The sequence below is a fragment of the Somniosus microcephalus genome, chromosome 7 (genome assembly GCF_052327205.1).
Source record: "Somniosus microcephalus isolate GS21.2 chromosome 7, FLI_Smic_1.0, whole genome shotgun sequence".
Taxonomy (NCBI): Eukaryota; Metazoa; Chordata; class Chondrichthyes; order Squaliformes; family Somniosidae; genus Somniosus; species Somniosus microcephalus.
The window spans coordinates 54,433,346-54,505,434 of NC_140993.1; positions in this window are offsets into that span (position 1 = coordinate 54,433,346).

Sequence of the window (72,089 nt, forward strand, 5' to 3'; positions counted from 1 at the left end):
CGATACAGTTAAATAGAACATTGACAAGAACAGTTAAATGAAACATTGACCGACACAGTTAAATAGATCATTTACAAGAACAGTAAAATAGACCATTCACAGGCACAGGTAAATAGAACATTGAGAGATGCAGGTAAATAGAACATTGACAGGCACAGTTGATTGGATAATTTACAGGCATGGTTAAATCGAACATTGACAGGCACAGTTAAATAGAACATTAACCGAAACAGTTAAATAGACCATTGACAGGCACAGTTAAATAGAACATTGACAGGCACAGTTAAATAGAACATTGAGAGATACAGTTAAATAGAACATACAGTTAAATGCATAAATGATAGGCATGGTTAAATAGAACATTGACAGGCATAGTTAAATGGATCATTGACAGGTGCAGCTAAATAGAACATTGACAGGCATTGTTAAAGAGAATATTAACAGACACGGTTAAGTACAACATTGAGAGCAAGAGCTAAATTGATCATTGACATGCTCAGTTAAATGGATAATTGAGAGGCACATTTAAATAGAACATTGACAGGCACCATTGATAAAGAGCATTGACAGACACAGTCAAAGAGAACATTGACAGGCACAGTTAAATATATCATTGACAGACACAGTTAAATAGAACATTGACAGGAACAGTTAGATGGATCATTGACAGGCACAGTTAAATAGAACATTGACTGGAACAGTTAAATGGATCATTGACAGGCACAGTTATAAAGAAAATTGCCAGACACAGTGAAAAAGATCATTGACAGGCACATCTATATAGATCAATTAAAGACATAGTTATACAGATCATTGACAGGCAGAGTTAAATAGAACATTGACAGGCACACTGAAATAGGAAATTGACAGGCACAGTTAAATAGATCATTGACAGGCACAGTTATATAGATCAATTAAAGACACAGTTAAATAGACCATTGACAGGCAGAGTTCACTAGAACATTGACAGGCACAGTTAAATAGGACATTGAAAGATACAGTTAAATAGAACATTGAAAGGCACATTTGAATAAAATGTTGACAGGCACAGTCCAATAAAACATTGACAGGTACAGTTAAATGGATAACTGACAGGCACAGTTAAATAGAACATTGACAGGCACAGTTAAATAGAAAATTAACAGGCACAGTTAAATAGATCATTGACAGACACAGTTAAATAGAACTTTGACAGGCACAGTTAAATAGAACATTGACAGGAACAGTTAAATGGTTCATTGACAGGCACAGTTAAATAGATCAATTAAAGACACAGTTCAATAGACCATTGACAGGCAGAGTTAAATAGAACATTGAGAGGGAAAATGTAAAATAGATCAATTAAAGACAGACACAGTTAAATAGAACATTGACAGGAACAGTTAGATGGATCATTGACAGGCACAGTTAAATAGAACATTGACTGGAACAGTTAACTGGATCATTGACAGGCACAGTTATTAGAACATTGACAGACACAGTTGAATAGAACATTGCCCAACACAGTTAAACAGACCATTGACAAGCACAGTTAAATATACCATTGACAGGCACAGTTAAATAGAACTTTGACAGACACAGTTAAATAGAACATTGACAGGCACAGTTAAAAAGAACAATGGCAGACACAGTTAAATAGGACATTGACATGCACAGTAAAATAGACATTTGACCGGCAGAGTTAAATAGAGAATTGACAGGCACAATTAAATAGAACATTGATAGGCTCAGTTAAATAGAACTTTGATAGACACTGTTAAATAGAACATTGACACACACAGTTAAATAGAACATTGACAGGCACAGTTAAAAAGAACAATGGCAGACACAGTTAAATATGACATTGACATGCACAGTAAAATAGACATTTGACCAGCAGAGCAAAATAGAGAATTGACAGGCACAATTAAATAGAACATTGATAGGCTCAGTTAAATAGAACTTTGACAGACACTGTTAAATAGAACATTGACACACACAGTTAAATAGAACATTGACACACAGTTAAATAGAACATTGGCAGGCACAGTTCAATAGATCATTGAAAGACACAGTTAAATAGAACATTGACAGACAGAGTTAAATAGAACATTGACAGACACAGTTAAATATAACATTGACAGGCGCACTTAAATATAACATTGACAGGCAGAGTTAAATATAACATTGACATGCACAGGTAAATTGAACATTGACAGACACAGTTAAATAGAACATTGATAGACGCAGTTAAATAGAACATTGACAGACACAGTTAAATATAACATTGACAGGCACAGTTAAATAGAACATTGAGAGAAACAGTTAACTATAACATTGACGGTTACAGTTAAATAGAACATTGACAGGCACATTTAAATTGAACACTGACAGACAGTTAAATAGAACATTTACAGACACAGTTAAATATATCATAGAGAGGCACAGTTAAATAGACCATTGACAGACAAAGTTAAATAGAACATTGACAGACACAGTTAAATAAATCATTGACAGACACAGTTAAATATAACATTGACTGGCACAGTTAAATAGAACATTGACAGACACAGTTAACTATAACATTGACGGTTACAGTTAAATAGAACATTGACAGACACAGTTAAATATAACATTGAGAGGCACAGTTAAATAGACCATTGACAGACACAGTTAAATAAAACATTGACAGACACAGTTAAATAGATCATTGACAGACACAGTTAAATAGGACATTGACAGGCACAGTTAAATAGACCTTTGACAGGCAGAGTTAAATATAACATTTACATGCACAGTTAAATAGAACATTGACAGACACAATTAAATATAACATTGACAGACACAGTTAAATGGAACATTGACAGGCACAGTTTAATGGATCATTGATAGACACAGTTAAATAGATCATTGACAAGCACAGTTCAATATAACATTGACATGCACAGTTAAATAGAACATTGACATACACAGTTAAATATAACATTGACAGACACAGTTAAATAGAACATTGACAGACACAGTTAAATATAACATTAACAGGCACAGTTAAATAGAACATTGACAGGCACAGTTAAATAGATCATTGGTAGACACAGTTAAATATAACATTGACAGTTACGGTTAAATAGAACATTGACAGATCCAGTTAAATTGAAAATTGAAAGGCACAATTAAATAGAACATTGACAGGCACAGTTAAATAGATCATTGACAGGCACAGTTAAATAGAACTTTGACAGACACAGTTAAATAGAACATTGACAGGCACAGTTAAAAAGAACAATGGCAGACACAGTTAAATAGGACATTGACATGCACAGTAAAATAGACATTTGACCGGCAGAGTTAAATAGAGAATTGACAGGCACAATTAAATAGAACATTGATAGGCTCAGTTAAATAGAACTTTGATAGACACTGTTAAATAGAACATTGACACACACAGTTAAATAGAACATTGACAGGCACAGTTAAAAAGAACAATGGCAGACACAGTTAAATATGACATTGACATGCACAGTAAAATAGACATTTGACCAGCAGAGCAAAATAGAGAATTGACAGGCACAATTAAATAGAACATTGATAGGCTCAGTTAAATAGAACTTTGACAGACACTGTTAAATAGAACATTGACACACACAGTTAAATAGAACATTGACACACAGTTAAATAGAACATTGGCAGGCACAGTTCAATAGAACATTGAAAGACACAGTTAAATAGAACATTTACAGACACAGTTAAATATATCATAGAGAGGCACAGTTAAATAGACCATTGACAGACAAAGTTAAATAGAACATTGACAGACACAGTTAAATAAATCATTGACAGACACAGTTAAATATAACATTGACTGGCACAGTTAAATAGAACATTGACAGACACAGTTAACTATAACATTGACGGTTACAGTTAAATAGAACATTGACAGACACAGTTAAATATAACATTGAGAGGCACAGTTAAATAGACCATTGACAGACACAGTTAAATAAAACATTGACAGACACAGTTAAATAGATCATTGACAGACACAGTTAAATAGGACATTGACAGGCACAGTTAAATAGACCTTTGACAGGCAGAGTTAAATATAACATTTACATGCACAGTTAAATAGAACATTGACAGACACAATTAAATATAACATTGACAGACACAGTTAAATGGAACATTGACAGGCACAGTTTAATGGATCATTGATAGACACAGTTAAATAGATCATTGACAAGCACAGTTCAATATAACATTGACATGCACAGTTAAATAGAACATTGACATACACAGTTAAATATAACATTGACAGACACAGTTAAATAGAACATTGACAGACACAGTTAAATATAACATTAACAGGCACAGTTAAATAGAACATTGACAGGCACAGTTAAATAGATCATTGGTAGACACAGTTAAATATAACATTGACAGTTACGGTTAAATAGAACATTGACAGATCCAGTTAAATTGAAAATTGAAAGGCACAATTAAATAGAACATTGACAGGCACAGTTAAATAGATCATTGACAGGCACAGTTAAATAGAACTTTGACAGACACAGTTAAATAGAACATTGACAGGCACAGTTAAAAAGAACAATGGCAGACACAGTTAAATAGGACATTGACATGCACAGTAAAATAGACATTTGACCGGCAGAGTTAAATAGAGAATTGACAGGCACAATTAAATAGAACATTGATAGGCTCAGTTAAATAGAACTTTGACAGACACTGTTAAATAGAACATTGACACACACAGTTAAATAGAACATTGACAGACACAGTTAAATATAACATTGACAGGCACAGTTAAATAGAACATTGAGAGAAACAGTTAACTATAACATTGACGGTTACAGTTAAATAGAACATTGACAGGCACATTTAAATTGAACACTGACAGACAGTTAAATAGAACATTTACAGACACAGTTAAATATATCATAGAGAGGCACAGTTAAATAGACCATTGACAGACAAAGTTAAATAGAACATTGACTGGCACAGTTAAATAGAACATTGACAGACACAGTTAACTATAACATTGACGGTTACAGTTAAATAGAACATTGACAGACACAGTTAAATATAACATTGAGAGGCACAGTTAAATAGACCATTGACAGACACAGTTAAGTAAAACATTGACAGACACAGTTAAATAGATCATTGACAGACACAGTTAAATAGGACATTGACAGGCACAGTTAAATAGACCTTTGACAGGCAGAGTTAAATATAACATTTACATGCACAGTTAAATAGAACATTGACAGACACAGTTAAATAGAACATTGACAGACACAGTTAAATAGATCATTGACAGATACAGTTAAATAGAACATTGAAAGGCACATTTATTAACAACATTGACAGACACAGTTAAATAAATCACTGACAGACTCATTTAAATAGAACATTGACAGGCACAGTTAAATGGATCATTGACAGGCGCAATTAAATAGAACATTGGCAGGCACAATTAATTAGAACATTGACAGGAACAGTTAAATGGATCATTGACAGACAAAGTCAAATTGATCATTGACAGACACAGTTAAATAGAACATTGACAGGCACAGTTAAATGGATCATTGACAGGCACAGTTAAGTAGATCATTGACAGGCACAGTTAAATGGAACATTGACAGGCACAGATAAATGGATCATTGACAGGCATAGTTAAATTGATCATTGACAGGCACAGTTAAATGGATCATTGACAGGCACAGTTAAATAGAATATTGACAGACACATTTGAGTAGAACATTGACAAACACAGTTAAATAGACCATTGACAGGCACAATTAAATAGAACATTAACCGATCCAGTTAAATAGAACATTTTAAGGCACATTTGAATAAAACGTTGACAGGCACAGTTCAATAAAACATTGACAGGCACAGTTAAATGGATAATTGACAGGCACAGTTAAATAAAACATTGACTGGCACCATTGATAAAGAACGTTGACAGGCGCAGTCAAATAGAACATTGAGAGGAACAGTTAAATGGGTCATTGACAGGCACAGTTAAATAGAAAATTGACAGGCACAGTTAAATAGGACATTGACAGGCACAGTTAAATAGCACATTGACAGATAGGCCTAGAAATTCAGTTGGGCGCGCCAGCCGTTAGCGCCTTAGGAGGAGTAGATCTCGAGCGCTAGGCGCTTAGCGCCCGGGCGCAGCGCGATCTGCGCCTCGCCCCAACTTCAGTACACATTTAGCGCCGGCACAAAGTCTTAGCGCGCGCCCTGCTGCGCGCGCAGATCATGACGTCATTTACTAGTGCAACGCCCTTTGTGCGCCCCAAACCGGAACTTCACTCACGCCGGCCCATTGTGCGCCGGGCGGCCCTAACGACTGTGAAGTGGAACGGTACACAGCCGAGCCGGGCCGCGGGGAGCGCTAATTAAAGGGCACTTACCCTGCACTATAAAGGGCCGCCATTTTGCAGCATTCACTCTTGTGCAACGGTTTTTTGGACAGAGACCAAGGAGGAGAGCTTACTGGTTTGGACCAACACTAGGACAGGCATTTTTGGCTCAGGCCAGAGCTTAGCAATTATCTTTGCCTTCATTCAGAGCTCAGTGTTTGCCAGCATATAATGGGGGCTGCATTGGGTGGCAACGCTGACTTTCAGCCTTATGCCAGAAGGGCTTACAGACGCCGTGAGAGAGTGGCAGCCCTGGCTAGACGCAGAGGGGGCAACAGGCGTCGCCAACTGAGGCCTTACCCACCCAGGGTATACCGCCAGCAGACCTCCTATCTGACCATGTCTGCCGCGATGTGTGTTAGGAGGCTGCGATTCAGACGGGAGGTGGTTGCAGACATCTGCCGGCTGCTTCAGAGAGATCTGCAGCCATAGCTGATGCGCAGGACGTCTCTGTCGGTGGCAGTGAAGGTGACGGTGGCTCTCAACTTCTATGCCACCGGCTCCTTCCAATCCGCTACTGGGGACATCGCTAACATCTCCCAGTTCGCCGTGCATTGCTGCATCCGCCAGGTGACCGAAGCCCTTTTTACAAGGAAACATCAATTCATCTCCTTCCCCATGACCCTGGACAAGCAGCAGCAGTGTGCAGTGGGATTTGCAAGAATAGCGGGCTTCCCCATGGTGCAGGGCGCCACTGACTGCACGCATGTGGCTTTGCGGGCACCTCTTGAGCATGCCGAGCATTACCGCAACCGGAAGGGCTACCATTCCCTCAATGTACAGCTGGTGTGTGACCACAGGCAGCGCATCCTAGCTGTCAATGCCCGCTTTCCAGGCAGCAGCCACGATGCCTTTATCCTGCGACAGACAACTGTGGCTGACATGTTCCAGGCACAGCCTCCCCCAAGAGGATGGCTTATTGGGGACAAAGGCTATCCTTTGTGTACCTGGCTCATGACCCCGCTCCGCGCGCCCATGACCCCTGCTGAAGAGGCATACAACGAGAGCCATCAAGCGACGAGGAACCTCATAGAACAAACAATCGGCGTGCTCAAGCAACGGTTCCGCTGTCTCGATCGCTCCGGGGGAGCCCTCCAGTATTCGCAGGATCGAGTCTCCCAATTCGTCGTCGTTTGCTGCATGCTGCAAAACCTGGCTATCCGCAGGACTCAGGCACTGCCACCTCACGTTGGACCACCACCTCAGGAGGAGGAGCAGGAGGAGCATGAGGAGGAGGAGGACGAGGAGTACCAGCCCAGGAGGGAGGCACAAGGTCCAAGGGCCGCCCGTCGGCGGCTTATTGAACGTCACTTCTAGGCCCCCTGTCAGGGAATGGCTTGTGCCAATGAAAGAACATGATTGCAGCCGCTCCGCAAGCCCTCAGCCGGTTAAGGCAACAAACACTTCAAAGATCAAACATGGACAATGTTAATAAATAAAATGCTTTATTGTTCAAACTCAGGTCCCTTCCCACATGAAAACCAAAAACAGATGAAACCCCCAAAAAACACTCAAACACATTACTCGCTCCCACAACCTGGAGAGGATTAACAAAATAGTGCAACTAAAATGTCCGTCATTCTCGGCCTTCGTAAAAAACAAACATCATATCATCGGCCTTCAAAAAACAAACATCCAATTCTCAGCCTCAAAAAACAAACACAACTGGCCACACATTCGACTATTTGTCCTGCTAGGGCGATGCCTTGGCCATCTTTGTGTGGCCCCTGCCCGCCCTGCTGCTCCTCCTCAAAGTAAGGCCATTGGCTGCTGCAAGGCTGGGGGCAGGCTCCTGAGGGGCACATGTCGTGACGGCAGATGCCCTTGGGGGTCGGCCTAGTCGAGGTCTGGCCGTCGAGCGGGCGGCTGTTGAATGCTTCAGCTGTGGCTGGCCAGCACCAGTCGCTGCAGCAGCTCCTGGCAGCTCCACTGGGGGAGTGGCAGTGGCGGCTGGAGGAATGGGGGCAAGCTGGCGGATGGCAGGTGCTCGCTGGTCGCCTGAGACACTGGCACTCGCCCGGGCCAGCACTGCAGCATGCGCACCAATCTGCCGAGGGACAGAATGCTGTGCTGCTGCAGCACACCGGGTGCCCTGGCGATGCCTGGCTGACACAGCGAGTGTGGCAGCAGTGAGTGCCCGTGTTGACCTGTTCACTGACCGCATCAGAGCAGCCAGTGACTGGACGGCACCATTGATCACCTGGCCAGTCGCTGCCAGAGCTGCCCCGAATTCCGCCCGACTCGCTGCCTGATCTGCCCCGAATTCCGCCCGACTCGCTGCCTGATCTGCCCGGAATTCCGTCCGACTGGTGGCCTCTGAGGGCCCGAACACAGTCACACTCCGAGAGAGGGACTCGATGGCCTCAGGCAACCGTGCCACTGCCGCCATGAGCTCCGTGTGCCGGCGCTCCGAGTCCGCGGACAAGTCCTCGAGGCGTTCCATCTCCTCGGCGAAGATCATCTCCGGACTGGAGGCCGGACTCTCCCTCTGGGGAGAAGGCCGCCGAGCTGGCCGACCCTTCCTGCGTTGCTGGACGCCGCTGGGCCCAGCAATTGGACTCCCCTCCGACGCATCCCCCCTCTGGGGAGAAGGCCGCCGAGCTTCCACCCCCCTCCCGCGTTTCTGCAGGCCGCAGGTCCCATGAGCTCCCCTCCCCTTCGACACTTCCGCCACGCTCCCCTCCAGGGAAGACGTGTCCCCTACATTGGCCTGGGTGGCCGCGGCTGAGGGTTCCCCTGATGGGCCGCCTTCCTCTTGCTCCTCCTCCTGCTCCTCTTCTGAGGGGCTGTCACTGGCAATTTCAGGGACCTCCTCCTCACCATCTGAAAGCAGGAAGGCACAAGAGTAGCTTTAGAGTGAGGAGAGGGCGTCAGCGAGGGATGCATGAGTGGTGGCATTCAGCGCATTGGTCGGACAGTGGCAAAGGATGTAGATCTGATGCGCAAGTGGGACGAGAGAGGTCCAAACGTGGATGTCCTTACCATTGGTGCCCAGAACAGGGTCGGCATCTCCACATGCAACAGGGCCAATCACCCGGGCACCCATGATGCGCTCCACGCAATGTTGAAGCTCGGTGAGCGGCTGGATCTGGGGTCGGCCTCCCCCGGTCACAGTCCGGCTCTTCTGATTATTAGCCAGCTTGGCCTGCAAGATAAAGGACGGCCTCTAAGTACAGTGTGTCGCCCTGATCTTGTGTGCACTGCCTCCCACGGTGGAATAGCCTGGCCAGTGTGTCGCCCTGATCTTGTGTGCACTGCCTCCCATGGTGGAATAGCCTGGCCAGTGTGTCGCCCTGATCTTGTGTGCACTGCCTCCCATGGTGGAATAGTTTGGCAAGTGTGTTAAGTGATCTTGTGTGCACTGCCTCCCATGGTGGAATAGTTTGGCAAGTTTGTTAAGTGCAGAATGTGCAATTGATGTTCATGCCTGTCCCATCGCTGCTGGATGAGGGCTGGCCATTAGGGCTTTCAGGTCCCTTTGCCCATAATGTGAGGTGCACATGCAAGGATGAGGAGGTCACTGGAAAGGGTACTCACCCTGACAATGCGAGTGAGGTCATTAAACTTTTTGCGGCATTGGACACCACTCCTGGGGACCTCGCTGTTGGCTGAGAGCTTGCTGGCGACATGCCTCCAGGCTCTCCTGTAGACGCGGAACGGCGCCTTCTTGCCATTGTCCGGGTACAAAACATGGCGCCTCTTCTCCACAGCACCAACCAGCACACTCAGATCACGCTCTGAGAAGCACTGCGCACGTTCACGGGCCTTCTGCATAGCTTCAGGCGCTATTTGGGTCCAGCAGCAGTGTTCAGGCCTAGCTGGAGGGCTCCAATATCCAGGGCGTTGCAGCAGACACAGTCGACCCTTCCCCCTTAAGAGCTGGCTGGCGCCAGGGTGTCTGCTGTCAATCACGAGATGGCCGCACCTGCGCTGCGCCCGGCCGCGGCGCTATCGATCAGCACCTCCAGCTTAGCGCCCAAAGAGAGGCGTCCAGCACCAGTTTTAGCGCTCGAGCGAACTCTTAGGGCGAAGCTAATGAATATCGGAGAAGTGGCCTCGATTTGGCGGCGGGCGCAAACTTTAGCGGCCGCCCCACTTTACCGCACCAAAAGTGGCTACAATGAATTTCTAGGCCATACAGTTAAATTGAACATTGAAAGGCATATTTGAATAAAGCATTGACAGGCACAGCTCAACAAAAAAATTGACAGGCACAGTTAAATGGATAATTGACAGGAGCAGTTAAATAGAACAGTTAAATGGATCATTGACAGTCACAGTTAAATAGAACATTGACAGACACAGTTGAGTAGAACATTGACCGACACAGTTAAATAGTCAATTGACAAAGACAGTTAATTACACCATTGACAGGCACAGTTAAATAGAACATTGACAGATCCAGTTAAGTAGAACATTGAAAGGCACATTTGAATAAAACATTGACAGGCACAGTTCAATAAAACATTGACAGGCACAGTTAAATGGATAATTGACAGGCACAGTTAAATAGATAATTGACAGACACAGTTAAATATAACATTGACAGACACAGTTAAATAGAACATTGACAGGCACAGTTAAATATAACATTGACATGCACAGTTAAATAGAACATTGACAGACACAGTTAAATAGAACATGGACAGGCACAATTATATATAACATTTACAGGCAGAGTTCAATAGAACATTGACAGGCACAGTTTAATGGGTCATTGATAGACACAGTTAAATAGAACATTGGCAGGCACAGTTAAATAGAACAATGGCAGACACAGTTAAATAGGACATTGACATGCACAGTAAAATATACCTTTGACCGGCAGTGTTAACGAGAGAATTGCCAGGCACAATTAAATAGAACATTGATAGGCTCAGTTAAATAGAACATTGACAGACGCTGTTAAATATAACATTGACAAAAAACCGATAAATAGAACATTGACAGGCACATCTCAATAGATCATTGACACACACAGCTAAATAGGACATTGACAGGCACAGTTAAATAGACCTTTGACAGACACAGTTAAATCGGACATTGACAGGAACACTAAAATAGAACATTGTCAGGCACAGTTCAATAGAACATTGAAAGATACAGTTAACTAGAACACTGACAGGCACAGTTAAATAGAACATTGACAGACACAGTTAATTATAACATTGACAGGCACTGTTAAATGGATCATTGACAGACACAATTAAATATAACATTGACAGACACAGTTAAATAGAACATTGACAGGCACAGTTTAATGGATCATTGATAGACACAGTTAAATAGATCATTGACAAGCACAGTTCAATATAACATTGACATGCACAGTTAAATAGAACATTGACATACACAGTTAAATATAACATTGACAGACACAGTTAAATAGACCATTGACAGGCACAGTTAAATAAAACATTGACAGGCACAGTTAAATAGATCATTGGTAGACACAGTTAAATATAACATTGACAGTTACGGTTAAATAGAACATTGACAGATCCAGTTAAATTGAAAATTGAAAGGCACAATTAAATAGAACATTGACAGGCACAGTTAAATAGAACATTGACAGGCACAGTTAAATAGAACATTGACAGGCACAGTTAAATAGAACTTTGACAGACACAGTTCAATAGAACATTGACAGACACATTTAAATAGAACATTGACAGACACAGTTAAATATAACATTGACAGACACAGTTAAATATAACATTGACAGACACAGTTAAATAGAACATTGACAGACGTAGTTAAATAGAACATTGACAGGCAGAGTTAAATATAATATTGACATGCACAGTTAAATAGAACATTGACAGACACAGTTAAATAGATCATTGACAGACACAGTTAAATAGGACATTGACAGGCACAGTTAAATAGACCGTTGACAGGCAGAGTTAAATATAACATTTACATGCACAGTTGACTAGAACATTGACAGACACAGTTAAATAGATAATTGACAGATACAGTTAAATATAACATTGACAGGCACAGTTAAATAGACCATTGACAGACACAGTTAAATAGAACATTGACAGACACAGTTAAATAGATCATTGACAGACACAGTTAAATATAACATTGACAGGCACAGTTAAATAGAACATTGAGAGACACAGTTAACTATAACATTGACGGTTACAGTTAAATAGAACATTGACAGGCACATTTAAATTGAACACTGACAGACAGTTAAATAGAACATTTACAGACACAGTTAAATATATCATTGAGAGGCACAGTTAAATAGACCATTGACAGACAAAGTTAAATAGAACATTGACAGACACAGTTAAATAAATCATTGACAGACACAGTTAAATATAACATTGACTGGCACAGTTAAATAGAACATTGACAGACACAGTTAACCATAACATTGATGGTTACAGTTAAATAGAACATTGACAGACACAGTTAAATATAACATTGAGAGGCACAGTTAAATAGACCATTGACAGACACAGTTAAATAGAACATTGACAGACACAGTTAAATAGATCATTGACAGACACAGTTAAATAGGACATTGACAGGCACAGTTAAATAGACCGTTGACAGGCAGAGTTAAATATAACATTTACATGCACAGTTGACTAGAACATTGACAGACACAGTTAAATAGATCATTGACAGATACAGTTAAATAGAACATTGAAAGGCACATTTATTAACAACATTGACAGGCACAGTTGAATAAAACATTGACAGACACAGTTAAATAAATCACTGACAGACTCATTTAAATAGAACATTGACAGGCACAGTTAAATGGATCATTGACAGGCACAGTTAAATAGAACATTGACAGGCACAATTATTTAGAACATTGACAGGAACAGTTAAATGGATCATTGACAGACAAAGTCAAATGGATCATTGACAGGCATATTTAAATTGATCATTGACAGGCACAGTTAAATGGATCATTGACAGGCACAGTTAAATAGAATATTGACAGACACATTTGAGTAGAACATTGACAAACACAGTTAAATAGACCATTGACAGGCACAATTAAATAGAACATTAACAGATCCAGTTAAATAGAACATTTTGAGGCACATTTGAATAAAACGTTGACAGGCACAGTTCAATAAAACATTGACAGGCACAGTTAAATGGATAATTGACAGGCACAGTTAAATAGAACATTGACTGGCACCATTGATAAAGAACGTTGAAAGGCACAGTCAAATAGAACATTGAGAGGAACAATTAAATGGGTCATTGACAGGCACAGTTAAATAGAAAATTGACAGGCACAGTTAAATAGGACATTGACAGGCACAGTTAAATAGCACATTGACAGATACAGTTAAATTGAACATTGAAAGGCATATTTGAATAAAGCATTTACAGGCACAGTTCAACAAAAAAATTGAAAGGCACAGTTAAATGGATAATTGACAGGAGCAGTTAAATAGAACAGTTAAATGGAACATTGACAGACACAGTTAAATAAATCATTGACAGACACAGCTAAATATAACATTGATTGGCACAGTTAAATAGAACATTGACAGACACAGTTAACTATAACATTGACAGTTACAGTTAAATAGATCATTGACAGACACAGTTAAATAGGACATTGACAGGCACAGTTAAATAGACCATTGACCGACACAGTTAAATAGAACATTGACAGGCACAGTTAAATAGACCTTTGACAGGCAGAGTTAAATATAACATTGACATGCACAGTTAAATAGAACATTGACAGACACAGTTAAATAGAACATTGACAGACACAGTTAAATAGAACATTGACAGACACAGTTAAATATAACATTGACTGGCACAGTTAAATAGAACATTGACAGACACAGTTAACTATAACATTGACGGTTACAGTTAAATAGAACATTGACTGGCACAGTTAAATAGAACATTGACAGACACAGTTAACTATAACATTGACGGTTACAGTTAAATAGAACATTGACAGACACAGTTAAATATAAAATTGAGAGGCACAGCTGAATAGACCATTGACAGACACAGTTAAATAGAACATTGACAGACACAGTTAAATAGATCATTGACAGACACAGTTAAATGGAACATTGACAGGCACAGATAAATAGAACATTGACAGACACAATCAAATAGAACATTTACAGGCAGTGTTCAATAGAACACTGACAGGCACAGATTAATAGATAATTGATAGACACAGTTAAATAGATCATTGACAGGCACAGTTAAATGGATCAATGACAGACACAGTTAAATAAAGCATTGACAGGCACAGTTGAATGGATAATGGAAAGGTACAGTTAAATAGAACATTGAGAGGCATAGTTAAAAAGAACATTGATAGTCACAGTTAAATGTTTCATTGACAGAAACAGTTAAATAGATCGTTGACAGCCACAGTTAAATAGAACTTTGACTGACACAGTTAAATAGAACATTGACAGGCACATTTAAATGAATCATTGACAGGCACAGTTAAATCGAACATTGACTGGCACCATTGATAAAGAACATTGACAGGCACAGTCAAATAGAGCATTGACAGGAACTGTTAAATGGGTCATTGACAGGCACAGTTAAATAGAATATTGACAGACACAGTTGAGTAGAACATTGACCGACAGTTAAATAGACCATTGACAAACACAGTTAAATAGACCATTGACAGGCACAGTTAAATAGAACAATGACAGATCCAGTTAAATAGAACATTTAAAGGCAAATTTGAATAAAATGTTGACAGGCACTGTTCAATAAAACATTGAGGGGCACAGTTAAATGGATAATTGACAGGCACAGTTAAATAGAACATTGACTGGCGCCATTGATAAAGAAAGTTGACAGGCACAGTCAAATAGAACATTGACAGGAACAGTTAAATGGGTCATTGACAGGCACAGTTAAATAGAAAATTGACAGGCACAGTTAAATAGGACATTGGCAGGCACAGTTAAATTGAACATTGAAAGGCATATTTGAATAAAATGTTGACAGGCACTGTTCAATAAAACATTGAGGGGCACAGTTAAATGGATAATTGACAGGCACAGTTAAATAGAACATTGACTGGCACCATTGATAAAGAAAGTTGACAGGCACAGTCAAATAGAACATTGACAGGAACAGTTAAATGGGTCATTGACAGGCACAGTTAACTAGAACACTGACAGACACAGTTAAATAGAACATTGACAGACACAGTTAAATATAACATTGACAGACACTGTTAAATGGATCATTGACAGACACAATTAAATATAACACTGACAGACACAGTTAAATAGAACATTGACAGACACAGTTTAATGGCTCATTGAAAGACACAGTTAAATAGATCATTGACAAGCACAGTTCAATATAACATTGACATGCACAGTTAAATAGAACATTGACATACACAGTTAAATATAACATTGACAGACACAGTTAAATAGAACATTGACAGACACAGTTAAATATAACATTGACAGGCACAGTTAAATAAAACATTGACAGGCACAGTTAAATAGATCATTGGTAGACACAGTTAAATATAACATTGACAGATACAGTTAAATAGAACATTGACAGATCCAGTTAAATTGAAAATTGAAAGGCACAATTAAATAGAACATAGACAGGCACAGTTAAATAGAACATTGACAGGCACAGTTTAATGGATCATTGATAGACACAGTGAAATAGATCATTGACAGGCACAGTTAAATAGAACATTGACAGGCACAGTCAAATAGAACATTCACAGGAACTGTTAAATGGGTCATTGACAGGCACAGTTAAATAGAATATTGACAGACACAGTTGAGTAGAACATTGACCGACAGTTAAATAGGCCATTGACAAACACAGTTAAATAGACCATTGACAGGCACAGTTAAATAGAACAATGACAGATCCAATTAAATAGAACATTTAAAGGCAAATTTGAATAAAATGTTGACAGGCCCTGTTCAATAAAACATTGAGAAGCACAGTTAAATGGATAATTGACAGGCACAGTTCAATAGAACATTGACTGGCACCATTGATAAAGAAAGTTGACAGGCACAGTCAAATAGAACATTGACAGGAACAGTTAAATGGGTCATTGACAGGCACAGTTAAATAGAAAATTGACAGGCACAGTTAAATAGGACATTGACAGGCACAGTTAAATAGGACATTGACAGGCACAGTTAAATTGAACATTGAAAGGCATATTTGAATAAAATGTTGACAGGCACTGTTCAATAAAACATTGAGGGGCACAGTTAAATGGATAATTGACAGGCACAGTTAAATAGAACATTGACAGACACAGTTAAATATAACATTGACAGACGCAGTTAAATAGGACATTGACATGCACAGTAAAATATACCTTTGACCGGCAGTGTTAACGAGAGAATTGCCAGGCACAATTAAATAGAACATTGATAGGCTCAGTTAAATAGAACATTGACAGACGCTGTTAAATATAACATTGACAAAAAACCGATAAATAGAACATTGACAGGCACATCTCAATAGATCATTGACACACACAGCTAAATAGGACATTGACAGGCACAGTTAAATAGACCTTTGACAGACACAGTTAAATCGGACATTGACAGGAACACTAAAATAGAACATTGTCAGGTACAGTTCAATAGAACATTGAAAGATACAGTTAACTAGAACACTGACAGGCACAGTTAAATAGAACATTGACAGACACAGTTAATTATAACATTGACAGGCACTGTTAAATGGATCATTGACAGACACAATTAAATATAACATTGACAGACACAGTTAAATAGAACATTGACAGGCACAGTTTAATGGATCATTGATAGACACAGTTAAATAGATCATTGACAAGCACAGTTCAATATAACATTGACATGCACAGTTAAATAGAACATTGACATACACAGTTAAATATAACATTGACAGACACAGTTAAATAGACCATTGACAGGCACAGTTAAATAAAACATTGACAGGCACAGTTAAATAGATCATTGGTAGACACAGTTAAATATAACATTGACAGTTACGGTTAAATAGAACATTGACAGATCCAGTTAAATTGAAAATTGAAAGGCACAATTAAATAGAACATTGACAGGCACAGTTAAATAGAACATTGACAGGCACAGTTAAATAGAACATTGACAGGCACAGTTAAATAGAACTTTGACAGACACAGTTCAATAGAACATTGACAGACACATTTAAATAGAACATTGACAGACACAGTTAAATATAACATTGACAGACACAGTTAAATATAACATTGACAGACACAGTTAAATAGAACATTGACAGACGTAGTTAAATAGAACATTGACAGGCAGAGTTAAATATAATATTGACATGCACAGTTAAATAGAACATTGACAGACACAGTTAAATAGATCATTGACAGACACAGTTAAATAGGACATTGACAGGCACAGTTAAATAGACCGTTGACAGGCAGAGTTAAATATAACATTTACATGCACAGTTGACTAGAACATTGACAGACACAGTTAAATAGATCATTGACAGATACAGTTAAATATAACATTGACAGGCACAGTTAAATAGACCATTGACAGACACAGTTAAATAGAACATTGACAGACACAGTTAAATAGATCATTGACAGACACAGTTAAATATAACATTGACAGGCACAGTTAAATAGAACATTGAGAGACACAGTTAACTATAACATTGACGGTTACAGTTAAATAGAACATTGACAGGCACATTTAAATTGAACACTGACAGACAGTTAAATAGAACATTTACAGACACAGTTAAATATATCATTGAGAGGCACAGTTAAATAGACCATTGACAGACAAAGTTAAATAGAACATTGACAGACACAGTTAAATAAATCATTGACAGACACAGTTAAATATAACATTGACTGGCACAGTTAAATAGAACATTGACAGACACAGTTAACCATAACATTGATGGTTACAGTTAAATAGAACATTGACAGACACAGTTAAATATAACATTGAGAGGCACAGTTAAATAGACCATTGACAGACACAGTTAAATAGAACATTGACAGACACAGTTAAATAGATCATTGACAGACACAGTTAAATAGGACATTGACAGGCACAGTTAAATAGACCGTTGACAGGCAGAGTTAAATATAACATTTACATGCACAGTTGACTAGAACATTGACAGACACAGTTAAATAGATCATTGACAGATACAGTTAAATAGAACATTGAAAGGCACATTTATTAACAACATTGACAGGCACAGTTGAATAAAACATTGACAGACACAGTTAAATAAATCACTGACAGACTCATTTAAATAGAACATTGACAGGCACAGTTAAATGGATCATTGACAGGCACAGTTAAATAGAACATTGACAGGCACAATTATTTAGAACATTGACAGGAACAGTTAAATGGATCATTGACAGACAAAGTCAAATGGATCATTGACAGGCATATTTAAATTGATCATTGACAGGCACAGTTAAATGGATCATTGACAGGCACAGTTAAATAGAATATTGACAGACACATTTGAGTAGAACATTGACAAACACAGTTAAATAGACCATTGACAGGCACAATTAAATAGAACATTAACAGATCCAGTTAAATAGAACATTTTAAGGCACATTTGAATAAAACGTTGACAGGCACAGTTCAATAAAACATTGACAGGCACAGTTAAATGGATAATTGACAGGCACAGTTAAATAGAACATTGACTGGCACCATTGATAAAGAACGTTGAAAGGCACAGTCAAATAGAACATTGAGAGGAACAATTAAATGGGTCATTGACAGGCACAGTTAAATAGAAAATTGACAGGCACAGTTAAATAGGACATTGACAGGCACAGTTAAATAGCACATTGACAGATACAGTTAAATTGAACATTGAAAGGCATATTTGAATAAAGCATTTACAGGCACAGTTCAACAAAAAAATTGAAAGGCACAGTTAAATGGATAATTGACAGGAGCAGTTAAATAGAACAGTTAAATGGAACATTGACAGACACAGTTAAATAAATCATTGACAGACACAGCTAAATATAACATTGATTGGCACAGTTAAATAGAACATTGACAGACACAGTTAACTATAACATTGACAGTTACAGTTAAATAGATCATTGACAGACACAGTTAAATAGGACATTGACAGGCACAGTTAAATAGACCATTGACCGACACAGTTAAATAGAACATTGACAGGCACAGTTAAATAGACCTTTGACAGGCAGAGTTAAATATAACATTGACATGCACAGTTAAATAGAACATTGACAGACACAGTTAAATAGAACATTGACAGACACAGTTAAATAGAACATTGACAGACACAGTTAAATATAACATTGACTGGCACAGTTAAATAGAACATTGACAGACACAGTTAACTATAACATTGACGGTTACAGTTAAATAGAACATTGACTGGCACAGTTAAATAGAACATTGACAGACACAGTTAACTATAACATTGACGGTTACAGTTAAATAGAACATTGACAGACACAGTTAAATATAAAATTGAGAGGCACAGCTGAATAGACCATTGACAGACACAGTTAAATAGAACATTGACAGACACAGTTAAATAGATCATTGACAGACACAGTTAAATGGAACATTGACAGGCACAGATAAATAGAACATTGACAGACACAATCAAATAGAACATTTACAGGCAGTGTTCAATAGAACACTGACAGGCACAGATTAATAGATAATTGATAGACACAGTTAAATAGATCATTGACAGGCACAGTTAAATGGATCAATGACAGACACAGTTAAATAAAGCATTGACAGGCACAGTTGAATGGATAATGGAAAGGTACAGTTAAATAGAACATTGAGAGGCATAGTTAAAAAGAACATTGATAGTCACAGTTAAATGTTTCATTGACAGAAACAGTTAAATAGATCGTTGACAGCCACAGTTAAATAGAACTTTGACTGACACAGTTAAATAGAACATTGACAGGCACATTTAAATGAATCATTGACAGGCACAGTTAAATCGAACATTGACTGGCACCATTGATAAAGAACATTGACAGGCACAGTCAAATAGAGCATTGACAGGAACTGTTAAATGGGTCATTGACAGGCACAGTTAAATAGAATATTGACAGACACAGTTGAGTAGAACATTGACCGACAGTTAAATAGACCATTGACAAACACAGTTAAATAGACCATTGACAGGCACAGTTAAATAGAACAATGACAGATCCAGTTAAATAGAACATTTAAAGGCAAATTTGAATAAAATGTTGACAGGCACTGTTCAATAAAACATTGAGGGGCACAGTTAAATGGATAATTGACAGGCACAGTTAAATAGAACATTGACTGGCGCCATTGATAAAGAAAGTTGACAGGCACAGTCAAATAGAACATTGACAGGAACAGTTAAATGGGTCATTGACAGGCACAGTTAAATAGAAAATTGACAGGCACAGTTAAATAGGACATTGGCAGGCACAGTTAAATTGAACATTGAAAGGCATATTTGAATAAAATGTTGACAGGCACTGTTCAATAAAACATTGAGGGGCACAGTTAAATGGATAATTGACAGGCACAGTTAAATAGAACATTGACTGGCACCACTGATAAAGAAAGTTGACAGGCACAGTCAAATAGAACATTGACAGGAACAGTTAAATGGGTCATTGACAGGCACAGTTAACTAGAACACTGACAGACACAGTTAAATAGAACATTGACAGACACAGTTAAATATAACATTGACAGACACTGTTAAATGGATCATTGATAGACACAGTTAAATAGATCATTGACAGGCACAGTTAAATAGAACATTGACAGGCAGAGTTAAATAGAACATTGACAGACACAGTTAAATAGAACATTGACAGGCACAGTTAAATAGAACCTTGACAGACACAGTTAAATAGAACATTGACAGGCACAGTTAAAAAGAACAATGGCAGGCACAGTTAAATAGGTCATTGACATGCACAGTAAAATAGACATTTGACCAGCAGAGTTAAATAGAGAATTGACAAGCACAATTAAATAGAGCTTTGATAGGCTCAGTTAAATAGAACTTTGACAGACACTGTTAAATAGAACATTGACACACACAGTTAAATAGAACATTGACAGGCAGAGTTAAATAGAACATTGACAGACACAGTTAAATAGAACATTGGCAGGCACAGTTCAATAGAACATTGAAAGACACAGTTAAATAGAACATTGACAGACACAGTTAAATAGAACATTGACAGACACAGTTAAATATAACATTGACAGACGCAGTTAAATAGAACATTGACAGGCAGAGTTAAATATAACATTGACATGCACAGGTAAATTGAACATTGACAAACACAGTTAAATAGAACATTGACAGAAACAGTTAAATAGAACATTGACAGACACTGTTAAATATAACATTGACAGGCACAGTTAAATAGAACATTGAGAGACACAGTTAACTATAACATTGACGGTTACAGTTAAATAGAAAATTGACAGGCACATTTAAATTGAACACTGACAGACAGTTAAATAGAACATTTACAGAAACAGTTAAATATATCTTTGAGAGGCACAGTTAAATAGACCATTGACAGACAAAGTTAAAAAGAACATTGACAGACACAGTTAAATAAATCATTGACAGACACAGTTAAATATAACATTGACTGGCAGTGTTCAATAGAACACTGACAGGCACAGATTAATAGATCATCAATAGACACAGTTAAATAGCACATTGACAGATACAGTTAAATTGAACATTGAAAGGCATATTTGAATAAAGCATTGACAGGCACAGTTCAACAAAAAAATTGAAAGGCACAGTTAAATGGATAATTGACAGGAGCAGTTAAATAGAACAGTTAAATGGAACATTGACAGACACAGTTAAATAAATCATTGACAGACACAGCTAAATATAACATTGATTGGCACAGTTAAATAGAACATTGACAGACACAGTTAACTATAACATTGACAGTTACAGTTAAATAGATCATTGACAGACACAGTTAAATAGGACATTGACAGGCACAGTTAAATAGACCATTGACCGACACAGTTAAATAGAACATTGACAGGCACAGTTAAATAGACCTTTGACAGGCAGAGTTAAATATAACATTGACATGCACAGTTAAATAGAACATTGACAGACACAGTTAAATAGAACATTGACAGACACAGTTAAATAGAACATTGACAGACACAGTTAAATATAACATTGACTGGCACAGTTAAATAGAACATTGACAGACACAGTTAACTATAACATTGACGGTTACAGTTAAATAGAACATTGACAGACACAGTTAAATATAAAATTGAGAGGCACAGCTAAATAGACCATTGACAGACACAGTTAAATAGAACATTGACAGACACAGTTAAATAGATCATTGACAGACACAGTTAAATAGGACATTGACAGGCACAGTTAAATAGACCTTTGACAGGCAGAGTTAAATGGAACATTGACAGGCACAGATAAATAGAACATTGACAGACACAATCAAATAGAACATTTACAGGCAGTGTTCAATAGAACACTGACAGGCACAGATTAATAGATCATCGATAGACACAGTTAAATAGATCATTGACAGGCACAGTTAAATGGATCAATGACAGACACAGTTAAATAAAGCATTGACAGGCACAGTTGAATGGATAATGGAAAGGTACAGTTAAATAGAACATTGAGAGGCATAGTTAAAAAGAACATTGATAGTCACAGTTAAATGTTTCATTGACAGAAACAGTTAAATAGATCGTTGACAGGCACAGTTAAATAGAACTTTGACTGACACAGTTAAATAGAACATTGACAGGCACATTTAAATGAATCATTGACAGGCACAGTTAAATCGAACATTGACTGGCACCATTGATAAAGAACATTGACAGGCACAGTCAAATAGAACATTGACAGGAACAGTTAAATGGGTCATTGACAGGCACAGTTAAATAGAAAATTGACAGGCACAGTTAAATAGGACATTGGCAGGCACAGTTAAATTGAACATTGAAAGGCATATTTGAATAAAATGTTGACAGGCACTGTTCAATAAAACATTGAGGGGCACAGTTAAATGGATAATTGACAGGCACAGTTAAATAGAACATTGACTGGCACCATTGATAAAGAAAGTTGACAGGCACAGTCAAATAGAACATTGACAGGAACAGTTAAATGGGTCATTGACAGGCACAGTTAAATATAACATTGACAGACACTGTTAAATGGATCATTGATAGACACAGTTAAATAGATCATTGACAGGCACAGTCAAATAGAACATTGACAGGAACAGTTAAATGGGACATTGACAGGCACAGTTAAATAGAAAATTGACAGGCACAGTTAAATAGGACATTGACAGGCACAGTTAAATAGAACTTTGACTGACACAGTTAAATAGAACATTGACAGGCACATTTAAATGAATCATTGACATGCACAGTTAAATCGAACATTGACTGGCGCCATTGATAAAGAAAGTTGACAGGCACAGTCAAATAGAACATTGACAGGAACAGTTAAATGGGTCATTGACAGGCACAGTTAAATAGAAAATTGACAGGCACAGTTAAATAGGACATTGGCAGGCACAGTTAAATTGAACATTGAAAGGCATATTTGAATAAAATGTTGACAGGCACTGTTCAATAAAACATTGAGGGGCACAGTTAAATGGATAATTGACAGGCACAGTTAAATAGAACATTGACTGGCACCACTGATAAAGAAAGTTGACAGGCACAGTCAAATAGAACATTGACAGGAACAGTTAAATGGGTCATTGACAGGCACAGTTAACTAGAACACTGACAGACACAGTTAAATAGAACATTGACAGACACAGTTAAATATAACATTGACAGACACTGTTAAATGGATCATTGATAGACACAGTTAAATAGATCATTGACAGGCACAGTTAAATAGAACATTGACAGGCAGAGTTAAATAGAACATTGACAGACACAGTTAAATAGAACATTGACAGGCACAGTTAAATAGAACCTTGACAGACACAGTTAAATAGAACATTGACAGGCACAGTTAAAAAGAACAATGGCAGGCACAGTTAAATAGGTCATTGACATGCACAGTAAAATAGACATTTGACCAGCAGAGTTAAATAGAGAATTGACAAGCACAATTAAATAGAGCTTTGATAGGCTCAGTTAAATAGAACTTTGACAGGCACAGTTAAATAGAAAATTGACAGGCACAGTTAAATAGGACATTGGCAGGCACAGTTAAATTGAACATTGAAAGGCATATTTGAATAAAATGTTGACAGGCACTGTTCAATAAAACATTGAGGGGCACAGTTAAATGGATAATTGACAGGCACAGTTAAATAGAACATTGACAGACACAGTTAAATATAACATTGACACACGCAGTTAAATAGAACATTGACAGACACAGTTAAATAGAACATTGACAGAAACAGTTAAATAGAACATTGACAGACACAGTTAAATATAACATTGACAGGCACAGTTAAATAGAACATTGAGAGACACAGTTAACCATAACATTGACGGTTACAGTTAAATAGAAAATTGACAGGCACATTTAAATTGAACACTGACAGACAGTTAAATAGAACATTTACAGACACAGTTAAATATATCTTTGAGAGGCACAGTTAAATAGACCATTGACAGACAAAGTTAAAAAGAACATTGACAGACACAGTTAAATAAACCATTGACAGACACAGTTAAATATAACATTGACTGGCAGTGTTCAATAGAACACTGACAGGCACAGATTAATAGATCATCGATAGACACAGTTAAATAGATCATTGACAGGCACAGTTAAATGGATCAATGACAGACAAAGTTAAATAAAGCATTGACAGGCACAGTTGAATGGATAATGGAAAGGTACAGTTAAATAGAACATTGAGAGGCATAGTTAAAAAGAACATTGATAGTCACAGTTAAATGTTTCATTGACAGAAACAGTTAAATAGATCGTTGACAGGCACAGTTCAATAGAACTTTGACCGACACAGTTAAATAGAACATTGACAGGCACATTTAAATGAATCATTGACAGGCACAGTTAAATCGAACATTGACTGGCACCATTGATAAAGAACATTGACAGGCACAGTCAAATAGAACATTGACAGGAACTGTTAAATGGGTCATTGACAGGCACAGTTAAATACAATATTGACAGACACAGTTGAGTAGAACATTGACCGACAGTTAAATAGACCATTGACAAACACAGTTAAATAGACAATTGACAGGCACAGATAAATAGAACAATGACAGATCCAGTTAAATAGAACATTTAAAGGCAAATTTGAATAAAATGTTGACAGGCACTGTTCAATAAAACATTGAGAGGCACAGTTAAATGGATAATTGACAGGCACAGTTCAATAGAAGATTGACTGGCACCATTGATAAAGAAAGTTGACAGGCACAGTCAAATAGAACATTGACAGGAACAGTTAAATGGGACATTGACAGGCACAGTTAAATAGAAAATTGACAGGCACAGTTAAATAGGACATTGACAGGCACAGTTAAACAGAACTTTGACTGACACAGTTAAATAGAACATTGACAGGCACATTTAAATGAATCATTGACAGGCACAGTTAAATCGAACATTGACTGGCACCATTGATAAAGAAAGTTGACAGGCACAGTCAAATAGAACATTGACAGGAACAGTTAAATGGGTCATTGACAGGCACAGTTAAATAGAAAATTGACAGGCACAGTTAAATAGGACATTGGCAGGCACAGTTAAATTGAACATTGAAAGGCATATTTGAATAAAATGTTGACAGGCACTGTTCAATAAAACATTGAGGGGCACAGTTAAATGGATAATTGACAGGCACAGTTAAATAGAACATTGACTGGCACCATTGATAAAGAAAGTTGACAGGCACAGTCAAATAGAACATTGACAGGAACAGTTAAATGGGTCATTGACAGGCACAGTTAACTAGAACACTGACAGACACAGTTAAATAGAACATTGACAGACACAGTTAAATATAACATTGACAGACATTGTTAAATGGATCATTGACAGACACAATTAAATATAACACTGACAGACACAGTTAAATAGAACATTGACAGACACAGTTTAATGGCTGATTGAAAGACACAGTTACATAGATCATTGACAAGCACAGTTCAATATAACATTGACATACACAGTTAAATATAACATTGACAGACACAGTTAAATAGAACATTGACAGACACAGTTAAATATAACATTGACAGGCACAGTTAAATAAAACATTGACAGGCACAGTTAAATAGATCATTGGTAGACACAGTTAAATATAACATTGACAGGTACAGTTAAATAGAACATTGACAGCTCCAGTTAAATTGAAAATTGAAAGGCACAATTAAATAGAACATAGACAGGCACAGTTAAATAGAACATTGACAGGCACAGTTTAATGGATCATTGATAGACACAGTTAAATAGATCATTGACAGGCACAGTTAAATAGAACATTGACAGGCACAGTCAAATAGAACATTCACAGGAACTGTTAAATGGGTCATTGACAGGCACAGTTAAATAGAATATTGACAGACACAGTTGAGTAGAACATTGACCGACAGTTAAATAGACCATTGACAAACACAGTTAAATAGACCATTGACAGGCCCAGTTAAATAGAACAATGACAGATCCAGTTAAATAGAACATTTAAAGGCAAATTTGAATAAAATGTTGACAGGCACTGTTCAATAAAACATTGAGAGGCACAGTTAAATGGATAATTGACAGGCACAGTTCAATAGAACATTGACTGGCACCATTGATAAAGAAAGTTGACAGGCACAGTCAAATAGAACATTGACAGGAACAGTTAAATGGGTCATTGACAGGCACAGTTAAATAGAAAATTGAAAGGCACAGTTAAATAGGACATTGACAGGCACAGTTAAATAGGACATTGACAGATACAGTTAAATTGAACATTGAAAGGCATATTTGAATAAAACATTGACAGGCACTGTTCAATAGAACATTGAAAGATACAGTTAACTAGAACACTGACAGACACTGTTAAATAGAACATTGACAGACACAGTTAAATATAACATTGACAGACACTGTTAAATGGATCATTGACAGACACAATTAAATATAACACTGACAGACACAGTTAAATAGAACATTGACTGGCACAGTTTAATGGCTCATTGAAAGACACAGTTAAATAGATCATTGACAAGCACAGTTCAATATAACATTGACATGCACAGTTAAATAGAACATTGACATACACAGTTAAATATAACATTGACAGGCACAGTTAAATAGAACATTGACAGACACAGTTAAATATAACATTGACAGGCACAGTTAAATAAAACATTGACAGATCCAGTTAAATAGAACATTGAGAGACACAGTTAACTATAACATTGACGGTTACAGTTAAATAGAAAATTGACAGGCACATTTAAATTGAACACTGACAGACAGTTAAATAGAACATTTACAGACACAGTTAAATATATCTTTGAGAGGCACAGTTAAATAGACCATTGACAGACAAAGTTAAAAAGAACATTGGCAGACACAGTTAAATAAATCATTGACAGACACAGTTAAATATAACATTGACTGGCAGTGTTCAATAGAACACTGACAGGCACAGATTAATAGATCATCAATAGACACAGTTAAATAGATCATTGACAGGCACAGTTAAATGGATTAATGACAGACAAAGTTAAATAAAGCATTGGCAGGCACAGTTGAATGGATAATGGAAAGGTACAGTTAAATAGAACATTGAGAGGCATAGTTAAAAAGAACATTGATAGTCACAGTTAAATGTTTCATTGACAGAAACAGTTAAATAGATCGTTGACAGGCACAGTTAAATAGAACTTTGACCGACACAGTTAAATAGAACATTGACAGGCACATTTAAATGAATCATTGACAGGCACAGTTAAATCGAACATTGACTGGCACCATTGATAAAGAACATTGACAGGCACAGTCAAATAGAACATTGACAGGAACTGTTAAATGGGTCATTGACAGGCACAGTTAAATACAATATTGACAGACACAGTTGAGTAGAACATTGACTGACAGTTAAATAGACCATTGACAAACACAGTTAAATAGGCAATTGACAGGCACAGTTAAATAGAACAATGACAGATCCAGTTAAATGGAACATTTAAAGGCAAATTTGAATAAAATGTTGACAGGCACTGTTCAATAAAACATTGAGAGGCACAGTTAAATGGATAATTGACAGGCACAGTTAAATAGAACATTGACTGTCACCATTGATAAAGAAAGTTGACAGGCACAGTCAAATAGAACATTGACAGGAACAGTTAAATGGGTCATTGACAGGCACAGTTAAATAGGACATTGACAGGCACAGTTAAAAAGGACATTGACAGATACAGTTAAATTGAACATTGAAAGGCATATTTGAAAATAACAGTGACAGGCACAGTTCAATAACACATTGACAGGCACAGTTAAATGGATAATTGACATACACAGTTCAATAGAACATTGACAGGCACAGTCAAATGGATCATTGACAGGCACAGTTAAATAGGACATTGACAGATACAGCTAAATAGAACATTGAATGGCACATTTGAATAAAACGTTAAAAGACACAGTTCAATAAAACATTGACAGGCACAGTTAAATGGATAATTGACAGGCACAGTTAATTAGAACATTGACAGGCACAGTTAAATGGATCATTGACATGCACAGTTAAATAGAACATTTACAGGCACAGTTAAAAAGGACATTGACAGATACAGTTAAATTGAACATTGAAAGGCATATTTGAAAAAAACAGTGACAGGCACAGTTCAATAACACATTGACAGGCACAGTTAAATGGATAATTGACATACACAGTTCAATAGAACATTGACAGGCACAGTCAAATGGATCATTGACAGGCACAGTTAAATAGGACATTGACAGATACAGCTAAATAGAACATTGAATGGCACATTTGAATAAAACGTTAAAAGACACAGTTCAATAAAACATTGACAGGCACAGTTAAATGGATAATTGACAGGCACAGTTAATTAGAACATTGACAGACTCAGTTAACTATAACATTGACATGCACAGTTAAATAGAACATTGACAGACACAGTTAAATAGAACACGGACAGGTGCAATTATATATAACATTTACAGGCAGAGTTCAATAGAACATTGACAGGCACAGTTTAATGGATCATTGATAGACACAGTTAAATAGAACATTGATAGGCTCAGTTAAATAGAACATTGACAGGCACAGCTAAATAGATCATTGACAAACACAGTTAAATAAGACATTGACAGGCACCGTTAAATAGACCTTTGACAGACACAGTTAAATAGGACATTGACAGGCACAGTCAAATAGAACATTTATAGGCAGAGTTCAATAGAATACTGACAGCCACACTTTAATGGATCATTGATAGACACAGTTAAATAGATCATTGACAGGCACAGTTGAATGGATAATGGAAAGGTACTGTTAAATAGAACATTGACAGGCACACTAAAATTGATCATTGACAGACACTGTTATATAGAACATTGACAGGAACAGTTAAATGTGCCATTGCCAGGCACAGTTAAATGGAACATTGAGAGGCATAGTTAAAAAGAACAATGATAGTCACAGTTAAATGTTTCATTGACAGAAACAGTTAAATACATCGTTGACAGGCACAGTTAAATAGAACATTGACCGACACAGTTAAATAGAACATTGACAGGCACATTTAAGTGAATCATTGACAGGCACAGTTAAATAGAAAATTGACAGGCACAGTTAAATAGGACATTGACAGATACAGTTAAATAGAACATTGAAAGGCACATATGAATAAAACATTGGCAGGCACAGTTCAATAAAATATTGACAGGAACAGTTAAATGGATAATTGACAGGCACATTAAATAGAACATTGACAGATCCAGGTAAATAGAACATTGAAAGGCACATTTGAATAAAACGTTGACAGGCACAGTTCAATAAACATTGACAGGCACAGTAAAATGGATAATTGACAGGCACAGTTAAATAGAACATTGACTCGCACCATTGATAAAGAACATTGACAGGCACAGTCAAATAGAACATTGACAGGAACAGTTAAATGGGTCATTGACAGGCACAGTTAAATAGAAAATTGACAGGCTCAGTTAAATAGGACATTGACAGGCACAGTTAAATAGGACATTGACAGATACAGTTAAAAAGAACATTGAAAGGCACATATGAATAAAACATTGACAGGCACAGTTCAATAAAACATTGACAGGCACAGTTAAATGGATAATTGACAAGCACTGTTAAATAGAACATTGAAAGGCACAGTTAAATGGATAATTGACAAGCACAGTTAAATAGAACATTGACAGGCACAGTTAACTGGATCATTGTCAGGCACAGATAAATAGAACATTGACAGACAAAGTTGAGTAGAACATTGACCGACACAGTTAAATAGACCATTGACAAACACAGCTAAATAGACCATTGACAGGCACATTTAAATAGAACATTGACAGATCCAGTTAAATGGAACATTGAAAGGCACATTTGAATAAAACGTTGACAGGCACAGTTCAATAAAACATTGACAGGCACAGTTAAATGGATAATTGACAGGCACAGTTCAATAGAACATTGACAGGCACAGTTAAATGGAGCATTGACAGGCACAGTTAAATAGGACATTGACAGATACAGCTAAATAGAACATTGAATGGCACATTTGAATAAAACATTGAAAGAGACAGTTCAATAATACATTGACAGGCACAGTTAAATGGATTATTGACAGCCACAGTTAAATAGAACATTAACAGACACAGTTAAATAGAACATTGACAGGCACAATTAAATATAACATTGACGTGCACAGTTAAATAGAACATTGACAGGCACAGTGAAATAGAACATTGGCAGGCACAGTTTAATGGATCATTGGTAGACACAGTTAAATCGATTATTGACAGGCACAGTTAAATGGATCAATGACAGACACAGTTAAATAGAGCATTGACAGGCACAGTTGAATGGATAATGGAAAGGTACAGTTAAATAGAATATTGACAGGCACACTAAAATTGAACATTGAAAGACACTGTTAAATAGAGCATTTGACAGGAACAGTTAAATGGGCCATTGTCAGGCACAGTTAAATAGAACATTGTCAGGCACAGTTAAATAGAACATTGACAGGCATAGTTAAAAAGAACATTGATAGTTACAGTTAAGTGTTTCATTGACAGAAACAGTTAAATAGATCGTTGACGGCACAGTTAAATAGAACATTGACCGACACAGTTAAATAGACCATTGACAGGCACATTAAATGAATCATTGACAGGCCCAGTCAAATAGAACATTGACAGGGACAGTTAAATGGGTCATTGGCAGGCACAGTTAAATAGAAAATTGACAGGCACAGTTCAATAAAACATTGACAGGCACAGTTAAATGAATCATTGACAGGCACAGTTAAATAGAACATTGACATGCACAGTTGAGTAGATCATTGACAGACACAGTTAAATAGACCATTGACAAATAAAGTTCAATAGACCATTGACAGACACAGTTAAATAGAACATTGACAGATTGAAAGGCACTTTAGAATAAAACATTGACAGGCACAGTTAAATGGATCATTGACAGGCACAGTTAAATAGAACATTGACAGACACAGTTAAATATAACATTGACAGGCACAGTTAAATAGAACATTGACAGACACATTTAAATATAATATTGACGGCTACAGTTAAATTGAACATTGACAGGCAGTTAATTAGAACATTGACAGACACAGTTAAATATATCATTGACAGGCACAGTTAAATAGTACATTGACAGGCATAGTTAAAAAGAACATTGATAGTCACAGTTAAATGTTTCATTGACAGAAACAGTTAAATAGATCGTTGACAGCCACAGTTAAATAGAACATTGACTGACACAGTTAAATAGACCATTGACAGGCACATTTAAATGATTCATTGACAGGCACAGTTAAATAGAACATTGACTGGCACCGTTGATAAAGAACATTGACAGGCACAGTCAAATAGAACATTGACAGGAACTGTTAAATGGGTCATTGACAGGCACAGTTAAATAGAAAATTGACAGGCACAGTTAAATAGAACATTGACAGATACAGTTAAATAGAACATTGAAAGGCACATTTGAATAAAACATTGACAGGCACAGTTCAATAAAACATTGACAGGCACAGTTAGATTGAACATTGACAGATACAGCTAAATAGAATATTGAATGGCACATTTGAATAAAACATTGAAAGGCACGGTTCAATAAAACATTGACAGGCACAGTTAAATTGAACATTGAGAGGCAGTTAAATAGAACATTGACAGATACAGTTAAATATAACATTGACAGGCACAGTTAAATAGACCATTGACAGACACAGCTAAATAGAACACTGACAGACACAGTTAAATAGATCATCGAAAGACACAGTTATATAGGACATTGATAGGCAAAGTTAAATCGACCTTTGACAGGCAGAGTTAAATAGAACATTGCCAGGCACAGCTAAATAGAACATTGATAGACACAGTCAAATAGAACATTTACAGGCAGTGTTCAATAGAACATTGACAGGCACAGTTAAATGGATCAATGACACACGTAGTTAAATAAAGCATTGACAGGCACAGTTCAATGGATAATGGAAAGGTACAGTTAAATAGAACATTGACAGGCACAGTTAAATAGAACATTGACAGACACAGTTTAATGGATCATTGGTAGACACAGTTAAATCGATTATTGACAGGCACAGTTAAATGGATCAATGACAGACACAGTTAAATAGAGCATTGACAGGCACAGTTGAATGGATAATGGAAAAGTACAGTTAAATAGAATATTGACAGGCACACTAAAATTGAACATTGAAAGACACTGTTAAATAGAGCATTGACAGGAACAGTTAAATGGGCCATTGTCAGGCACAGTTAAATAGAACATTGTCAGGCACAGTTAAATAGAAACATAGAAACATAGAAACATAGAGATAGGAACAGGAGTAGGCCATTCGGCCCTTCGAGCCTGCTCCGCCATTCAATGAGATCATGGCTGATCTTCGTCTGAGATCTTAGCTGATCTTACCAGTTCAGTACCCCGTCCCCGCCTTTTCTCCGTAACCCTTAATCCCCTTAGCCTTCAGAAATATATCCAATTCTCTCTTGAAAATATTTATTGAATTAGCCTTCACAGCCCTCTGTGGCAGGGAATTCCACAGGCTCACCACTCTTTGAGTGAAGAAATTCTTCCTCATCTCTGTTTTAAATGATTTGCCCGCTATTTTTAGAGGGCATATTTAAAAAGAACATTGATAGTTACAGTTAAATGTTTCATTGACAGAAACAGTTAAATAGATCGTTGACAGGCACAGTTAAATAGAACATTGACCGACACAGTTAAATAGAACATTGACAGGCACATTTAAATGAATCATTGACAGGCACAGTTAAATAGAACATTGACTGGCACTGTTGATAAAGAACATTGACAGGCCCAGTCAAATAGAACATTGACAGGGACAGTTAAATGGGTCATTGACAGGCACAGTTAAATAGAAAATTGACAGGCACAGTTCAATAAAACATTGACAGGCACAGTTAAATGAATCATTGACAGGCACAGTTAAATAGAACAGTGACAGGCACACTAAAATTGAACATTGACAGACACTGTTAAATCGAACATTGACAGGAACAGTTAAATGGGCTATTGTCAGGCACAGTTAGATAGAACATTGACAGGCATGGTTAAAAAGAACATTGATGGTCACATTTAAATGTTTCATTGACAGAAACAGTTAAATAGAACATTGACTGACACAGTTAAATAGACCATTGACAGGCACATGTAAATGAATCATTGACAGGCACAGTTAAATAGAACATTGACTGGCACCGTTGATAAAGAACATTGACAGGCACAATCAAATAGAACATTGACAGGAACCGTTAAATGGGTCATTTACAGGCACAGTTTAATAGAATATTGACAGGCACAGTTAAATAGGACATTGACAGATACAGTTAAATAGAACATTGAAAGGCACATTTGCGTAAAACATTGACAGACACAGTTCAATAAAACATTGACAGGCACAGTTAAATGAATCATTGACAGGCACAGTTAAATAGAACAGTGACAGGCACACTAAAATTGAACATTGACAGACACTGTTAAATCGAACATTGACAGGAACAGTTAAATGGGCTATTGTCAGGCACAGTTAGATAGAACATTGACAGGCATGGTTAAAAAGAACATTGATGGTCACATTTAAATGTTTCATTGACAGAAACAGTTAAATAGAACATTGACTGACACAGTTAAATAGACCATTGACAGGCACATGTAAATGAATCATTGACAGGCACAGTTAAATAGAACATTGACTGGCACCGTTGATAAAGAACATTGACAGGCACAATCAAATAGAACATTGACAGGAACCGTTAAATGGGTCATTTACAGGCACAGTTTAATAGAATATTGACAGGCACAGTTAAATAGGACATTGACAGATACAGTTAAATAGAACATTGAAAGGCACATTTGCGTAAAACATTGACAGACACAGTTCAATAAAACATTGACAGGCACAGTTAAATGGATAATTGACAGGCACAGTTAAATGGATCATTGACAGGCACAGTTAAATAGAACATTGACAGACACAGTTGAGTAGAACATTGACCGACAAAGTTAACTAGACCATTGACAAACACAATTAAATAGAGCATTGACAGGCACAGTTAAATAGAACATTGACAGATCCAGCAAAATAGAACATTGAAAGGCACATTTGAATAAAACATTGACAAGCACAGTTCAATAAAACATTGACAGGCACAGTTAAATGGATCATTGACAGGCACAGTTAAATAAGACATTGACAGATACAGCTAAATAGAACATTGAATGGCACATTTAAGTATAACATTGAAAGGCACAGTTCAATAAAACATTGACAGGCACAGTTAAATGGATCATTGACAGGCACAGTTAAATAGAACATTGACAGGCACAGTTAAATAGACCATTGAAAGGCATCATTAAATAGAACATTGACAGACAGACTTAAATAGAACATAGACAGGCAGACTTCAATAGAACATTGACAGATACAGTTAAATGGATCATTGAAATACACCGTTAATAGATCATTGACAGGCACAGTTAAATGGAATATTGACATGCACAATTAAATAGCACAATGACAGGCACAGTTAAGTGGATCATTGTGTAGGGGGTGGCATGTGCTGTTGGTGTTGCTTGGCGCGTGCTTGCGCCCAGTCAGTTATGCCTCTGACTGTTTTGTGAGCGGTTCGAATCACTCCCACGCCCCTGGGGTCTAGACACCAGACTTAGGCACGAGGCAGTGGTACGGAGAAGACTCGAGTAGACAGGTGGTTGGATGCAAACAAAACCAAGATTTTTTTGAAGAGGAAAAATTTAATACAATCTCATGGTAAAGAATTACTAGTGTACACTTCTACAAGCAAAAATTACAAGAGAATCATAATAATACTTATATACTTATATACAGGGAATGGGGAACACATGGCACATCGAGGGAAAACAACTATCTTAAGAATCCCCTGATCCTTATCCCACTCCCTATATTAACTAGGTTAAGCTATGAGGGGTCAGAACTTCATGCTCACCAATCAAAAGGATTTGTTAGACTCAAAACAGCGGTTGGTTTTGGGGTTCGCTCTTGGTGCTCTCTGGAGCCTGCCGTCGTCACGTGGTTTTTGGGAGCAGCAAGGGCATTGTCCAGGTTCTCATACCCCAAAGTTAAAGTCCCTGGCCTAGAAATTCGGTTGGCTGCGCCAGCAGTTAGCGCCCAAAGAGGGCACTTAGTGGACTAACGCCACTGGCCACGCCTCCCGCAAAATTTAGAGGGGCACTAATGGCGGCGTTAGCCTGTAGCGCTGCGCCACCACCGATGACATCATCATAGTGCGCAGCGCCCCGCTACCGACCCTTCACGATATTTATTAGCGCCCCCCCCCCCCCGCTGTAACGCCAGTCGCAATTTGCGACCCATTCAGGGGGGCCTACCTGCGGCGGTAGAGGCGCAAATTAAATTGTAGTTGGCCGCCTGCCAGCACCTCTCTGCGCTCCCATCCCCGGCCTCCTAACGCCACCCCCCCCCCCCGCCACGCGTTGTGCCGGCTGTGTCCCAAGAGTCTGGCACTTCTCCTCGGTGCCGGGCTCTTTAGCTAGCACTCGCGATCTCTGATCGCGCTGCAGCAGGCCCCTCCCCTTTAAGAAGGGGAGGAAGGCCTGCAGTACCGCAGCGCACCATGCTGCGATTTTCAGTTGCAGCGCCCCAAGATGGATGCGGGGCGCCTCGAGTAGCGCCACGCTTCCGTTTGGTGTGCTCAAACTGAATATCGGGCTGGCGCTCGCGGCTCCTTCCGGGGGGCGCCACCGAATTTCTAGGCCTCTGTTTGGGTACTTTATCTTGCAGGGATGATTCTTCGTCGACAGCCGCCAGTTTGAGTTGGTGTGCAGATATTCGAAGGTCGGCTGATGCTGAAGGCCCGATGTTTCGAAGCCTCCCCTCGTTTGGTCTTCTTCAGCCGGTCTGCCTCTCGGTGATTCTCCCTTCTCCCCTCGTCACGTCCCGCCTCGCTTGGCCTGAATTTGTCTGTGTCCGCCCGACCCGGTGCCAGGGCAGTTCCAGATGGAGTGGGAAAAAGGGCACGGGCAACAGCCACGGGGTAAGCGCGGGACAGGGAAAGAGCGGCAGCCATGAGGGCGAGGGGTCGAGGAGCAGCACCAGCACACCAACCAAAGCATGCACCTGACAATTCAACTCCACCGAGCCAAGCCCCCTTTTCCAATACTACCCGGGGCCTTCAATTATACTTTCGTTGAAAACCCTTATCTGCGCGCCAAATCAGGTTAGTTCTTTGTCTTAATTTTGGTGGGCTAGTTTAAAATAATGGTAGCAATTCATACTAACTGGTTCTTAGATGGCCGGTAATCACATCTACTGGCCCGATAATTGATGTGTATTGTCCTGAAAGTTCCTTGATGGGCTTGTCCAGCCTCGATGGCTGTGTTAATCTGTTTCTGATAATATATGCAGACTGTTTGATGGCCTTAACTATAGGCCTAAACTGAATTTAGATTTGTCTCCAATTTGGTCTAATGCATAATTCAGAGTCCTGTCTGGTTCCAAAATACAAAGTATCTCTTCACAGAAACCTGCAGCCTTACTTTTGATTTCTCCCAAGCTGTCTGCTCTGCGTTGCAGAATCCACTTTAAAATCCCATAGGCTTTCTGCCATGAGGCACGGACGCCATCTTGGGTAAACTTTTTAATTTAAAATGTCCATGCAGGGTCCCGTTTATTAATAACAGCCTTCGGGGAAATACAGAAATTTTGCGAATCTTACATTCCGCCCTGTGATACTAAAACTTGCTTGAAGTATCATACTTTAAAGTGAGCAAAATTTTTCTGACCCTCCATAGTCAACCTTCCCCTGTAATTATCTATCTAATATACCCATGACACATGCACTTCCCATTCCGCGAAAATGTAGTGTACATCAGCATACAGAGAGTAAAATTACACACTCATCCAAGCATGGAGGGGGACCTACAGCCCTGCACCACTTGGTACATATATCTTTATTAAACCGCGTCGCAAAAGAAAACAACAAAAGAGAAAAACCTTTAATTAAAATAACAAACACAAAGAAACAACAATTCTTTAATAATAAAAAAACAGGAAAAAAGACTTAAACTGGCGTATCTTCCTCCACCTTTACATAATGTTCTTTCCAAAACCTCTGGTTTCGGAATTCTGACCACCGACCTTTTCCCTTACACTAAACACAAACTAAATGCAACACTATCCCTAACTGGCAAACCACTAGAATGTGGGAAGCCAGTCTGTTCCACGAAGGGACCTCTATATTACTGAAAAGGTTCCACCAGGGTGGAGACACAATATCCAATATCTTCATCCCTATCTCTACTGTTTTCTGTTCGAGTGTATAAAAATGTTTCTGCGAAACTATAACGGCTTTGAGTATTTTGGTCCGATGTTCAGGGAGAGGGGGAATTTCGTAGCCAAAGTGCGCTACGTACTTCTTCAAATTCGTAAAATTCTCCTGCACAGTGAGGTGAACAGTGGAGGGTTCAGGAATGGGGACAATTCGCTCCTGGGCCACTTGAACTTCTGCCTTGGGTTTGAAGCAGAAACTGTTGTCACTAACCGGACACCAGTTATGCTGTCCATGTTGGTAGTGGGACGTGCCGGTGGTGACACAATATGTCCCTCCCCCTATATATGCTACCTGCGGGGGAACATGGCCTCGTGCTATTGCCTCCATGATACAATTTATAGGCTTTGCGTCAGCAGCTCTGAACCCACACTGCGGTTTTGAAAAGGCATTCAAGTGCTGGGGACACAGGATTATGTGTGCTGCCCGGCTCCAGCACCCTGAGAGGTCAGTACCTGTCATAGCATGCTCCCACTTAATGACGTAAGGCGGGACCGCTGTGAAACGAATGTGTGCACCCCCTTGAATGACTCCAATGTTCTCAACCATGTATACCGGTGCGGGTCGGGCTGTCCTACCCATGACCGGCATCCTAACTACTACTCCCATGATTGTGTGTTTGGACCGCCCACAATCCATGGGGACTGGATAGGCTTCGGAGGCTAGCCGGAGTTGGCACGGGCTCAATGCATTCTCAAAAGGGTGGAGGGCTGCGAGGTGCTTGTTGCTAATCCAGGAGGGGACCAAACCTTGTTTTAAATCCTCCAGATTTCTGCGGCCCTCGCCCAGTAACCACGCCCCGTATAACACGCACACCTCATGCTGCGCAGCTTGGTCAGAAGCATTTCTGTCCTCCCTTATGAGAGCATTTACCATCTTTGCGTGCTTTTCCAACTCGGCTATGATCTCCTTTAAATGGACCGTCATGGCCTGGTCCTCATGCAACTCCGAGCCCACTACCTTGTTCCTGTAGTGTATGTGCCTTTAAGAGCCCCATATGTGCTGTAATGCCGGTAATGGCCACTCGGCTATATAAGCCTGTATATTGTGTTATATCCGTTAGTACCCCTCCAGACTTTGCTTAGTAAACACCTATGAACCAACTCCTGTCTCCAGTGTCTCTATCAACACACGGACACTACAGTGGTGACAAAGTGGAAACGGACTTACCTGCAATTCGGCAGCACCTCAAGGACATTGATTCCTCTGGCGTCCAGAAGAATCAAGAAGTGCAAGAAGCTGTTGTTTCACCAGCTGGCCAAGCTGGTGGCAGGTACTGTGCTAATCCTTCCTGGGCATCAGGCTGGGGCTCCAGCGGCTGGCTCTACAGCTGGGACAAGCAGCGAAATCGGAGGCAAGCAATAACAGACGGGGAGGGAGCACTCGGGAGACGGCCGGCGCTGCAAGCAGGTCGGCGTTCAGACCTAGAGAGAAAGTCCAGCGGGAATGAGTCTCCAACTGTAAATAAATAAATAAATAAATAACGGAAACCGCGGGAAACAGTGTTGTCATCGGCAGCAGCGGCGGGAAAGCACGGGAAGCGCCATATCTTTTCTGCAGAAAAGAAAGAAAAGCGCGGGAAGCGCCATATCTTTTCTAAAATGCCTAAGTCTGGCAATATTGATGCTTTTGATAATGAGATAGAGGATTGGACCACATATGTGGAAAGAGTGGAGGTATATTGCACCGCAAATGGAATAGAAGATGAGAAAAAAGCTTCAGTACTTCTGGATCTAATGGGCGCAAAGACATACAAGCTGTTACGAAACTTAATCATTCCAGCCGAACCGATGGACAAGAATTTTAAGGAGATTATTGACACCCTACACTGCCAATTCGAGGCAGGACTGGCAGATTCTCTGCGAGACAAATTCGTCTGCGGTCCGCTAAGTGTAGAAACACAAAAAAGGCTATTTTCTGAGAAAGATTTAACACTGGACAAGGCTTTCAGTGTAAGAGGAGCTGCAGAGATACAGCAAAGGCCACAGGACTTCGGCACCCATGAAATGACACGGGGTTTCGAGAGATGTTATCGCTGTGGCAGATCCACCCATGACCAGAGGGACTGCTGGTTCAAGGACAAAGCATGCAGGCAATGCGGAAAGATGGGACACATTACACATGTGTGCCGATCTGGAAACAAAAAGTCCACTAACAGGAAAAGAATCAATAAGGAAAAGCACAGAAAGGTACAAATGATGACGGACAGTAGCTCCAAAGACCAGAAGAGCGATAGCGACTCCGGGAACAAGAGACTAAGCTCTCTCAAATTACATAAAGTAATTGCCAAAGAAGATTACCAGACCATTTGGGTTACCCTCACAATAGCATGGTCCCCAGTTAAAATGGAGCTAGATACAGGATCAGCTCTGACCGTCATAAATCGACGGGATTACGAGCGGCTATTTCCGCATATACCTTAAAAAGACACATCCATTATCTTGAAAACACATACGGGGCAGAAAGTATACCCCAAAGGAAAAATAAGGGTGCCTGTTGTATACAACGGCAAGGAAATACAGAAGTTGTATTTATACGTTCGACAAGATGGTGGTCCACCGCTGTTGGGACGTGAATGGATCAGGAAAATACGTTTAGACTGGCACTCCATTCAGGCACTGACGGTGACCAGTAAGAAAAAAAATCATGATGACGTCATACCTGAACGATTAAAAGACATCTTGGCCAACGCCAAGGAAGTGTTTCAAGAGAAACTAGGAACCTTGAAAGGCATCACCGCCTCAATAAAAGTGGAAGATGCAGCAATTCCCAAGTTTTTTAAGGCAAGACTGGTGCCATACGCAATTCGTCCAGCAGTCGAGGCAGAGCTGGAGAATTTGGAAAAGGCAGGCGTATTATCTAAAATAGATTGGAGCGAGTGGGCAACACCCATCGTCCCAGTCATGAAAAAAGCATTGAAGAATGATAAATCTGAAGAACAGAGAAAAATTCGCATCTGTGGAGACTTCAAGGTGACTGTAAACCCGGTCCTTCACACGGTACAGTATCCTCTTCTGAGGATAGAAGATATTTTCGCCTCAATATCCGGAAGGAAACGTTTCACCAAAATTGACTTGGCACAGGCATATCTACAGATGGAGGTTGAAGAGGCCTCTAAAAAATATCTCACGATAAATACACACAAAGGTCTGTACCAGTACAATCGACTGGTTTTCGGAGTAGCATCCGCTCCAGCTATCTGGCAAAGAGCTATGGAGCAAGTCCTCCAAGGGATTCCGGGGACTCAATGCTACCTAGACGACATCCTTGTAACAGGAGAAAATGACAACGAGCACCTTGCCAATTTAGAGCAGGTGCTCACTAGGCTGAGAGAACGGGGCCTACGATCAAATCACCCCAAGTGCGAATTTTTCCGAAATCAAATATCATATTGTGGCCACATAATAAATAAAGAAGGGTTGCATAAGTCACCTGAAAAAATTGAAGCAGTCATAAAAGCCCCAGCACCTGAAAATGTTTCACAATTAAGGTCGTTCCTGGGATTAATAAATTACTATCATAAATTTTTACTGAACTTATCAACTCTTCTACACCCTCTTAATGAACGGCTACAAACAGGAATAATTTGGAAATGGAACGAAGACTGCAAACGTGCCTTCCATAAATGCAAAGACTTAATCACATCCAAAGAAGTTTTGGTTCATTACAACCCATCACTGCCAATCAGACTGGCATGCGATGCATCCCCTTACGGCATAGGAGCAGTGTTATCGCATAAATTCCCTGATGGCTCGGAATGGCCGATAGCTTTTGCGTCACGCTCATTGTACTCAGCTGAGCGTAACTATGCCCAAATCGACAGGGAAGCACTCAGCCTGGTGTGGGGAGTGAAGAAATTCAACCATTACCTACACGGACAACAATTTACCTTATTGACTGACCATCAACCCCTCATCTCCATATTCAACCCTAAAAAGGGTATTCCCATTATGACAGCGCAAAGGCTACAGAGGTGGTCCCTTTTTCTAGGGGCACACCAATACAACATAGAATACAAAGGATCAAAACAGCATGGGAATGCTGACGGTTTATCGCGCCTACCATTGCCAACGGTAGAAGAGGCACCTACAGTAGACCCAGTGGAGATGTTCCACTCTACCATAGTGGAATGTCTACCAGTAACAAATTCTGCCATTGAAAGGGAAACGAGAAATGACCCGACTCTCTCACGGGTCTATGATTTAACAGTGAAGGGATGGCCAGCACATGGCGAACCACTGTTGCCAGCCTTCTCGCAAAGAAGAGAACAGCTGTCAGTGTGCCGAGGAACCTTGATGTGTGGATCCAGAGTGGGGATTCCACCCAAACTCCAGGATAAAGTGCTAAAGGAGCTTCACGAGGGGCATCTGGGTGGAGTGAAAATGAAGAACCTAGCCAGGGCGTTTGTATGGTGGCCAGGTATCGATGGAGACATCGAAGAAATGACCAAGAGCTGCCTAGGATGCCAGAAGGTCCAAAACACTCCACCACAAGCCCCTCTACATCCATGGGAGTGGCCCTCATCTCCCTGGCAAAGGGTACACATCGACTTTGCTGGTCCATTTATGGACTCAATGTTCTTAATCGCGGTTGATGCACACGCCAAGTGGCCGGAGGTAATAAAGATGTCCTCCACCACCACGGAAAAAACCATCACAGTATTAAGGACCATATTTGCCAGGAATGGGCTGTCGGAACAGATCTGTTCTGATAATGGACCGCAATTTGTGTCCGAAGAATTCAGGAAGTTCTTAAAAAACAATGGGGTTAAGCACTAGACGTCCGCCCCATACCATCCCGCCACCAATGGATTGGCTGAAAGGTTTGTCCAGACCTTCAAGAAGGCCATAAAGGACATGAGTAATGAAGACATAAAACTGCAGCACAAGGTGGATAACTTCTTGTTCGCATACAGGAATGCAACACATATGGTTACCAACCAAACACCCGCCATGATGTTCTTCAATAGAAACCTAAGATGCCGGCTGGATTTGGTCAAGCCCAACATCAGAAGGGACGTGGAGAGCCGGCAGTTTCAAGGCATGAATGAAAGGCCAACTAGAACCTTCCAGATAGGTCAACAAGTTTTGGCCCGGGACTACCGTACCGAGAAATGGCAGCCTGGAACTATCTGCACACGACTAGGACCACTGATGTATACCGTGGACATCGGAGAAAGCATAATAAGGCGCCATGCTGACCAAATCATAGAGTCATCCGAAAAGGGACAACCTACACCACAACTCTATACGCCGAACGATGAAGTAGAGATACCCATATCTACCTCCGATCCGGTGATACTGGAACCCGATGAACCCGACACTGGCATTCAAGCCGAATCAGCCTTGCCAAAAGAACCTACTACACCGCCAGAAACTACTACACCACCGAGGCGTTATCCGGACCAAGTCAGGAAGCCTCCAGAGAGACTGACTTCTAATTAATTAACTACAGCAATGTGTATATTATTTTTCTTATAACGTGTAATTAATAATTACTTAAAATATGATGTACTGGTTAGCTAAAAGGGGAGGAATTGTAGTGTATGTGCCTTTAAGAGCCCCGTTTGTGCTGTAATGCCGGTAATGGCCACTCGGCTATATAAGCCTGTATATTGTGTTATATCCGTTAGTACCCCTCCAGACTTTGCTTAGTAAACACCTATGAACCAACTCCTGTCTCCAGCTTCTCTATCAACACACGGACACTACAGTTCCCTTCCAGCAACATCCTCTTTAACTGTGTTTTTAAACCGTTTATCTGGGTCTGCAGCTCTATGTCATCCAAGCTGTTGATGACAGAGGACCCAGTATTAAATGCAGTAAAAACATCATTCCATTCACCCCTTCTTTTTCTCCCTGCATTGCCCAGAAATTCTCGGTGTGTGGTGTAGAGTTTGGTCTTGTCCACATGGGCAAATTCGAACTCATAAAACTTCTTGAACATGTCCTTTAATAGGGCCTGGTATAACTGCTCTGTTTCCTTGGGGCACCACTCCGGTAAATGTACCTCCGTGAGATTTAAAATCACAGAGTTTACCACGTAGTCTACCCCCTGGTACTGCATCTAATCGGTAGGGACTAGTACCAACCCATTCCCTGGTCCCTCGGTGGCAGTGGGACAATCTTCCCTGGATAACCTCGCCGCCTGCGCCGTGGGCGGGGGCTTACAGGGGCGGGTTACCAGCTCAGTGGCGTTGACTGGGAACTGGGAGTATGGAACTGCGCACGCCTTCAGGCTGGTATCCCACCTCATCCCAGCCCCGGCGTCTTGCCACTGCCGGTGGAAAATAATGGATATGCCTGCGGGGCAGACCATCTCTGACCCACACATACAGATGTAAATCCCTTGATCCGGTTCCCACCAATTGTCCCAACACACGCTTAGTCCTCCATGAGTCCCGGTAATTGTCCGATAGGTGTTGTTTCCCAACCGTTCCCATTCGACTTCGGGGTTCCTCATGTCCTTGCTCAACTTCCTGAGCCACCACCACCTATCCAGTGGAATGTGTCCTTTACACATATTCGCTTTGCAATGGTGACACTGACCCTCGTGGTAACGACTCGCACCCAGTTTGGCTGGAGTACTAAGATGAATTGGACCCCAACCATCCTGGCCACCTTCCCTCGTGGAGGTAGACGGCGGTCTCCTCCGCATCCCGTTCACCGTTCCCATCGATCGCCAGGGGCGCCATGTCTCCCGAACACCCGTAGATGTGGGAGTCTTGGACGTCGCCCCTCCTCTCCACACTCATCCCGATCAGGGCGAATAGGATCACGATCCATTCCATCCCGAAAATCTTCCTGCAAAAAGATGCAAAAACATGCAGCCAGGTCCCCAAGAGATTCTCTGGCTTGGTGAAGCATGGTCGGGTCCTGCGACCTCGACCCAAATATCCACTCTTAACAGACTACTGACATAAAACTACCCATCATCTTATTTAACTTAAATTATAAACACCCAAACTTAAGTATAGTAATCTGGGATGTAATGCTTAAGTTATCCACCAGATGGAGACAAGTATTAAGGTAATGTCCTGGCACACCACTTATTAAGGTAATGTGGCATTGTGGGTATGACTCAGAGGTGAATCCTCCATCTTATGATCGCACAGTAAGAAATCTGTATCTTGCTGGCAGCCTGTAAAGCTATGTTCTCTGCTACATATGTATAATTAAACAGTTAAAGTTTTGGTTCCTGAAGTCTGGCTTATCTCAGTTTCTGACCTTACCACTCGGATATCACATTTGGCGACGAGGCTGACCAGATCTCATCTTGAAGAAGGGAAAAGAAAAGAAAAGCACTGAATCAAGGAATCATGGCTGCTATTATAGGGCAGATCTCTGCTTTTGATGTTCAGACGCAGACCTGGAACGAATACTGTGAGTTGCTGGAACATTTCTTTGTAGCATATAATATAGTTGATGTCGGGAAAAGGAGAGCTATTTTGCTCACTTCCGTGGGAAGTCAGACATATAGTTCAATGAGAAACTTATGCAGTCCTGAAAAGCCTGGCGACGTACCATTTGCTTACTTAGTGGACTTGCTAAAGGAACATTTCAATCCCAGACCGAGTGAGATTGTACATCATTTCAAATTTAATTCACGGAACAGGAAACCGGGAGAGACTGTATTGGATTATGTAGCGGTGTTGAGAAAACTGGCACACGATTGCAATTACAGGAACAGTTTGAAAGACATGCTGAGAGGTAGGCTTGTTTGCGGGATAATGGATGCTCGAATGCAGAGCAGATTATTGTCCGTGACTGGGCTTTCGTATGAAAAAGCATTGGAACTTGCTCAAGCCATAGAGACAGCTAACCGAGATGTAAAGGAAATACAAGGTTCAGACTGGGCTACTATGAGACAAGTTGCAGGTCTGCTGGTGCACAAGTTAAATATGAGTCAGAAACCACAACGTGAGCATGTAAAGGCATGTTATAGATGCAATGGAGATCACCTGGTGAGGGAATGCAGGTTTCTGGAGGAAAAGTGACACAAGTGTGGGGAAAAAGGACACATAAAACGTGCATGCAGAGCAAAAGCTACCCTGGAGGTATACAAACCTAAAGGGGGAGAAAAGCAAAACCTAGTAAGAGAAGTGAAAAAACAGGGAGCACATCACATCAGGGGAGAAGCTGAGAAAGAAGACGACATGTTCATATTGCATAGTATGGTAGAGAACATTCCAAAAGTGGATCCTATCGCTTTGCAACTGATAGTAAATGACTCTAAGGTCAACTTTGAGGTGGATACCGGATGTGGTGTTACCATAATGAACAGGGAAGAGTACTCAAAATTGTGGAACCGTGCAAAAGTACCAGAGTTAAAGTCTTGCTCTATGCAGCTTAAAACCTATACCGGTGAACAAGTGGCGACATTGGGTACAGCTACTGTAACTGTGAAACACAGGGACACCGTGGAACAGCTACCTGTAGTTGTAGTATCGGGTTCTGGACCAAACTTGTTAGGTCGGGGCTGGATACGAGAACTTAAATTAGATTGGGGAGCAATAAATCAACTAGAGAGAGGCAAACAATTGTCTTTGCAAGAAGTGTTGATTGAACATGAGAACGTGTTCAAGGAAGAACTTGGAACATTTAATGGCCCCCCAGCTAAGATTTATGTAGACAAGGAGGCACTGCCAAGGTTTTTTAAACAACGACCTGTGCCGTATGCCATGAAACCGAAGGTAGAGGCTGAGCTTGACCGCCTGTTGAGAGAGAACATTCTGGAACCCATAAAATGTTCAGAATGGGCAGCTCCCATTGTACCTGTTTTAAAACCGGACAATTCGGTAAGAATCTGTGGAGATTATAAATTGACAGTAAATAGGGTGTCTAAACTTGAACAGTATCCTATTCCTAAAACTGAGGATCTTTTTGCAAACCTGGCTGGAGGGAAGAAATTCATGAAGTTGGATATGAGTCATGCATACTTGCAGATTACACTAGATGAGGAATCCAAGAAGTATGTAACCATAAATACACACAAGGGTTTGTTTACCTATAACGGTTTACCATTCGGTGTCTCATCTAGTCCAGCTATCTTCCAGAGGACTATCGAGGGTGTACTGCAAGGGATTCCACATGTTTCAATCTATCTGGATGATATTCTGGTGACAGGAAGAACCGACCAGGAGCATCTGAGCACTCTGAGAGAGGTACTACAAAGATTGGATAAGGCTGGGCTACGGCTCAAGAGGAGTAAGTGCACTTTCCTGGGGAATGAGGCCGTGTTCCTGGGACACAGAGTGGATGCCACAGGGCTCCATCCAATCAAGGAGAAGGTACAAACACTGCAGGAGGCCCCAGCTCCTACAAAGGTGACTGAGTTAAAAGCTTACCTGGGACTGCTAAACTATTATAACAGGTTTTTACCAAACTTGGCAACAGTGTTAGCACGTCTTCACAAACTTCTGCGCAAGGAGACACAGTGGCAGTGGGAAGAGGAACAGAGGGTTTCATTTGAACAGTCCAAGAAACTGATACTGTCCTCGGATGTGCTGGTTCACTACAATGCAGAGAAAGACATCATTCTCTCTTGTGATGCTTCACCTTACGGGGTGGGGGCAGTTCTTTCACACAGCTTGGAAGATGGAACAGAAAGACCGATAGGGTTTATGTCTCGAACTCTGACCCCAGCGGAAAAAAACTATTCCCAGTTAGATAAAGAGGGATTAGCAGTAATGTTTGGGTTACAGAGGTTTCACAAGTACATATATGGCAGGAAATTCACCATATGCACCGATCATAAACCTCTTCTATCTCTTTTTAATGAGATGAAAGCAGTACCACAGATGGTGTCACCCCGGATCCAGAGGTGGGCAGTGACGTTAAGGGCGTATGAGTATGTCATTGTTTACAAGGCGGGCAAGTACCATGGGAACGCAGATGCCTTGAGCCGTCTTCCACTACCAGGTACACCTATCCGTGCAGCTCCAGAGGACAGAGTGTTGATGTTGGAGGACACGGACATGGAAATTGTGACCGCTGAACAAGTAAGGACTTGGACTGGTAAAGATCCAGTACTGTCTAGAGTCCGAGAATATGTGATGAGGGGTTGGCCACAACATCCGGAAGGGACTAATTTCATACCTTACAGCGTCAGGAAGACAGAACTGAGTGTGCAGGATGGTTGCGTGTTGTGGGGAGCAAGAGTGATTATTCCACAGCCAGCATGACAGTCTATCCTAGTGCAACTACATCAGTGTCATCCTGGAGTTTTGTGTATGAAAGCATTGGCAAGGAGTTCCTTGTGGTGGCCAAAGCTAGATGAAGAGATAGAAAATCTAGTCAAGACATGCAGCACTTGTCAAGTGCACAGGAAGGCACCAGCAGCGGCTCCACTCCACCCCTGGGAGTGGCCGGATAGACCATGGAGAAGATTACATGTAGATTATGCGGGTCCATTTATGGGAAAGATGTTCCTCATAATCATTGATGCACATTCCAAATGGATGGATGTGTATCCTGTAAATTCTGCTTCATCTACTGTTACTATAGACTACCTCTGTAGGAGTTTTAGTAATCAAGGGATACCGGAGATCGTAGTAAGTGACAATGCCATGTGTTTTGTGAGTACAGAAACAAAAGAGTTCATGAGAAACAATGGCATAGTGCACGTGGCTTCAGCTCCATATCATCCGTCTTCAAATGGACTTGCGGAGAGAGCCGTACACACATTTAAGGATATGATGAAAAAAAGTGCGGAAGGGAGTTTGGCAACCAAGGTGTCACGAGTTCTGTTTAGCTACAGAATAACACCTCAATCTACCACAGGACTCTCTCCTGCTGAGTTGTTGCTAGGACGTCGACTATGCACCACTCTTGACCTGGTTCACCCAGACCTAAAAAGGAAGGTGGAAAACCGACAAATCAAACAAAAGGAGAACCATGACAGAAGGACAAAGAGCAGCAGTTTTGGAGAAGGAGATGCGGTCCTTATCAGGAATTTCAGTTATGGTCCAAAGTGGATTCCTGGCATCATAGACTCAATGACCGGTCCAGTATCATATACGGTCATGGTGGGAACTGGTCAGGTAGTACGCAGACATGTAGATCAGATACTGACCAGACAAAGGGAAAGCGAACTGGAGGTTCCAGAGGAAAGGTTGGAGGACAAGTTGGTCCCCAGTTATCCAAATGCATTGGGGGTACTAACACCACGAACAGAGACAGTTACACCTGGGCCCCTTCATCAAGAGGAAACCGTCGTAGCAGAGTCAGATACTCTGAGTACTGCGCAGGAGCAGCAGGTGGCTATACCACAACCAAGCAGGGACTTGACTGTAAGACGTTCAACAAGGCCTCACAAGCCACCAGAAAGATTGATCACGACCTGCTAGATTCGTTCAGTATGGACTATCGTTAAAGAAGTTTCCTTATGGACTTTTTTAAGAATGTTGTTAAGAAACTATTGTAAACATAAGAGGGGGGGCTACAGTAATCTGGGATGTAATGCTTAAGTTATCCACCAGATGGAGACAAGTATTAAGGTAATGTCCTGGCACACCACTTATTAAGGTAATGTGGCATTGTGGGTATGACTCAGAGGTGAATCCTCCATCTTGTGATCGCACAGTAAGAAATCTGTATCTTGCTGGCAGCCTGTAAAGCTATGTTCTCTGCTACATATGTATAATTAAACAGTTAAAGTTTTGGTTCCTGAAGTCTGGCTTATCTCAGTTTCTGACCTTACCACTCGGATATCACATTAAGCTAAATAATTACACCTTACTTAAAACTTAAACTTAAACCAAAACTATATACATCAGCCGCCCATCTCCGGGCGGCCAGGCTAATTCCTGGTCGGACTGCGGCTCACCGCTACCCCCGGCGTGACCACAGTATTCTTCACTGTTGGTCCGCCGCAGCCCGTGGCTGCTGGCTGAGGACATCTGTCCTTGGACCTCTCCCTGGCTCGAGGGGCGGCCCTTGGTAACTGGAGGGCTGGTGACCAAGGCTTTCTTGGCTGGAGCGTCCGTGGAGACCTTCTGGGGGCTTTGGCGGGTGGGGCTGTCTTGGCCGCTGGGCCTTTTACCCGAACCGCTGCTCCCCCAGGCTTGACCCCTCCCGAACCTGGGCTGGGGGCAGGTAACTTTTCGCAGCCTGCTGCTGCGAGCTGAGAGTCTCTGCCCCCAGGTCCCATGGCTGGGTCTGGGGCGGGGTTTTCGACCTCAGGTCCCTCCCTCTCTACACCTGGGTTAGGGGCGGGGTTTTCGCCCTCAGGTCCCTCCCCCTCGTCTGGATCCCAGAAGAGTGGGGGAGTGTCCCAATCGATGGGCGGGATAGTCCCTCCCTTCAAGCAAGCCACAGCGTCTGCCTGTGCAAACTGTGAACTCGCTCCTGCTGCTGGCTGAGGATCTTTAACCTCAGACCTATTCCTAACTGGCTGCTTTCCCCTTTCAGGTGTAAACAGCTTACACTGGTTGATATAACCAGCGGCCTGTTTTAAAACCTGTGCTGAAGGTTCGTTTGCTGCCCCGAACGGACCTTCTAGGGGCTCCCCTTTCTCTTTCCTCACCGGGGCGGCCTTACAGACGGAATTTTCGGCCCGGACCCGCTTTGGTCCGGGGCCAAAACTACCCCCCGTGTGCCTCCCTTGTCCCGGACTGCGGCTTCCGGACCCGCCCGATAGGGGTCCCAGAACTCTCCTTCCCCAGCCTTATCTATGGCCCTTTCTCCAGCGCGCACGGTCAGACCGAGGAATTTGACCTCCTGCTGGCCGATCTGCGCTTTCGTGGGATATACCTTGAAACCCTTCTGTCCTAACAGCTCCAGCAGTTCGGCCAATAGCGGGCCATGCTCCTCTTTCGAATCAGTGAACAGGAGCAGGTCATCCACATATTGAACCAACTGTCTGGGCTGGCTAAAATCCTTCAAACTGTCGGCCATGCACTGATGGAAAATGCTGGGGCTGTTGTGGAAGCCCTGTGGCAAATAGTTCCACGTGTACTGTTGCCCTTTAAATGTAAAGGCAAACTTGTACTGATCCTCCCTCCTTACAGGGATGGACCAAAACCCATTTGAAATATCCAGCACTGTGAAAGTGGTCACGGATGCTGGAATACTCCCGATGAGGTCGGCAACTGCTGCTACTGTGGGTGTGCAGGCTGGGATGTTGCTATTGAGCACCCGATAGTCCACCGTGGCCCTCCAGGAACTTTCCGGCTTTCTGACCGGCTATAACGGAGAATTCACTTGGGTAGCCATCGGTCTCAGAACTCCCTGCTGCACTAACGAAGACATGGCTGTTTCCATGTCCGGCTCTGCTTCCCTGGGGAAGTTATACCGTTTCTGTGGTCGGGCCATGGGGTCCCCGTCTACGCTGACCTCAAACCCTGTGACCCTCCCGCAGTCGTGTTTGTGAGTGGCAAATGTGGCCAGGTGGACCTGCACAAATGCCTGGAACTCGGGTGGGGTGTTACTGACCATGAGCCCGAGGTTATAATCCTCTTTGGGCTTCATGGTGCAGAGGGTCCCCTTCCCTTCCTTACCCGGGATAACTACAATCTCACCGTTCTTTACTTTACCTGCCCCCCAAAGGCAGTGATTCCTCAAATCCACCAGGATCCCGTGGCCTATGATAAAGTCGGCCCCCAGGACCCCTCTTCCATCCTCCATGCCCCATTTCATCAGGACACACGTCCACTTGGAGCGGAGCGGTCCTATCCGAATGGCGAGCGGGATGGAAACCGAGCCAGCCTGTTCCCTACCCGTGAACCCTGATAGACTGTATGGGACCCCGCTGGAGAGAGGTGAGGTGATGGGATTAGCTGAGTAGATCACAGTGCACGATGCCCCCGTGTCCAACAGATAGGTCCCTGTCACCTTTTCCACCTCCATCTCCAAAAGGGGTCTCCTCCACTCATCATATCGGAGCGAACACAGACTGTGCCGGCTCTAGTCACGGTTGTGGGTTGGATGGGGCTGACGGGGTGAGAGCACCGGTGGCGGCTGCTACTCTCCCCTGGCCAGTCAGTAAGGACCTCATGGCGTCCAAAAGTGACTCGGCCTCTGCGGAAGGGGTCCCTACCCCCGCCTTTTGGGCTGGGGCTGTGGGATGCTTTCCTTTGTTATCCTTCCAAGGGTTTTTGCACTCCTTCCGCCAGTGACCATCCTTCCCACACCCGTAACAATTGGTCTTTGTGTTGGGGGGGTTACTCCCTTCCTGGTGCCATTCCTCTCTACTCTGCACTCCTGGTTTTATCTCATGCACCTTTCTCTTGGGTAGGTGTGCATCGGTTCCCCTGCCGTTTTTGTAGGCTTGGGTTAGCTGCCTAATTACCGTGAGCTCTGTGGTCTGGGGATCTTTGGGGTCAGACCAGGATTCTGCCTTGGCCCAGACCTGTGGCAAGCTGTTTGCCACCAGGCAACGGAGCCAATGCGTCAGGGAATCCCCGATCAGGAACGTCCGGCCTGGCGTCCCCGGGCAAGCTTTCCGGTAAACCGGCCACAGCCGGTCCGCAAAAGCCTGCAGGGTTTCCCCAGAAAGCTGGATCGTCTTCTCCACGCGGGAGAAGGGACTTCCCTCATCCATCCCCATGGCCTCTAGAACCGCATCTCTAAGCTCCTCATACCCGCTCTGCCCCCTTTTACACTCGTCAGTGTTAAGTCTGTGTGTTCCAGTTGTATTAAGATTAATTACTGACACAGACTACAAGAATAAAGTTTCAACAGGTCTTTACTAGTTGGAGGTCACGACTATACTAAATACAATATCACTACACAGTACTTATATACCGGTGGTCACCACCGGTATTACGTATACAGCAGCCAGAGAAAGTAGTACATCTCTTAAGGTGGAACAGGCTTAAGTTCTCTTAAGGTGGAACAGGTTACATACACCACAATCCTCCCTTTTTAGCTTAACAGTCATATCCCCATTTAACATAACATAATAACATATATACATATATAACTTCAGGTATAAACAGTTCAAAGGATCAGTCTCTCAGGAGGCCTTCTGACTCGGTTTGGATAACGCCTTTCAGTGGTCTCTGATTCTTGTTGCTGAGGTGACTCTTCTTGTTGGTTTCCTATGTATTGGACGTCATCATCAGGTACAGTCCCTGCCGAGGTAGATGCTTCAGGTTCATTAACGTCTTCCACAGTTGTCTCTGTCGCAACCATGGGTTCGACCCTTGCTCTTGATTCTACCAGTTGATCCGCATGACGCCTTATCACATTGTTACCAATATCTACTGTGTACATCAGAGGTCCTTGTCTGGCCCGAATTGTTCCGGACTGCCATTTTTCGTTTCCATAGCCCCTTGCCAACACTGGTTGTCCTGTTCGAAACTTCGAGTGGACTTGTTATTAATATGCCGGAACTGTTTGTTTTCCACTTCCCTCCGCACATTTGGTTTTAACAAGTCCAAACTGGACCGCAACCTCCTGTTATAAAACATCATGGCAGGACTTTGGTTAGTCACTGCATGAGCGGCGTTTCGATATGCCATTAGGAAATTGTCCACCTTGTGTTGTAACGGAATCTGATCATCGTTCATGGCCTTTATTGCCTTTTTGAATGTTTGGACAAATCTCTCGGTCAACCCGTTTGTCACCGGATGATATGGGGCAAAGGTAAATGTTTCACCCCATTCTTCTTTAAGAATTTTTGGAATTCTTCCGACACGAACTGTGGTCCGTTGTCCGAACATATCTGTTCTGGCAATCCGTTCCTTGCGAATATTGTTCTTAACACCACAATTGTCTTTTCTGAAGTAGTGGTATTCATTTTGATCACTTCTGGCCATTTGGAATGTGCGTCCACCGCAATTAGGAACATGGAGTCCATGAATGGACCAGCAAAGTCAATATGTACGCGTTGCCATGGGGCTGAAGGCCATTCCCATGGGTGTAGCGGTGCGATCGGAGGTGCATTTTGCACTTTTTGGCACCCAGCGCAGCTTTTTGTCAACTCCTCTATCTGTTGGTCAATGCCCAGCCACCATACATAAGCCCTAGCAAGACTTTTCATCTTAACTCCCCCCAGATGACCTTCATGCAGTTCCTTTAGAACTCTTTCCCGTAACTTGGGAGGAATAATCACTCTTGTCCCGTACATCAAAGTACCATGGCAGACGGACAGCTGGTCTCGCCTTGCCGAGAATGCCGGTAACAGAGGATCACCATGTGTTGGCCATCCCTTCACTGTCACCTCGTAAACTCGGGACAATGTCGGGTCGTTCCTGGTTTCTCTTTCAATACTTGCATTGGTGACTGGTAAACACTCGATGATGGTCGAATGAAATAACTCAACAGGGTCAACTTTCGTCGTCTCTTCCGCTTCAGGTAGTGGCAGGCGCGACAGCCCATCAGCATTGCCATGCTGCTTTGTACCTTTGAATTCTATTTGATATTGATGTGCCCCTAGGAAAAGGGACCATCTCTGGAGACGCTGTGCTGTCATCACCGAAACACCCTTCTTAGGGTTAAAAATGGATACCAACGGCTGATGGTCTGTCAGAAGTGTGAACTTCTGGCCCTGCAGGTAATGATTAAACTTCTTCACTCCCCATACAAGGCTGAGAGCCTCCCTATCGATCTGCGCATAGTTGCGCTCAGCGGAGGTCAATGATCTGGATGCAAACGCGACTGGCCTTTCCGTGCCATTTGGCAACTTGTGTGAGAGTACTGCCCCAATACCATATGGAGAAGCATCACAAGCCAACCGAATAGGCAGTGTCGGGTTGAAGTGAGCCAACACTTCCTCTGAGGTGATCAATTCTTTGCTTTTGCGAAATGCCTTCTTACAGTTTTCGCTCCATTCCCATGGTACCCCCTTCTGTAAAAGAGCATTCAGCGGGTGCAGTACCGTGGATAGATTCGGTAGAAACTTATGGTAATAGTTAATCAATCCCAGAAACGACCTCAACTGAGAGACATTATCCGGAGCGGGAGCCTTTACAACTGCCTCTATCTTGTCAGGAGACTTATGAAGCCCCTCCCGGTCAATGACATGACCACAGTATGAGATCCGCGTCTGAAAGAACTCACATTTCTGCTGATTAACTCTAAGTCCATACTCTTTCAGTCTGTTGAGCACCAGTTCCAAGTTTGCGAGGTGTTCTTCATCACCATCAGAATATCGTCCAGGTAACATTGTGTGCCTGGAATTCCCTGTAATACCTGCTCCATGGCCCTCTGCCAAATTGCCGGAGCCGATGCCACTCCAAAAACCAGCCTATTATACCGGTACAAACCTCTATGCGTGTTGATTGTGAGGTACTGGCGTGACTCTTCTTCAACCTCCATCTGCAAGTACGCCTGCGCCAGGTCTATCTTGGTGAAGTGTTTCCCGCCAGACAACGAAGCAAAAATATCCTCAATCCGCGGAAGCGGATACTGCACCGTGTGAAGCACCGGATTAACGGTGATCTTGAAATCTCCACAGATGCGAACCTTCCCTGGTTCTCCTGGCTTGTTGCTCGAAGGACGTTTCATAACGGGAACAATGGGCGCAGCCCACTCACTCCAATCTACCTTAGGCAGTACACCTGAACGTTCTAGTGCTTCCAGTTCCGCTTCTACAGTAGGTCGTATTGCATAGGGTACCGGTCTGGCTTTGAAAAATTTTGGTTGTGCATGTTCATCAATCTTGATGTTTGCCGTAATTCCTTTCAGTGTTCCCAGTCCTTGCTGGAACACCTCTTTAGCATCATCCAATATTTTGGACAATCGTTTAGGTTTGACATCTGTTTCCCCGGAATCTACCGTTAGTGCTTTTAAGGAGTGCCAGTCCATATTCATTTTCCTAATCCACTCCCGTCCCAGTAGTGGTGGACCTCCTTCAGGTAGCACATATAAGTCCATTACTTGGCTTTCTTCGCCCTTGTGGACCACTTTTACCTCTATCTTTCCGATGGGGTACACTCTTTGCCCCGTGTATGTTTTCAATATAATCTCCGTATCCCGTAGGGGAATATGTTGGAATAACCTTTTGTAATCTTTCTTATTCATGACCGTCAATGCCGATCCAGTGTCCAATTCCATCTTTACTTGGACTCCTGCTATCTGAAGAGTGACCCAAATTGTCTGGAGATCTGCATCCTTACCAACGTTGTGTACTCTTAAGCTACCCAGTTCATTACTGCTAGCGTCTGAATCTGACTTCTGTTCGTTCGAACTGGTCTTTGTCACCTTGTGCACCTTTATGTATTTTCCTTGCGGTGACTTTTTGTTGCTGGTCTTCTTTCCTGACCGGCATACTTTAGCTATGTGGCCAAGCCTGCCACACGTTCTGCATTCTTGGTTTTTAAACCAACACTGGTTCTGATCGTGTGTTGTCTTTCCACAACGATAACGTTTTACAGTACTCAAACCCAATTTATTTGTACTGAGTTCCGGTGACCGTAGCTGCATTACTGCCGTGCCTCTCGCTGCGGCTTCGTGTGCTGCTGCCATAGTGACCGCTTTCTCAAGTGTCAGCTCATTCTCCTTGAGCAGTCGCTTTTGTGTATCTTCTTTTAATAATCCACACACAAATTTATCTCTTAGCGCATCTGTTAGTCCCGTTCCAAACTGACAGTACTTTGCTAGCTTATGCAATTCCATTAAATATTCAGCATTGCTTTCATCCTTCAGCTGCTTTCTGCTGTAAAATTTAAATCGTTCCGCTAGCATCAGCGGCGTGGGGTTTAGATGATTTTTCAGGACAGTAACAATCTCCTCGAACGTCTTATCTGTCGGTTCATCTGGTGATAAAAGGTGTTTCAATTGCCCGTATGTTTTCGCACCCATTAAGTTCAATAAAGTTAGTGCTTTCTCTGCATCTGGGATTTTATTTGCTTTACAATAATTTTGTATGCGTTCTACATACATGGCCCAATCTTCAATGTCGCTATCAAAGGTATTAATGTTCCCATGTTTAGGCATCATTGCAATTTATTTTATTTTTATTTATTTTTTTAATTTTATCCCAAGATGGCGGCTTCCCGCTCTTGTCTTCGTCCTCCGCCTACAAAATGGCGGTTTCCCCGCGCTTGGCGGTCTTCACCCACTGGCTGCAATGGCATTTGGCGTGCCGCTGCTGCTCCCCTTTCCCAGCGGTTAGTAACTCCCCGACGCTGTCTCCGCTTCACCGCGGCTCCCTCGGGCATTCGCGCTTCCCCGATGTCGCGCCTCGCAGCCCTTCTTGCAGCCCGGTTATTAGCACCGGCTCTGTTCGCCTTCACCGCGGCTCTCACGCCTTCAGTCACCCCAGACGCTGCGCCTTTTTGGCCCGAAAGCGGCCCGGCCCTTATCACCAGCCGCGATCGATGTCCCCGCGCTGCGCCTTTCGGCCCGAATGCGGCCCGGCCCTTATCTCCGGTCGCGATCGATCTCACCGCCCTTATTCCTCCATCTTCCTCCCCCCCGTCTGTACAGCCAACGCGGCCGACTTTCTGCTCGCGTCGCTGACCGGCTTACCCACCACCGAAGTAGAAAGAAGATAGCTGACTGCCGCTGATGGAGGCTTCGAGTTCAGGATGTCTTCTGCACTCCGGGTTCTCGATGCCTGCCGCGCAACGTGTCTTCCAGCAGGGTGATGAGGGTGGATGCCTCTCTTCGACGCCCGTTCTGTGGACGAAGCCGCCGTGGATATAAACTGCCGCAGGGTAAGAATCGGACTCGTCGCCACTGTTAAGTCTGCGTGTTCCAGTTGTATTAAGATAATTACTGACACAGACTACAAGAATAAAGTTTCAACAGGTCTTTACTAGTTGGAGGTCAGGACTATACTAAATACAATTTCACTACACAGTACTTATATACCGGTGGTCACCACCGGTATTACGTATACAGCAGCCAGAGAAAGTAATACATCTCTTAAGGTGGAACAGGCTTAAGTTCTCTTAAGGTGGAACAGGTTACATACACCACAGTCAGAGAGGGATTGGAGGAGATTACTCTCCAGGGAGAATAGCAGCATTTTGGCCTTCTCAGCATCATCACAGTCGTTGACGCTGGCGGTCTGCTCTATTTCCCTGAAGTGGATCGAGGGGTCTCCCTTGGCGGAAAGCTTCGGGATATGGTTGACCATAACCCTGAGCTGGTGGGTGTCGAAGGGTAAGACGAACTGGTTTTGGAGAGGTCCCTCAATGTTGCCGTTGGCGGGTGGGCCGAACCTCCGATGCCGTGCTGGGCACTTCGGTCCTGGCTCTGGCCTCCCGGGCGGGAGTTGCTCTACCTCTGCCTCCACCTCTGGCTCCGCTTCGGGTTCCACCCCCGGTTCCACCCCCCCTTGCTGCCAAACCTCGCTGAAACTTGGCGCTACGGGTGGTGCTCGTGAGGTCTCCTCTCTCTCAACCGGGTCGCCCCTAGGCACCACCGGTGATGTTCAAACTGTCTTCCCCTCGTTCCCCATAAAATCTGCCTGGCCTGCCTTTGGGCTTATGAGGCACACCATCCCTTTTGCCCTCCGGAGGGCCCGGCTCAGATTTTCTATCCTCTCTTTACAGGGGCCGTGGTCTGCCTCCTCAAACCCCTGTTCTCTCGCTAGCTTGTAAGCGGCCTTTACCTCCTGTACTTTCTCTTCCTGTTCCCTGATCTGCCTTGCCAAGCGGGCATTTTTCTCCCGCAACCTTAACTCATTTCCCTTGGCCTCGGTGACTTGGCACCATAGGTATTCCAACTGGGCCTTGTGTTCTCCCACTAAATGCACTCTCTCTTGGTTCAAAGCCTGCAAAGCTACTAATAACTTTTCCCCTGCGAGAGCCTTATCCCGGATCTCCAGGGCTGACTCTGTTAACTCGACTGCCTGTGCTGCAATGAGCCCGTCCAAGAGCTGGACCTGCTTTTTAAAGCACATCAGCCAAATTGCCTTCTCTAAGGACTTCTTGTGTTCCTTTCCCTCTGCCCACTTAGCTTCTGCATCTATCGGACGCCCAGCCCTTAACAGAGTGGTGATCCACTTCTTAGTGATAGTCACCTTGGTAAACACATAATTAGAAATCCTTTCCTCCATCGCGGTTCGCTCATCCGAACCATTGTCTACTGTATCGCAACCTTGTTGCCGGTGTCCTGCTGCGGTCGCCATTTCTGTAGCGGGTGGCGTGTGCTGGTGGTGTTGCTTGGCGCGTGCATGCGCCCAGTCAGTTATGTCTCTGACTGTTTTGTGAGCGGTTCGAATCGCTCCCACGCCCCGGGTTCTAGACACCGGACTTAGGTACAAGGCAGCGGTACAGAGAAGACTCGAGTAAACAGGTGGTTGGATGTAGACAAAAACCAAGATTTTATTGAAGAGGAAAAACTTAATACAATCTCATGGAAAAGAATTACTAGTGTACACTTCTACAGGCAAAAATTACAAGAGAATCATAATAATACTTATATACTTATACAGGGAATGGGGAACACACGGCACATTGAGGGAAAACAACTATCTTAACAATCCCCTTATCCTTATCCCACCCCCTATACATAACTAGATTAAGCTATGAGGGGTCAGAACTTCATGCTCGCCAATCAAAAGGGTTTGTTAGACTGAAAACAGCGGTTGGGTTCGGGGTTCGCTCTTGGTGCTCTCTGGAGCCTGCCATCGTCACGTGGTTTTCGGGCACTGCAAGGGCATTGTCCAGGTTCGCGTACCCCAAAGTTAAACTCTCTGTTTGGGTACTTTGCCTTGCAGGGATGGTTCTTCGTCGACAGCTGCCAGTTTGAGTTAGTGTGCAGGTATTCGAAGGTCGACCGAGGCTGAAGGCCCGATGATTCGAAGCCTCCCCTCGTTTGGTCTTCTTCAGCCGGTCTGCCCCTCGGTGGTTTTCCCTTCTCCCCTCATTGCGTCCCGCCTCGCCTAGCCTGAATTTGTCGATGTCCGCCCAACCCGGTGCCGGGGCAGTTCCAGATGGAGTGGGAAAAGGGGCACGGGCAATGGCCAGGGGGTAAGCGCGGGATGGGGAAACAGCGGCAGCCATGAGGGCGAGGGGCCGAGGAGCAGCACCAACACACCAACCAACCAACGCACCTGATGTTCCAACTCCACTGAGCCAAGCCCCCTTTTCCATTGCTACCCGGGCCTTCAATTATACTTTCGTCGAAAACCCTTATCTGCACGCCAAATCAGGTTAGTTTTTTATCTTAATTTTGGTGGGCTAGTTTAAAATAATGGTAGCAATTCATACTAATTGGTTCTTAGATGGCCGTTAATCACATCTACCGGCCCGATAATTGACTTGTATTGTCCTGAAAGTTCCTTCATGGGCTTGTCCAGCCTCGATGGCCGTGTTAATCTGTTTCCGATAATATATGCAGACTGTTTGATGGCCTTAACTATAGGCCTAAACTGAATTTAGATTTTGTCTCCAATTCGGTCTAATGCATAATTCAGAGTCCTCTCTGCTTCCAAAATACAAAGTTTCTCTTCACAAAAAGCCTGCAGCCTTAGTTTTGATTTCTCCCAAGCAGTCTGCATTGCAGAATCCATTTTAAAATCCCACAGGCTTTCTGCCATGAGGCATGGATGCCATCTTGGGTACCCTTTTTAATTTAAAATGTCCACGCAGGGTCCCGTTTATTAATAACAGCCTTCAGGGAAATGCAGAAATTTTGCGAATCTTACAATTGACAGACACATTTCAACAGAACATTGACAGACACAGTTAGTAGAACATTGACAGGCACAGTTAATTAGACCATTGACAGGCACAGTCAAATAGATCATTGACAGCCATAATTAAATAGAACATTGACAGAAACAGTTAAATAGAACATTGACAGATACAGTTAAATGGATAATTGACAGGCATGGTTAAATAGAACATTGACAGACACAGTTAAATAGAACATTGACAGGCACAGTTAAATGGAACATTGACAGATGCAGTTAAATGGATAAATGACAGGCAGGGTTAAATAGAATATTGACAGGCAGAGTTGAATGGATCATTGACAGACACATTTCAATAGAACATTGAAAAACACAGTTAAATGGATCATTGACAGGTGCAGCTCAATAGAACATTGACAGGCATTGTTAAGGAGAACATCAACAGACACAGTTAAGTAGAACTTTGACAGGAAGAGCTAAATTGATCATTGACAGGCACAGTTAAATGGATATTCAACAGGCACATTTAAATAGAACATTGAAAGGCACAGTTAAATATAACATTGACAGCCACAGTTAAATGAATCATTGACAGGCACAGTTAAATAGAACTTTGACTGGCACCATTGATAATGGACATTGACAGGAACAGTTAAATGGATCTTTGATATGCACAGTTAAATAGAACACTGACAGGCACTGTTAAATAGAACATTGACAGGCACAATTAATTAGAACATTGACAGGAACAGTTAAATGGATCGTTGACGGGCACAGTTAAATAGAAAATTGACAGGCACAATTAATTAGAACATTGACAGGAACAGTTAAATGGATCATTGACAGGCACAGTTCAATAGAAAATTGACAGGCAGAGTTAAATAGAACATTGACACAAACACTTAAATAGATCAATTAAAGACACAGTTAAATAGACCATTGACAGGCAGAGTTAAATAGTACATTGATAGGCACAGTTAAATAGGACATTGACAGATACAGTTGAATAGAACATTGAAAGGCACATTTGAATAAAACATTGACAGGCACAGTTCAATAAAACATTCACAGACACAGTTAAATAGACCATTGACAGACACAGTTAGATAGACCATTGACAGGCACAATTAATTAGAACATTGACAGGAACAGTTAAATGGATCTTTGACAGGCACAGTTAAATAAACCATTGACAGGCACAATTAAATAGAACATTGATAGGAACAGTTAAATGGATCATTGACAGGCACAGTTCAATAGAAAATTGGCAGGCACAGTTAAATAGAACATTGACCAAAACAGTTAAATAGAACATTGACAGACACAGTTAAATAGATCATTGACAGACACAGTTAAATGGATAATTGACAGGCACAGTTCAATAGAACAATGACTGGAACAGATCAATGGATCATTGACAGGCACAGTTAAATAGAAAATTGTCAGGCACAGTTAAACAGATCATTGACAGACACAGTTAAATAGAACATTGACAGGCGCAGTTAAATGGATCACTGATAGGCACAGTTAAATAGACCATTGACAGGCTCAATTAATTAGAACATTGACAGGAACAGTCAAACGGATCATTGACAGGCACAGTTAAATAGACTATTGACAGGCACAATTAATTAGAACATTGACGGGAACAGTTAAATAGAACATTGACAGACACAGTTAAATAGATCATTGACAGACACAGTTAAATAGAACATTGACAGACACAGTTAAATAGAACATTGACAGGCACAGTTAAATGGATCATTGACAGGCATAGTTAAATAGACCATTGACAGGCACAATTAATTAGAACATTGACAGGAACAGTTAAATGGATCATTGACAGGCACAGTTAAATAGAACATTGACAGGCACAGTTAAATAGAACATTGACAGGAACAGTTAAATGGATCATTGACAGACACAGTTAAATAGAACATTGACAGGCACAGTTAAATAGAACATTGACAGGCACAGTTAAATGGATCATTGACAGGCATAGTTAAATAGACCATTGACAGGCACAATTAATTAGAACATTGACAGGAACAGTTAAATGGATCATTGACAGGCACAGTTTAATAGATCAATTAAAGACACAGTTAAATAGACCATTGACAGGCAGAGTTAAATAGATCATTGACAGGCGCAGTTAAATAGATTAATTAAAGACACAGTTAAATAGACCATTGACAGGCAGAGTTAAATAGAACATTGACAGGCACAGTTAAATAGAACATTGACTGGCACCATTGATAAAGAACATTGACAGGCACAGTTAAATAGAACATTGACAGGCACAGTTAAATGGATCATTGACGGGCACAGTTAAATAGAAAATTGACAGGCACTGTTCAATAGAACATTGACCGACACAGTTAAATAGTCCATTGACCGACACAGTTAAATAGACCATTGACAGGCAGAGTTAAATAGAACATTGACAGGCACAGTTAAATAGAAGGTTGACTGGCACCGTTGATAATGAACATCGACAGGCACAGTCAAATAGAACATTGACAGGCACAGTTAAATAGAACATTGAGAGGTACAGTTAAATGGATCATTGACAGGCACAGTTAAATAGAAAATTGACAGGCACAGTTAAATAGAACATTGACACACACAGTTAAATAGATCATTGACAGGCACAGTTAAATAGAACATATACAGGCAGAGTTCAATGGAACATTGACAGGCACAGTTAAGTGGATCATTGAAAGACACAGTTAATAGATCATTGACAGGCACAGTTAAATGGAATATTGACATGCACAGTAAAATAGCACAATGACAGGCACATTTAAATGGATCATTGACAGACACATTTCAGCTGATCATTGACAGACACAGTTAAATATAACATTTACAGGCAGAGTTCAATAGAACATTGACAGGCACAGTTAAATAGAACATTGACAGACACTGTTAAATAGAACATTGACAGGCACAGTTAAATGGATCATTGACAGGCACAGTTAAATAGACCATTGACAGGCACAGTTAAATAGACAATTGACAGGCACAATTAATTAGAACATTGACAGGCACAGTTAAATGGATCATTGACAGACACAGTTAAATATAACACTGACAGGCTGAGTTAAATAGAACAATGGCAGACACAGTTAAATAGAACATTGACAGCACTGTTAAATATAACTTTGAAAGGCACAGTTAAATAAAACATTGACAGACACAGTTAAATAGACCATTGACAGGCACAGTTAAATACATTACTGACAGGCATGATTAATTAGACCATTAATCAGGTATATTTCCATTTAGCAGGGTGCATGTGTTCTAGATTTTACTGTGTGCCAATCCTAATAGATCACATTACACAAACATATTTTCAATCTTTGATAAACTATCCTTCAAGGTGCCTTGCATATAATTCTTACTATATTGCAAGAAAATATATCCTGGAACAATAAAAACCAAAAAAGAGAAAGCAATCCTCTGATTTGAAACAGTGTCAGGCCTCCATGTTCAACAATTATTTACTGATTGTTTATAGAATAAATATGGAACCGTTTTATGTTCAACACAAAAACCAATTTGTAGGCCCCTGTGAGGTGGCTGTTATATTAATTGTGCAATATCTCCCTTTCCTGCAAATAAATCCCAACTGGAGTATTGTGTCCAGTTCTGGGCACCGTACTTTAGGACGGATGTGAAAGCTTTGAGGAGGGTACAAGAATGGTTCCAGTATTGAGGGACTTCAGTTACGTGGATATACTGGAGAAGCTGGGGTTGTTCTCCTTAGAGCAGAGCAGGTTGAGAGGAGATTTGATAGTGGAGTTCAAAATCAGGTGGGGTCTAGACAGAGTAGATAGTGAGAAACTGTTCCCATTGGTGGAAGGATCGAGAGCCAGAGGACACAGATTTAAGATGATTGGCAGAATATCCAAAGGTGACATGAGGGAAATCTTTTTTCGCAGTGGGTGGTTATGATCTGGAATGCACTGCCTGAAAGGGTGGTAGAGGCAGATTCAATCGGGGCTTTCAAAAGCAAATTAGATAAGTTCTTGAATGAACAAATTTGCAGGGCTACGGGGAGAGGGCGGACCATTGAGACTAGCTGAAGTGCTCTTGCAAAGATCCAGCACAGACTTGATGGGCTGAATGGCCTCCAACTGTGCTGTAATGATTCTGTGATTCTATGGCCGCAATTTTACTTACCTCGGTGGGTCCATGGCAGGCGACATCGGTGGCGGGTCCCGACCCTACTGCTGGCTCCCTCCCGCTCGGGAAAATGATTTTCCCTTGATGGGGCTTGTTCAGCCCGCCCAGCGAATTTCGCAGCCAATTAGAGGAAGCAGGTCTGGTGATGTCATTTCATGATGCGTCATCAGCCAGTTTCCTTAAAGAGACCACGGCCAACTTAATTTTGACATTTGTGCTGTCAGTGTTCTACAGCATTGAAGTGCTGCAATCACTGACAATGACTGCACAAATGCACAGGGCTGCACCAGGCTCTCCCGTAACTCCCTCCAAATGCTTATGGAGGGAGTCAGAGCACGCAGGGAGGTTCTCTTCCCTTCCCATGGGCAAAAGAGACCTCCCCAGGAGACCAACACAGCCTGGTTGCACATTCCACTGGAGGTCACCAGCAGGGATGTAGTCAGGAGGACCTGGGTGCAGTGGTGCAAACCTTTCAATGATCTCATTAGATCACAAAATGTTAGTACAAAGCCACACTTAACCTCATCCTGTTGTACCTCACATCACATCCACATAACACTGCCTTTCCTACCCGACCACTGCGCATCCTTTCTCACACCAACTTACCTTGCACCCCCACACAGGTCGTTAACTGTCTGGTTAATCCTATTTTAAAGGACTGATCAGATTTTCATGGTTTTTCAGGATGCTGCCTGCCTTCATCTAAACACAAATATCAACGGAATTAGACAAAGTCATGTAAGTGCAGGGTTCTCAAAATTCCCGCACTCTCCAAATTATGGATCAAGGGACCCTGTTTGGACAAGTTATTAAAACCAGAGTACCCAAAATGGCTTCTGTAATCTCGTGACCAAAACCGACAGGGTTTTTTAAAACAGGGCTCTGCAGACAGGCAGGCCCGGAGACGAAACTTAAAATGCAGGAATCTGTAAAAAGGACTCTCTGGAGCCAGCCAGCCAAAGTAAACACAGAATATGCATTCACTCAACTTGTAACAAATCAAGCTAGAATGGGCCTAGAATCGAGGCCATTAGGTTTCTGCATATTTAATCGGTAACAGCTCACAGTAGCCATCAAGTCAGGATGGGGACAATTAAGTTTCATCCATGACAAACAACCAGGATATTGGGGCCATTAGACCCGGAGACAACCACTCCACAAGTCGTTAAAATAAATGGTTGTAATCATTTAAACAAGCCCGCCAAAAGTTAAAACAAAGGACTGACCTGATTTGGTGCGCAGATAAAAAGTTGGAGAACGGGTATAATTGTAGGCCCATCAGTAGCAATCGCTCTCTTGGCTCTTATCGCTCTTATCTCTTGCCTGTGGCCTTGGCCTGCTGCCTCTCGTTCTCATGCCCTGGCCTCGTGGCGGGCGCTCTTCCCGCTCCCTGCGCCGCTCAACAACCAAGAACGCCCATTACACCAGGGCCAAATGCAGGAGGAGAACGAGACCCGAGTTCAAAATCACACAGGCCACAAACGGGCAGACCAGACGAGACGAGGCGAAGAAGAAGGTAAGCCGTTAAAGGCAGAGAAGGGCAGCGGAAAGACGCATTTGGGGACCAATGCCCAGTTATAAGCTGGTGTTTGGTGAATAAATTGAAGTATAGTGTAACCCCAATTTAAGAATATGCTGGCATTCAAAGGATGGGTAGAAGAATCGAGACATACAGCCTAGTTATAAGCTGGCGTTTGTCACATGGACAATAATAGCCCAGTTAAAGAATAAACTGGCATTTGAAGCTTGGATAGTGAAATCATTTAAGCAGTAAAAACCCGCCAACCGACCCCCGACCGTAACGATACCGCCGACGACCACCCGAGGGAGAGGAAGAAGAAAACCCATCGCGACGAGATGACGATGGTAGCTGAGGAAAAGGAGGGTGCTTCGCATCAACAACTTCCGCGCCGCGCCCTGAGACCATGTGGCGACAGGATACCCCAAAGGACAGCAGGAACAGACCCCAAAACTCACAACCGTTAAAGCAACAGGTTTTGGATTGGTTTGCATGAATTCCTGGCCCCTCATAGCTTAATCTAGTTAGGTATAGGGGGTAGATTAGGGATAAGGGGATTGTTAATGTAGTTCTTTTCCCTCGATGTGCCGTGTGTTCCCCATTCCCATAAGTGTAATTGTTTATGCCTGTATTTTTCATACCAGTAATTTTCCTTAAGATCGTATTATTCTGCTTTTAATAAAATTTTGGTTTTCTTACACTAAACCACTTTGCCTACTCGATTTTCTGTATCGCCGCCTGTACCTAAGTCCGGTGTCTAGAACCCAGGGGTGTGGGAGCGATTCGAACCACTCAAGGGACAGTCAGAGGTGAAGCTAACTGGGCACACACATCACCCCCTACAGTCAACATGAATTTATGAAAGGGAAATTGGGGGAAAAATTCAGTATCGCCCCGTTTGGGGCGCCATTATTGGCTGTGCGCAAAATTTAGTGCCTGGCGCTAATTAGCGCCTCCGACGGCAAACTTGGCTTTTCTCGCCCCTGGAGGTGATTGGAGCGCTAAATCAGGCGCTTCACACCTGTCTTAAGGCGCAAAGGCCGAGGAGCGAGGTGCTACCTCAGAGCGCTGGCGAAGCTCATGTGATGTCAGTCAACAATGGAACACAGGCACACTGGTGCCGGCCAGTTCTTAAAGGGGAGTTCTGACGAAAGGTCATTGACCTCAAACATTAATTCTGTTTCTCTCTTCACAGCTACTGCTTGACCTGCTGAGTTTCTTCAGCATTTTCTGTTTTTATCTTAAAGGGGAGGGTTGATTTTGCTCTCCATCCACAACCTGCTCATTGCAGCCTTGAATCTCGGCCTGGAGAGACCTGTACATCAAATCTGCTGGAAAGAACAATGGAGAGACCCAGGGAAAGAGCTCAGAGTGCAGCCCCCACAGGCTCTTCTAAATCGATACAAGGAAGGGCAAATCAAAATGAACCTGCAAAGTGCTGCTCAGTACCCAAAACTCCTTCACACAGCGTTGAATCTCTCCAGAAGTCTCTCTCTCCCTCTCAGAATGCGTGGTGAAAAAATGTCACCAACAAGAAAAGGCAGGAAGCGGTCGCATTTAAATAGCGCTCCCCCAGTCCCTTTCTGACTGCACAACGTTCCCCTCAACCTGTCATTGCTAGCAGTAGGCAGTAAGGCAGGGGGCGCCACTCAATATCCGGTCCGAGGCACTACCGGGGCATTGCGCACTCGACTGACGTCACGATCTGCCGGCGCAGGAGATCGTGGCGGTAGTGTTTAGCGCTGCCGCAAAATGTCTGGTTAATTTCGCGAGCGGCGCAAACATCGCCGCGCCCGGGCGCTAGTTGCTTTGCGCCCCATTAGCGCCCTCTTAAGGTGCTAACGGGAGGTGGAAACAACTGAATTTTCCCCCCATTGTGTTTGACAAACCTACTGGAGTTTTTTGAGGGTGTAACTGGTAACTAGATAAGGGAGAACCAGTGGATGTGGTGTATTTGGATTTTCAGAAGGCCTTTGATAAAGTCTCACATAAGAGGTTAGTGTGCAAAATTAAAGCACATGGGATTGGGGGTAATATACTGGCATGGATTGAAAATTGGTTAACAGACAGGAAACAGAGAGTAGGAGTAAATGGGTCTTTTTCGGGGTGGCAGGCGGTGACTAGTGGGGTACCGCAGGGATCAGTGATTGGGCCCCAGCTATTCACAATATATGTCAATGATTTGGATGAGGGAACCAAATGTAATATTTCCAAGTTTGCTGACAACACGAAACTAAGTGGGATTGTAAGTTGTGAGGAGGATGCAAAGAGGCTTCAAGACGATTTAGACAAGTTGAGTGAGTGGGCAAATACATGGCAGATGCAGTATAACGTGGATAAATGTGAAGTTATCCACTTCGGTAGGAAAAACAGAAAAGTAGAGTACTATTTAAATAGTGATAGATTGAGAAATGCTGATGTACAAAGGGACTTGGCTGTTCTTGTACACCAGTCACTTAAAGCAAACATGCAGGTGCAGCAAGCAGTTAGGAAGGCAAATGATATGTTGGCCTTCTTTGCAAGAGGATTTGAGTACAGGAGCAAGGATGTCTTACTGCAGTTGTACAGGGCCTTGGTGAGACCACACCTGGAGTACTGTGTGCAGTTTTGGTCTCCTTACCTAAGAAAGGATATACTTGCCACAGAGGGAGTGCAGCGAAGGTTCACCAGACTGATTCCTGGGATGGCAGGACTGTCGTATGAGGAGAGATTGGGGCGACTAGGCCTGTATTCACTTGAGTTTAGAAGAATAAGAGGGGATCTCATTGAAACGTATAAAATTCTGACAGGGCTAGACAGACTGGAAGCAGGGAGGATATTTCCCCTGGCTGGGGGGTCTAGAATGAGGGGTCACAGTTTCAGGGTACAGGGTAGGACATTTAGGACTGAGATGAGGAGAAATTTCTTCACTCAGAGGGTGGTGAACCTGTGGAATTCTCTACCACAGAAGGCTGTGGAGGCCAAGTCACTGAATATATTTAAGAAGGAGATAGATAGATTTCTAGACACAAAAGGCATCAAAGGTTATGGGGAGAGAGCGGAAATATGGTATTGAGATAGAGGATCAGCCATGATCATATTGAATGGCAGAGCAGGCTCGAAGGGCCGAATGGCCTACTCCTGCTCCTATTTTTCTATGTTTCCATGTTTCTACGCCTGGTGAATGGAGGCGCGTTCACCTTGGACCTCAATAGTTGACAGCTGCTCGAGCAGCTTTACAGCGGTCCTGCAAGGTCTCATTCTTTCACATGCCACAACTTAGTGGCTTGATGTTTGGGAGACAATTTGGTGCTCAATTAATCTTATGAGGTTAGAGTCTGACATCCATCTGCTTTTTCAGCTCCTTGGAACCCCCTCTGGCCACTTTGTCTGAGTGCTCACAACCTCCATTCCTTGACTGAGATAGCTACCAGCGGTATGGGCTCCATTTATTTCCTTTCATCCTGGTCGTCATAATCTGAGGAGCAGCAGCCGCGTGGCTCAGCGCAGAGCATCCTCGGAAGAAGAGGAGGAGGACGAGGAAAAGGAGGAGGAGGACGAGGAAGAAGAGGAAGAAGAGGAGGAGGAGGAGGAGGCGCGCCTTGTGGGCCCTGTTGTGACTAATGCAGTATCCCTCCAGTTCACTGCTGCCCATCAAGCAGGGTATGCACACTGCCATGTCACATTCGTACAAGCTTACTCTTTGACCATAGGTGGCTACCATATTGTTCTGTAATTGTAGGCGACCTTCCTCCAGCATCATCTCTGCTATAACCAGTTCTTTCCTAACATTTTCAGTATCATCATTACAATTGCAAGTCGCCCTGAGGCTTCAATGCACATTTGCCATTTCCCAGAACATATAGCCAACACATTCAACTGTTTGTCATCACTTTTGTTTACTACATTAACAAAAGGATCACAATGCAAACTCTTAAGTAGAAGCAGAAAATTCATGACAAAACACCCAAGTGAGTCCCCTTGTGACTATTTGTGCTTTATCTTCCTCATACACGTGCTTCTACGTGATGATTCCCCTGTGGCTTCAGCAGATGTAGAGGCACCTTGCTCACTTGGATGCTGCGCCTGCTTAGGCGCCGTTGGTGGGCATCCTCTAGATTTGGGAGCCTGTGAGGGCTCTGCAACAGTCTGCTCTTCCTGCGGCTGTGCAGGGGCTGAAATGGCCATCTCTATTGGGTCTGCAAAGTGGGTCTCTGAGCGAGGGCTCCACAGTGGCCTGGTCGTATGAGCGCTTGGAGAGGAGCCCACACTTTCTTGTTGGCTGCCACCAACATCCCTCTCATGGGTCAGCTACACTTTAGTGCTAACAAGTGGCTGGAGGGCACTTTGCTGCACATCAGTGGGGACATGAGGACCTGTATCTGTACTGGCAGTGCTCATAACAAGGATGTCCATGAAGCTCTGGTGTCTATTCTCAATAGCTGCCCATCTCTCCTCCAGAGATGACAATCTATTTTGAACAGTCACCATGTTTTCGTTGCTCTGGCGACTTATGTCCTCCATGGAGGTTGCCATCCTATCCATGGAGCTTGCCATCCTATCCATGGAGGTACGTTCATGCGCCATTGCCTCCACAAAGGCAGTGCTCATGTTAGAGATAAACTCCTCCTTTCTCTGCTCACTCACACTTACCCTGGAGGCAAACCCTTCCAGAGACTCCTGCTCTTGTTCCTGGAGTTCCAGCACCGCTCTCTTTCTGGATGGTCCCAGAGGCAGAGGGTCAACATGCAGCTGAGCAGAGCTAGGAGAGTCCTGCGACCTCCACCGAGGACTCTCCACTGCTGTCGCTGTCTCCACCATCTGGTGATGCTCACTTGTGAGCTGTGATACACCAGGTGACAACATTACTCTCAGTCGCGAGAGCCCCGCCGAGGTGGGCATTTCTGCGCTGGTGCTGGGTGCGCTGAGTCCTGGTGACGCTGCTCCCTCAGAGGCTACAGGTTCCTCTGAGGAGTCGTCTGGCTCTTCATCCTGGAAAGTGGGGATGGGGGCACTCGATGGTCCTGTGGGAGAGTAAACACATGAGTTAGACATCTGATTTTGATGTAGCAGACACATTCTTTTGTGCAGATGATACAAAGGGAATCTCTATGAACATCATATGCCAGTGCAGTCAATCATTAAATGTAAATGAGAGGGATGAAGCTCTATTCTGTCACCAGCTTCGTCTAGTGCGCCCGTCTCTCCATCGCCCACTTCCGGATCGTCGCCACCTCCGACGAGTTCTTGTGCTGCCTCCTCAGCACTTGTCAATG